Genomic DNA, 72,089 nt, shown 5'->3' with positions numbered 1-72,089 from the left:
GACCTTCCTATGGCATGAGATGTGATATCAATCTCCTTCCCATTCCAATCCTGAGACCCTTCCTATAGCATGAGATGTGATATCCAACTCCTTCCCATTCCAATCCTGAGACCCGTCCTATACCATGAGATGTGATATATCAATGCTTCTAATACCAAACCTGAGACTGTCCTATAACATGAGATGTGATATCTCAATCCTTCTAATAACAAACCTGAGACCCTTCCTATAACATGAGATGTGATGTCCAAGTCCTTCCCATTTCTATCCTGAGACCCTTCCTATAGCATGAGATGTGATATCCAACTCCTTCCCATTCCAATCCTGAGACCCATACTATACCATGAGATATATCTCAATGCTTCTAATACCAAACCACAGACCCGTCCTATAACTTGAGATGTGATATCCAAATCCTTCCCCTTCCAAACCTGAGACCTTTCCTTTGCCATGAGATGTGATATCCAACTCCTTCCCATTCCAATCCTGAGCCCCTTCCATGAGATGTGCTATCTCAATGCTTCTAATACCAAAGTTGGACCGTTCCTATAGCATGAGATGTGATATCCAACTCCTTCCCATTCCAATCCTGCGTAGCTTCATGTAGCATAAGATTTGATATCTCAGTGCTTCTTATAACAAACCTGAGACCCTTCCTATAACATGAGATGTTATATCCAACTCCTTCCGATTCCAATCCTGAGACCCTTCCTATACCATGAGATGAGATATCTCAATGTTTCTAATACCGAACCTGAGACCCTTCCTATTGCAAGAGATGTGATATCCAAATCCTTCCCATTCTAAACCTGAGACCCTTCCTATAGCATGAGATGTGATATCCAACTTCTTCCCATTCCAATCCTGCGTCTCTTCATACAGCATGAGATTTGATATCTCAGTGCTTCTAATACAAAACCTGAGACCCTTCCTATAACATGAGATGTGATATCCAACTCCTTCCGATTCCAATCCTGAGACCCTTCCTATACCATGAGATGTGATATCTCAATGTTTCTAATACCAGACCTGAGACCCTTCCTTTTGCAAGAGATGTGATATCCAAATCCTTCCCATTCCAAACCTGAGACCTTTCCTATTGCATGAGATGTGATATCCAACTCCTTCCCAATCCAATCCTGAGACCCTTCCGATAGCATTAGATGTGATATCTCAATGCTTCTAATATCAAACCTGAGACCCTCCCTATAGCATGAGATGTGATATCCAACTCCTTCCCATTCCAATCCTGAGACCCTTCTGATAGCATGAGATGTGATATCTAACTCCTTCCCAATCCAATCCTGAGACCCTTCCGATAGCATGAGATGTGATATTAATGCTTCTACCAAACCTGAGACCTTCCTATGGCATGAGATGTGATATCAATCTCCTTCCCATTCCAATCCTGAGACCCTTCCTATAGCATGAGATGTGATATCCAACTCCTTCCCATTCCAATCCTGAGACCCGTCCTATACCATGAGATGTGATATATCAATGCTTCTAATACCAAACCTGAGACTGTCCTATAACATGAGATGTGATATCTCAATCCTTCTAATAACAAACCTGAGACCCTTCCTATAACATGAGATGTGATGTCCAAGTCCTTCCCATTTCTATCCTGAGACCCTTCCTATAGCATGAGATGTGATATCCAACTCCTTCCCATTCCAATCCTGAGACCCATACTATACCATGAGATATATCTCAATGCTTCTAATACCAAACCACAGACCCGTCCTATAACTTGAGATGTGATATCCAAATCCTTCCCCTTCCAAACCTGAGACCTTTCCTTTGCCATGAGATGTGATATCCAACTCCTTCCCATTCCAATCATGAGGCCCTTCCTATAGCATGAGATGTGATATCTCAATGCTTCTACCAAATCTGAGACCCTTCCTATAGCATGAAATGTGATATCCAACTTATTCCCATCCAATCCTGAGACCCTTCCTATAGCATGAGATGTGATATCCAACTCCTTCCCATTCCAATCCTGAGTCCCTTCCGATAGCCTGAGATGTGATATCCAACTCCTCCCATTCCAATCAAGAGGCCCTTCCTATAGCATGAGATGTGATATCTCAATGCTTCTACCAAACCTGAGACCCTTCCTATAGCATGAGATGTGATATCCAACTCCTTCCCGTTCCAATCCTGAGACCCTTCCTATAGCATGAGATGTGATATCTCAATGCTCTTAATACCAAACCTTGGATCATTCCTATTGCAAGAGATGTGATATCCAAATGCTTCCCATTCCAAACCTGAGACCCTTCCTATAGGATGAGATGTGATATCCAAAACCTTCCCATTCCAATCCTGAGAACCTTCCTATAGCATGAGATGATATCCAACTCCTTCCCATTCCAATCCTGAGACCCGTCCTATACCATGAGATGTGATATCTCAATGCTTCTACCAAACCTGAGACCTTCCTATGGCATGAGATGTGAAATCAAACTCCTTCCCATTCCAATCCTGAGACCCTTCCTATAGCATGAGATGTGATATCCAACTCCTTCCCATTCCAATCCTGAGACCCGTCCTATACCATGAGATGTGATATCTCAATGCTTCTAATACCAAACCTGAGACTGTCCTATAACATGAGATGTGATATCTCAATCCTTCTAATAACAAACCTGAGACCCTTCCTATAACATGAGATGTGATGTCCAAGTCCTTCCCATTCCAATCCTGAGACCCTTCCTATAGCATGAGATGTGATATCCAACTCCTTCCCATTCCAATCCTGAGACCCATACTATAGCACGAGATATATCTCAATGCTTCTAATACCATACCACAGACCCGTCCTATAACTTGAGATGTGATATCCAACTCCTTCCCATTCCAATCCTGAGACCCTTCCTATAGCATGAGATGTGATATCCCAATGCTTCTACCAACCCTGAGACCTTTCCGATGGCATGAGATGTGATATCCAACTCATTCCGATTCCAATCCTGAGACCCTTCCTATACCATGAGATGTGATATCTCAATGTTTCTAATACCAGACCTGAGTCCCTTCCTATTGCAAGAGATGTGATATCCAAATCCTTCCCATTCCAAACCTGAGACCTTTCCTATTGCATGAGATGTGATATCCAACTCCTTCCCAATCCAATCCTGAGACCCTTCCGATAGCATTAGATGTGATATCTCAATGCTTCTAATATCAAACCTGAGACCCTCCCTATAGCATGAGATGTGATATCCAACTCCTTCCCATTTGAATCCTGAGACCCTTCCGATAGCATGAGATGTGATATCCAACTCCTTCGAATTCCAACCTGTGACCCATCCTATAGCATGAAATGTGATATCCAACTCCTTCCCATTCCAATCCTGAGACCCGTCCTATACCATGAGATGTGATATCTCAATGCTTCTACCAAACCTGAGACATTCCTATGGCATGAGATGTGATATCAAACTCCTTCCCATTCCAATCCTGAGACCCGTCCTATACCATGAAATGTGATATCTCAATGCTTCTAATACCAAACCTGAGACTGTCCTATAACATGAGATGTGATATCTCAATCCTTCTAATAACAAACCTGAGACCCTTCCTATAACATGATGTGATGTCCAAGTCCTTCCCATTCCAATCCTGAGACCCTTCCTATAGCATGAGATGTGATATTCAACTCCTTCCCATTCCAATCCTGAGACGCATACTATACCATGAGATATATCTCAATGCTTCTAATACCAAACCACAGACCCGACCTATAACTTGAGATGTGATATCCAAATCCTTCCCCTTCCAAACCTGAGACCTTTCCTTTGCCATGAGATGTGATATCCAACTCCTTCCCATTCCAATCCTGAGACCCTTCCTATAGCATGAGATGTGATATCCCAATGCTTCTACCAACCCTGAGACCTTTCCGATGGCATGAGATGTGATATCCAACTCATTCCGATTCCAATCCTGAGACCCTTCCTATACCATGAGATGTGATATCTCAATGTTTCTAATACCAGACCTGAGACCCTTCCTATTGCAAGAGATGTGATATCCAAATCCTTCCCATTCCAAACCTGAGACCTTTCCTATTGCATGAGATGTGATATCCAACTCCTTCCCAATCCAATCCTGAGACCCTTCCTATAGCATTAGATGTGATATCTCAATGCTTCTAATATCAAACCTGAGACCCTCCCTATAGCATGAGATGTGATATCCAACTCGTTCCCATTCCAATCCTGAGACCCGTCCTATACCATGAGATGTGATATCTCAATGCTTCTAATACCAAACCTGAGACTGTCCTATAACATGAGATGTGATATCTCAATCCTTCTAATAACAAACCTGAGACCCTTCCTATAACATGATGTGATGTCCAAGTCCTTCCCATTCCAATCCTGAGACCCTTCCTATAGCATGAGATGTGATATTCAACTCCTTCCCATTCCAATCCTGAGACCCATACTATACCATGAGATATATCTCAATGCTTCTAATACCAAACCACAGACCCGTCCTATAACTTGAGATGTGATATCCAAATCCTTCCCCTTCCAAACCTGAGACCTTTCCTTTGCCATGAGATGTGATATCCAACTCCTTCCCATTCCAATCCTGAGACCCTTCCTATAGCATGAGATGTGATATCCCAATGCTTCTACCAACCCTGAGACCTTTCCGATGGCATGAGATGTGATATCCAACTCATTCCGATTCCAATCCTGAGACCCTTCCTATACCATGAGATGTGATATCTCAATGTTTCTAATACCAGACCTGAGACCCTTCCTATTGCAAGAGATGTGATATCCAAATCCTTCCCATTCCAAACCTGAGACCTTTCCTATTGCATGAGATGTGATATCCAACTCCTTCCCAATCCAATCCTGAGACCCTTCCTATAGCATTAGATGTGATATCTCAATGCTTCTAATATCAAACCTGAGACCCTCCCTATAGCATGAGATGTGATATCCAACTCCTTCCCATTCCAATCCTGAGACCCGTCCTATACCATGAGATGTGATATCTCAATGCTTCTAATACCAAACCTGAGACTGTCCTATAACATGAGATGTGATATCTCAATCCTTCTAATAACAAACCTGAGACCCTTCCTATAACATGATGTGATGTCCAAGTCCTTCCCATTCCAATCCTGAGACCCTTCCTATAGCATGAGATGTGATATTCAACTCCTTCCCATTCCAATCCTGAGACCCATACTATACCATGAGATATATCTCAATGCTTCTAATACCAAACCACAGACCCGTCCTATAACTTGAGATGTGATATCCAAATCCTTCCCCTTCCAAACCTGAGACCTTTCCTTTGCCATGAGATGTGATATCCAACTCCTTCCCATTCCAATCCTGAGACCCTTCCTATAGCATGAGATGTGATATCCCAATGCTTCTACCAACCCTGAGACCTTTCCGATGGCATGAGATGTGATATCCAACTCATTCCGATTCCAATCCTGAGACCCTTCCTATACCATGAGATGTGATATCTCAATGTTTCTAATACCAGACCTGAGACCCTTCCTATTGCAAGAGATGTGATATCCAAATCCTTCCCATTCCAAACCTGAGACCTTTCCTATTGCATGAGATGTGATATCCAACTCCTTCCCAATCCAATCCTGAGACCCTTCCGATAGCATTAGATGTGATATCTCAATACTTCTAATATCAAACCTGAGACCCTCCCTATAGCATGAGATGTGATATCCAACTCCTTCCCATTCCAATCCTGAGACCCTTCCAATAGCATGAGATGTGATATCCAACTCCTTCGAATTCCAACCTGTGACCCATCCTATAGCATGAGATGTGATATCCAACTCCTTCCCATTCCAATCCTGAGACCCGTCCTATACCATGAGATGTGATATCTCAATGCTTCTACCAAACCTGAGACCTTCCTATGGCATGAGATGTGATATCAAACTCCTTCCCATTCCAATCCTGAGACCCTTCCTATAGCATGAGATGTGATATCCAACTCCTTCCCATTCCAATCCTGAGACCCGTCCTATACCATGAGATATATCTCAATGCTTCTAATACCAAACCACAGACCCGTCCTATAACTTGAGATGTGATATCCAAATCCTTCCCCTTCCAAACCTGAGACCTTTCCTTTGCCATGAGATGTGATATCCAACTCCTTCCCATTCCAAACCTGAGACCCTTCCTATAGCATGAGATGTGATATCCCAATGCTTCTACCAACCCTGAGACCTTTCCGATGGCATGAGATGTGATATCCAACTCCTTCCCATTCCAATCATGAGGCCCTTCCTATAGCATGAGATGTGATAACTCAATGCTTCTACCAAATCTGAGACCCTTCCTATAGCATGAAATGTGATATCCAACTTATTCCCATCCAATCCTGAGACCCTTCCTATAGCATGAGAAGTGATATCTCAATGCTATTAATACCAAACCTGAGACCCTCCCTATAGCATGAGATGTGATATTCAACTCCTTCCCATTCCAATCCTGAGTCCCTTCCTATAGCATGAGATGTGATATCTCAATGCTTCTGCCAAACCTGAGACCCTTCCTATAGCATGAGATGTGATATCAAACTCCTTCCCATTCCAATCCTGAGACCCTTCCTATAGCATGAGATGTGATATCCAACTCCTTCCCATTCCAATCCTGAGACCCGTCCTATACCATGAGATATATCTCAATGCTTCTAATACCAAACCACAGACCCGTCCTATAACTTGAGATGTGATATCCAAATCCTTCCCCTTCCAAACCTGAGACCTTTCCTTTGCCATGAGATGTGATATCCAACTACTTCCCATTCCAAACCTGAGACCCTTCCTATAGCATGAGATGTGATATCCCAATGCTTCTACCAACCCTGAGACCTTTCCGATGGCATGAGATGTGATATCCAACTCCTTACCATTCCAATCATGAGGCCCTTCCTATAGCATGAGATGTGATATCTCAATGCTTCTACCAAATCTGAGACCCTTCCTATAGCATGAAATGTGATATCCAACTTATTCCCATCCAATCCTGAGACCCTTCCTATAGCATGAGAAGTGATATCTCAATGCTATTAATACCAAACCTGAGACCCTCCCTATAGCATGAGATGTGATATCCAACTCCTTCCCATTCCAATCCTGAGTCCCTTCCGATAGCCTGAGATGTGATATCCAACTCCTCCCATTCCAATCAAGAGGCCCTTCCTATAATATGAGATGTGATATCTCAATGCTTCTACCAAACCTGAGACCCTTCCTATAGCATGAGATGTGATATCCAACTCCTTCACGTTCCAATCCTGAGACCCTTCCTATAGCATGAGATGTGATATCTCAATGCTTCTACCAATCCTGAGACCCTTCCTATAGCATGAGATGTGATATCCAACTCCTTCCCGTTCCAATCCTGAGACCCTTCCTATAGCATGAGATGTGATATCTCAATGTTTCTAATACCAAACCTGAGACCATTCCTATTGCAAGAGATGTGATATCCAAATGCTTCCCAGTCCAATCCTTGAGACCCTTCCGATAGCATGAGATGTGAAATCCAACTCCTTCCCATTCCAATCCTGAGACCCTTCCGATAGCATGAGATGTGATAGCTCAGTGCTTCTAATACCAAACCTGTGACCCTTCCTATGGCATGACGTGATATCCAACTCCTTCCCTTTCCAATCCTGAGACTCAGATCTCCCTAACTTCTCACCACTCCTAGCTCCCGGATTGATCCTGTTCGCTGTCTCGTCTCTCCCTTCTTCTGCTTCCTTCTTCCATTAACCTACAGGTTCCTGACCTGGACTCTAACGAAATCTGCAACTCTTCATGCCGCTGGCCCTGCACACTCTGCAGGGAATACTCTGGTCTCAGACCTCTAATTTAGACGCGAGTTCCCTGCCTTCTCTCCTCTTTCCGCTGCCTTCAAAACAACAAATGAGCTCCAAAAGATACAGTGCTCAGAATTCTTTATAACACCCATTATTCAACTTATAGCCGTAACCCGCTAGACGTATTGAAACGTGCTAAAAACTAGCAAAAACAGCTAGAAAATGTACTTTCCTCGCGTTTTGGTAAATGCTAATTCTGTTGCGTTTCCTGCAGTGTCCGTGCGTTTGTTCAGTCGAACCTGATGTTTTTAACCACTCGTCTCCTATACAAGGGGGATCAAAATGTACTTTGTTTACAGGCTGAAGGTATACTGCTGAAATCTTCAATGCATTATCTGCTTTCCTGACTGTTCTGGAACGTGTATTTGCCATCTGTTAATCCAGTCACCATGTGTCCCTTCTAGTTTACAGGCTGCACTCCCCTGATGATCCCATTCTCTCCAAAGTAGGTTAATCCAGTTGCTCCTCTTCAGAGGCGTTCTTCCTTTCTATCCTTGCCCTCTGCATCGTTTCGCGTTGCAAACACTCGCTTCCCTGCTCTCTGGTTTAGACGCTGTTCCTCCTTAGAGGAGTTCTTCCTTTCTTTTCCTGTTCCCTGCAGTTTCGCGTTGCAAGTGCCCGCTTCCCAGCTCTGGTTTAGACGCGTGTTCCCTGCCTTCTCTCCTCTTCCCGCTGCCTTCTAAACAACGAATGAGCTCCATAAGATACACAGTGCTCAGAATGCTTTATAACACACATTATTCAATTTATAGCCGTAACCCGCTAGACGTATTGAAACGTGCTAAAAACTAGCAAAAACAGCTAGGAAATGTACTTTCCTCGCGTTTTGGTAAATGCTAATTCTGTTGCGTTACCTGTTCGTAGTGTCCTTGCGTTAGTGCAGTTGAACCTGATGTTTTTAACCACTCGTCTCCCATACAAGGAGGATCAAAATGTACTTTGTTTACAGGCTGAAGGTATACTGCTGAAATCTTCAATGCATTATCTGCTTTCCTGACTTTTCCGGAACGTGTATTTGCCATCTGTTAATCCAGTCACCATGTGTCCATTCTAGTTTACAGGCTGCACTCCCCTGATGATCCCGTTCTCTCCAAAGTAGGTTAATCCAGTTGCTCCTCTTCAGAGGCGTTCTTCCTTTCTATACTTGCCCTCTGCATCATTTCGCGTTGCAAACACTCTCTTCCCTGCTCTCTGGTTTAGACGCTGTTCCTCCTCAGAGGCGTTCTTCCTTACTTTTCCTGTTCCCTGCAGTTTCGCGTTGCAAGTGCCCGCTTCCCAGCTCTGGTTTAGACGCGTGTTCCCTGCCTTCTCTCCTCTTCCCGCTGCCTTCTAAACAACGAATGAGCTCCATAAGATACACAGTGCTCAGAATGCTTTATAACACACATTATTCAATTTATAGCCGTAACCCGCTAGACGTATTGAAACGTGCTAAAAACTAGCAGAAACAGCTAGGAAATGTACTTTCCTCGCGTTTTGGTAAATGCTAATTCTGTTGCGTTTCCTGTTCGTAGTGTCCGTGCGTTAGTGCAGTTGAACCTGATGTTTTTAACCACTCGTCTCCCATACAAGGAGGATCAAAATGTACTTTGTTTACAGGCTGAAGGTATACTGCTGAAATCTTCAATGCATTATCAGCTTTCCTGACTGTTCTGGAACGTGTATTTGCCATCTGTTAATCCAGTCACCATGTGTTTCTTCTAGTTTACAGGCTGCACTCCCCTGATGATCCCGTTCTCTCCAAAGTAGGCTAATCCAGTTGCTCCTCTTCAGAGGCGTTCTTCCTTTCTATGCTTGCCCTCTGCATCGTTTCGCGTTGCAAACACTCGCTTCCCTGCTCTCTGGTTTAGACGCTGTTCCTCCTCAGAGGCGTTCTTCCTTTGTTTTCCTGTTCCCTGCAGTTTCGCGTTGCAAGTGCTCGCTTCCCAGCTCTGGTTTAGACGCGTTTTCCCTGCCCTCTCTCCTCTTCCCGCTGCCTTCAAATCAACAAATGAGCTCATAAAGTGCAGCTTGTAAACTAGAAGGGACGACTGGATTAACAGATGTCACATACACGTTCCAGAACAGTCAGGATAGCTGATAATACATTGAAGATTTCAGCAGTATACCTTCAGCCTGTAAACAAAGTACATTTTGATCCTCCTTGTATGGGAGACGAGTGGTTAAAAACGTCAGGTTCAACTGAACTAACGCACGGACACTACAAACAGGAAACGCAACAGAATTAGCATTTACCAAACCGCGAGGAAAGTACATTTTCTAGCTGTTTTTGCTAGTTGTTAGCACATTTCAATACGTCTAGCGGGTTACGGCTATTAGTTGAATAATGGGTGTTATAAAGCATTCTGAGCACTGTGTATATTTTGGAGCTCATGTGTTGTTTTGAAGGCAGCGGGAAGAGGAGAGAAGTCAGGGAACACGCGTCTAAACCAGAGCTGGGAAGCGAGCACTTGCAACGCGAAACTGCAGGGAACAGTAAAAGAAAGGAATAACGCCTCTGAGGAGGAACAGCGTCTAAACCAGAGCTGGGAAGCGAGCACTTGCAATGCGAAACTGCAGGGAACAAGAAAAGAAAGGAAGAACGCCTCTGAGGAGGAGCAACTGGATTAGCCTACTTTGGAGAGAACGGGATCACCAGGGGAGTGCAGCTTGTAAACTAGAAGGCACACATGGTGACTGGATTAACAGATGGCAAATACACGTTCCAGAACAGTAAGGAAAGCTGATAATGCATTGAAGATTTCAGCAGTATACCCTCAGCCTGTAAACAAAGTACAGTTTGATCCCCCTTGTATGGGAGACGAGTGGTTAAAAACATCAGGTTCGACTGAACAAACGCACGGACACTGTACAAACAAGAAACGCAACAAAATTAGCATTTACCAAAACGCGAGGAAAGTACATTTTCTAGCCGTTTTTGCTCGTTTTTAGCACGTTTCAATACGTCTAGCGGGTTACGGCTATAAGTTGAATAATGGGTGTTATAAAGCATTCTGAGCACTGTATCTTTTGGAGCTCATTTGTTGTTTTGAAGGCAGAGGGAGAGAAGGCAGGGAACTCGCGTCTAAAATAGAGGTCTGAGACCAGAAAATCCAGAGTATTCCCTGCAGAGTGTGTAGGGCCAGAGTTGCAGATTTCGTTAGAGTCCAGGTCAGGAAACTGTAGGTTAATGGAAGAAGAAAGCCGAAGAAGGGAGAGACGAAGCAGCGAACGGGATCAATCCGGGAGCTAGGAGTGGTGAGAAGTTAGGGAGATCTGAGTCTCAGGATTGGAAAGGGAAGGAGTTGGATATCACATGTCATGCCATAGGAAGGGTCTCAGGTTTGGTATTAGAAGCACTGAGATATCACATCTCATGCTATCGGAAGGGTCTCAGGATTGGAATGGGAAAATTTTGAATATCAAATCTCATGCTATAGGAACGATATCAGGTTTGGTAGAAGCATTGAGAATTGGAATGGGAAGGATTTGGATATCACATCTCATGCTAAAGGAAGGGTCTCAGGTTTGGAAGGTGAATGATTTGGATATCATATCTCATGTTATAGGACGGGTCCCAGGTTTGGTATTAGAAGCATTGAGATATCACATCTCATGGTATAGGAAGGGTCTCAGGATTGGAATGGGAAGGAGTTGGATATCCCTTCCCATGCTATAGGAAGGGTCTCAGGTTGGAATGGGAAGGAGTTGGATATCACATCTCATGTTATAGGAAGGGTCTCAGGATTCAAATGGGAAGGATTTGGATATCCCTTATGCTATAGGAAGGGTTTCAGGATTGGAATGGGAAGGATTCGGATATCACATCTCATGCTAAAGGAAGGGTCTCAGGTTTGGAAGGGGAAGGATTTGGATATCATATCTCATGTTATAGGACGGGTCCCAGGTTTGGTATTAGAAGCATTGAGATATCACATCTCATGGTATAGGAAGGGTCTCAGGATTGGAATAGGAAGGGGTTGGTTATCACATCTCATCCAATAGGAAGGGTCTCAGGTTTGGAATGGGAAGGAATTGGATATCACATCTCATGTTATAGGAAGGATCTCAGGATTGGAATGGGAAGGATTTGTATATCACATCTTGCTATAGGAAGGGCCTCAGGTTTGGTATGAGAAACATTGAGATATCACATCTCATGGTATAGGAAGGATCTCAGGATTGGAATGGGAAGGAGTTGGATATCCCATCTCATGTTATAGGAAGGATATCAGGTTTGGTATTAGAAGCATTGAGATATCACATCTCATGCTATAGGAAGGGTCTCAGGATTGGAATGGGAAGGAGTTGGATATCACATCTCATGCTATAGGAAGGGTCTCGGATTTGGTAGAAGTATTGAGATATCACATCTCATGCTATAGGCAGGGTCTCAGGATTGGAATGGGAAGGAGTAGTATATGAAATCTCATGTCATAGGAAGGGTCTCAGGTTTGGTATAAGCATTGATATATCACATCTCTGCTATCGGAAGGGTCTCGGGATTGGAATGGGAAGGAGTTGGATATCCCATCTCATGTTATAGGAAGGGTCTCAGGTTTGGTATTAGAAGCATTGAGATACCAGATCTCATGTTATAGGAAGAGTCTCAGGATTGGAATGGGAAGGACTTGGATATCACATCTCATGCTATAGGGAGGGTCTCAGGTTTGGTATTAGAAGCATTGAGATACCACATCTCATGTTATAGGAAGAGTCTCAGGATTGGAATGGGAAGGACTTGGATATCACATCTCATGCTATAGGGAGGGTCTCAGGTTTGATATTAGAAGCATTGAGATATCATATCTCATGCTATCGGAAAGGTCTCAGGATTGGAATGGGAAGGAGTTGGATATCACATCTCATGCTAAAGGAAGAGTCTCAGGCTTGGAAGGGGAAGGATTAGGATATTACATCTCATGTTATAGGACGGGTCTCAGGTTTAGCATTAGAAGCATTGAGATATCACATCTCATTGTATAGGAAAGGTCTCAGGATTGGAATGGGAAGGAGTTGGATATCCCTTCTCATGCTATAGGAAGGGTCTCAGGTTGGAATGGGAAGGAGTTGGATATCACATCTCATGTTATAGGAAGGGTCTCAGGATTCAAATGGGAAGGATTTGGATATCACATCTCTTGCTATAGGAAGGGTCTCAGGTTTTTTATTAGAAACATTGAGATATCACATCTCATGGTATAGGAAGGGTCTCAGGATTGGAACGGGAAGGAGTTGGATATCCCTTCTCATGCTATAGGAAGGGTCTCAGGTTGGAATGGGAAGGAGTTGGATTTCACATCTCATGTTATAGGAAGGGTCTCAGGATTCAAATTGGAAGGATTTGGATATCCCTTATGCTATAGGAAGGGTTTCAGGATTGGAATGGGAAGGATTTGGATATCACATCTCATGCTAAAGGAAGGGTCTCAGGTTTGGAAGGGGAAGGATTTGGATATCATATCTCATGTTATTGGACGGGTCCCAGGTTTGGTCTTAGAAGCATTGAGATATCACATCTCATGGTATAGGAAGGGTCTCAGGATTGGAATGGGAAGGAATTGGATATCACATCTCATCCAATAGGAAGGATCTCAGGTTTGGAATGGGAAGGAATTGGATATCACATCTCATGTTATAGGAAGGATCTCAGGATTGGAATGGGAAGGATTTGGATATCACATCTCTTGCTATAGGAAGGGTTGCAGGTTTTTTATTAGAAACATTGAGATATCACATCTCATGCTATAGGAAGGGTTTCAGAATTGGAATGGGAAGGAGTTGGATATCCCTTCTCATGCTATAGGAAGGGTCTCAGGTTGGAATGGGAAGGAGTTGGATATCACATCTCATGTTATAGGAAGGGTTTCAGGATTGGAATGGGAAGGATTTGGATATCACATCTCATGCTAAAGGAAGGGTCTCAGGTTTGGAAGGGGAAGGATTTTGATATCATATCTCATGTTATAGGACGGGTCCCAGGTTTGGTATTAGAAGCATTGAGATATCACATCTCATGCTATAGGAAGGGTCTCAGGATTGGAATGGGAAGGAGTTGGATATCACATCTCATGCTAAAGGAAGGGTCTCAGGTTTGATAGAAGCATTGGGATATCACATCTCATGCTATCGGAAGGGTCTCAGGATTGGAATGGGAAGGAGTTGGATATCACATCTCAAGCTATAGGAAGGGTCTCAGGTTTGGAAAGGGAAGGATTTGGATTTCACATCTCATGTTATAGGATGGTTCTCATGTTTGGTTTAGAAGCATTGAGATATCACATCTCAAGCTATAGGAAGGGTCTCAGGTTTGGAAAGGGAAGGATTTGGATTTCACATCTCATGTTATAGGATGGTTCTCATGTTTGGTTTTAGAAGCATTGAGATATCACATCTCATGCTATAGGAAGGGTCTCAGGATTGGAATGGGAAGGAGTTGGATATCACATCTCATGCTATAGGAAGGATCTCAGGTTTGGTATTAGAAGCATTGAGATATCACATCTCATGCTATCGGAAGGATCTCAGGTTTGGTATAAGCATTGAGTGTTAAGACGGATTTCTGAACTCTGTCCTGGCGGCGCAGAAGTTCAGAAGGCCAACCTAATTACTTGGAACAGGGTAACCTCTGGACAAGCCAGACCAATCAAGGTAGCGATCGCGGCGGTCAAGACTAGGTCTCAAGAGGGGTGAGGGTGACTGAAAGCCCGCAATGAGCACACAAAGCAAGAGCGCTTACAAACTACTCCAAACAGGTGTTATATCAAAAATATAAACACATTTATTTTAAGGCCTTTAAAACAACGACCGTAGCGAGAAAATCACAATAACACAGTATTAAGCCAACACATACCAAATCAACACAATATATATACAAATACACAGTCGCAAGCGTTTAAAGCATGATATATGTAGTCCACCTGCAAGGGAAGGAAAACAGGCAGTGCGATAATGCTTTCGACTCAGTTCGCCTTCAGAGGCACCTAACTAGATGGAAGTCCAAGCCCTGCGAAGAGTGGAGCCTAGTGCTCAATGTACCTGCACGCACTGGTGCCAACGGGCAAAAGGAGAAGCTCTTCGGAGGAAGTCAGGCAGTTCGTGTTAGTGCACAGCAGAAGAAGAACAGGTTCCGCAACTCAAGCGCAGCCTCTATAGCTAGCAGAAGCAAAACGCGAGTACGGACGAAAAGGGTGCTGTTTTACACAGCGGGGAAAAGCAATGGGCTACTGCAGGAGGGCGACCAGATCCTAGCTATACTACTCACCGGTCCCCGAAGCAAGCAGACCCAGGCTTCTCCACGTTAGTTTCAGCAGCTGGCAGGTTCAGAAGAGCAGGGAACGCCTCGTAGTCGTGTAGATCAAAAAGACGTCCCAATCGACAAAACCAGCACAGTTTGTTGCCGCAGCAGGACAACGGAGCGGCCGTGCGTATCTGAGTCAAAAGTACACTCCTCCCTTCAGACCTGGGAACGCCAAGTGCACGAAGCGTGGGAGAGTGACAAGGACTCGAGATACGGCACAACCTGGCGGCGGTTGCAGAGCCAGACTCCTTTGTAAGCTGGTCAGTCAACTGGATGGCCCAGAGACGCTTCCGAAGGCTTACTTGGCAGGAGATGGTTGAAGATGCCAGGAATAGCTGTTCCTGCTATTCCAAAGGTCGAAGCACCAGTACAGGCCTTCTGGTTCGATCAAAGGAGGACAGGGGCTCTCAGGACGACAGCAGTGCAAAGGAGGATTCCTTCAGCGGGTCACCAGCGATTCCTCGGTCCAGCCTCTTGGTTGCAGGATACTTGGCTCCTGTATTCCTTCGTTGGTGAGAACTCAGGAGATCGACATGGTAGTGGTGTTTCCAGCCCCCTCTTATCCACGGTTCCCTTCGCGCCAAAACGGAGGGGAACCAATGGGAGATCCGCTCATCAAAACACATACCATACGTGGACCAATCACGGACCACGGTGGTCCCAGGCATTCACACCACCCTAGACTCTCTGGCACCCAGGATGTGTATTGGGACCAGACATCCCAGCCCACACCCTGGAGGCACACAAACGACATGTAGAAGCCCGCAAAAGCATTCGTGTTTCGCGGGAAAGTACATGCCCAAATAAGGAAGGCCCCGGGTCGCCTCGACCCGGGGAAGGTGAAGGGAGCAAGACGGTCAGTGGACAAGACAAAGGAGCCTCGTGGTCTGGCCATTTTGGGAGCCAGGCCACCATTTTGGGTTCAGTGCAAAAACGTGCTCAGAACGGCAAAAGGAGCTCAAAATATTCAATACGATTGCTGCCACCATTCCAGTCCATGAATGACTTGCACCGATCAAATACCATCCTAAAAGAGTATCTAGGGCCCGTAGAAGGCTAGAGACCCAAGAGAGCTGTAACTTAGCTTACAGTGCCCTCTTGTGTCGTGTTGCACTAAAGCTGCGACACGATAGAAGAAACTACGGGAAACAACGTTCCCCGGTACTGACTGTCTTAAGGGCATGTCAGTTTCCCCGTAAGAAAGGAGCGAAAGCCCAGAGAAGTGCGGCGGAAGGCTGTACTTCTCTGGCAAAGTCAAGAACAAGGTTAAAAACAATAGCAAAAAGTTTAGGGGTTGCCACATGGAAGGAAATTTCCCTACAATAACGAAATCTTTCCTAACACTCGCCCCTCCCAGACTATGGACAGGGGGAACTAATCCACCCCTGGATGAGTCTCTTGTTCAGGTCGGTTAAACATTCTGGACAACCCATCAGCATTGCTATGTTGGACACCTGGCCTATGCTCAATAGTGAAGTCGAAGCCTTGTAGACTTATGGACCACCTAAGCAACTTTGGATTCTCCCCCTTCATGTTCATTAGCCACTTTAACGGCTTATGGTCAGTTTGCACAGTGAAGTGGGTCCCATAGAGGTAGGGCCTCAGCTTCCTTAGGGCCCACACAACAGAGAAACATTCTTTCTCTACCGTGGACCATCTGAGCTCTCTGTCCCTAAGCTGGCGACTAATAAAAACCGATAGGGTGTTCCTTACCCTTCTCATCTACTTGTGATAGTACAGCTCCTATCCCAGTGTCAGAGGCGTCCGTCTGCACGATAAAAGGTCTTTGATAATCAGGGGCCCTGAGGACAGGGGCCTGGCACAAGGAGTCTTTCAAGCCATTGAAGGCCTTCTCACACTCGTCAGTCCAAGTTACCTTCTTGGGTTTCTTCGGAGTTGTGAGGGCAGTCAGAGGAGCAGCTATGGTGCCATAGTCTGCCATAAAATTCCGATAATACCCCGTGAGTCCTAAGAAGGCTCTCACTTGGGTTTGCGTAGTGGGGGTAGGCCAGTCTTGTACTGCTTGTACTTTACTGGGTAGAGGCTGTATCCTCCCTCCACCTACTTCATGTCCAAGGGAAATCACTGAGCCTTGTCCATTTTGGTGAGGGGCCACTCGGACACCCTAGGAAGAGCTATCTGAAGGACTGCGTTGGCACAGGTCGGGGGGAGGTTCAGACTCCTCTCCCTCAACGTCTGAAGCCGGTAGCAGTGCTGCGATTTCGACGCTTGGGACGAAAGCCTTCAACCTATTTGCGGGAAACACTTTTGGGGCCTGTCCAGGCCTTCCAAGGTCCACGGAATAGTAAACCTCACCCAGGGGCTCCACCACTGGGTAAGGGCCTGACCATTTGTCCTGTAAAGCTCGAGGCCTTAGGGGATTCATGATCAGGACTTGCTGACCAAGTGTAAAGTTGATGAGGGAAGCTTTCTGGTCGTACCAATGTTTCACCAGCGCTTGCCCTGCCTTCAATTTATCACTAGCCAAGCCCATCAGAAGTACCATCCGTTTTCTGAGCCCCAGCACATAATCAACTACATTGGTAGTAACAGGGGGAGTGGGCATCTCCCATCCCTCTTTGACGATGGCTAAGGGTACCCGTACGGGATGACCGAACAGAAGTTCGAAGGGGCTGAAGCCAACACCCTCCTGTGGTACCTCTCGGTAGGCAAACAGTAAGCGTGAAACGAGAAGATCCCATTTTCTTCGCTGAGGCTCCTCCAGAGCCCCAATCACGCTTGTTAACGTCCTGTTGAAACGCCCCCCCAGACCATCGGTCTGGGGGTGTTATGCAGAAGAGAACCTGTAGGTGACCCCACATTCTTTCCACATAGCCTGCCTATATTTCGACATAAAGTTGCTGCCATGATCCGACACAACCTCTTTAGGGAAGCCAACCCTAGTAAATATGCCGAGTAAAGCTTCTGCAACTGACTTGGCAGTTACAGTTTTCAATGGGATGGCCTCAGGATACCTGGTTGCATGGTCGACCAGCACCAGGATAAACCTATTGCCTGAGGATGTTTGCGGGTCAAGGGGACCAACGATGTCGATCCCTACCCTTTCAAATGGTACCCCCACAACTGGGAGCGGTACCAACGGAGCTTGGATTGTCGCGCCAACCTTACCAGACAACTGGCAGGAGGCACAACTCCTGCAGTGACTTTCTACTTGCACCCCCATCTTGGGCCAGTAGAAGTGCATGGATAACCTTTGCTTAGTCCTCTTCATACCAAGGTGACCAGCAAGGGGAACTTCATGCGCCTACTGTAGGAGGAAGGGCCTAACAGCAAGGGGAACCACCAACCTCCTATGGTCTCCTTCTGTAGACTCTGTGGGCTCACTATACAGGAGTCCACCTTCCCAATAAATCCTATGCGTCCCATGAGGTTCACCCTCAAGCTGGGAGCAGGCCTGTCTCCTTAGGCCTTCCAGAGATGGGCACTCACGTTGGCCTTTACTGAATTCGTCCCTATCAGGACCTCCTTCAACTAACAAGTCTTTTAGTTCAGGATGATCGTTGGGGTCGAATACTTCAGGCATCGCCACTTCCTCGTCAGGCCCGGGCGATTGACCAACTTCCTCCACCGCAGTGGTAGGCGAGCTCGGGGGAATATTCTCTTTCCCTCGTCGTGACTTGTTGACTCCTTTCGCCTTGGGTTTCCCCTTCGGCTGGGGCGGCGTATTGGACTTGGCCAATGCTGCCCGTGCTTGAGACCGTGTGTAGGGTCTTTCGGCAGTGTCTCCTACGAGCCCTAAAGCTCTGAGATCATTACCTAACAAGACCTTTCCCGGGACGTTTCTCTGAATGCTCACTGGAATCCTGACTGCTGTACCATTTAAAGTAAGATTAACAGGGATCACGGGAAACATACGGAGGGGGCCGTCAGCCAATTTAGTGGGCATCAGAGTAGCTCTGGCAACTTCCTCTGAGTCTACCAAGGTAGAATCCACTACAGTGCGACTGCACCCACTATCCCTAAGAGCTGGAGTATCTACTCCATTGATCAGCACACTGTCTTTAAAGAAGTGCTTGGTATTATCCGGAATCCTAGCATACGCCTCTGCGACTTTAGGCTCCCAGGAACCCAGGGACACTAAAACTACCTCAGCCTCTATTCCGCTGGGAAATGAGTCTGAGGAGAAGGATGCTCCTGTAATCTCTTCTTCCTCGTAGGAGGAGAAGGCCAGATTAACGGAGTGGACCCCCAAAGGTCTAACCTTACAACGGGGATCCCCCTTCACATGGTCAGTTGCTCCACAAGCAAAACAAGATCCAATGGGTCTGTCTACATATGGAGGCTTATTGTAACCAGAGTTCTGTTTCGGAGGCGGACCTCCACTACCCTGTGAGTTCTCTTGTGTCTTACCCTTGTTTTTCTTTTTGTGGCCCTTTTGGGAAGAAGATTTAGCAGATTCTCCACCCTCCATATCTTTGGACTTTTTCCCTTCCTCCTGCTTACCAGGATGAGTTTTGTCCTTATGGGACACTCGATGTGACACCCATAAGTCGGCGGCCATGGCCAGCTTCTTAGGATCTATCTCCTTCGAATCGGCCAAGCTCCGGGGAAGAAGAAGCAAAAATGTGTTCCAGCATGACAAGATTTATCATGCCGGCGAAGGTAGAAACCTTATAGCCTTCGACCCAGCCAGTTAAGTTTTTCAAAGATTCAGCGACATAAGATACCCAAGTACCACCTTCCTTTTTCTTATACTCTCTAAAACGTTTTAAATATTGGGCCGGAGTCTTCCCAAACTTTAAAATGAGAGTCTGCTTCAACATTGCGAAATCAGCTCGCTCAGCCTTCGACATCTCCATAATGGCACTACAGCCAGAATGGGGCAGTCTACTGAGTAACCACGCAATCTTATCAGCATTGTCAACTTTCTGAACTTCGCATGCATACTCAAACGCATTCAGCCAGTCCATAATGTCATTCCGTTCCTCATACACACTGAGCAGATCTTTTGGAAACCGTGGATGAGAGGAGGCCCCAGACCCATGTCCAGGACCCGTGGACCCATTTGCAACCTGAAGCTTGGCCAGTTCCAACTGGTGATCCCTGTCTTTTTGTTTTTCTGCCTGTTCGATTTTCAGTTTGGCTATGCTGAATTCAAGCTCCTGCTGCCTAAACCGCAGCTCTTGCTTCTTGAATTCAAGCATAGCCTCCCCATCAGCACTGGCAGAGGAAACATTAGACATCTCGTCCTCCCTGTCCTCGTGGTCGCGGTGGAACAGTGCGGCGGCAGAACCGTCGGTTCTGCCAGTGAGAGCAGCCCCACCACCTTCCGCACTGTCCTCAGAAGTAATAGCGTCAAGCTGCGCTTCTTGCCACGCCACGATTCTTTGGATCATTTCCAATTTTGTGCCTTGAGAGGAAACACCTCTCTCCGCACACATCTTTTTCAGCGTTTCTGATTTGGAAGCATTTAAAGTTAACAACGTACTTGTTTCCATACTGTGTGATAGGACTATGGCCTTTTTACAGTTATACTACAACAATTCACTACGTGTACTGGTTGGAATAACCCGAAATGCCTTAGCTCGTGCGCAACACTGGATACCTTCAGTCGTATCCCACCGCTGTACACCAATTTGTTAAGACGGATTTCTGAACTCTGTCCTGGCGGCGCAGAAGTTCAGAAGGCCAACCTAATTACTTGGAACAGGGTAACCTCTGGACAAGCCAGACCAATCAAGGTAGCGATCGCGGCGGTCAAGACTAGGTCTCAAGAGGGGTGAGGGTGACTGAAAGCCCGCAATGAGCACACAAAGCAAGAGCGCTTACAAACTACTCCAAACAGGTGTTATATCAAAAATATAAACACATTTATTTTAAGGCCTTTAAAACAACGACCGTAGCGAGAAAATCACAATAACACAGTATTAAGCCAACACATACCAAATCAACACAATATATATACAAATACACAGTCGCAAGCGTTTAAAGCACGATATATGTAGTCCACCTGCAAGGGAAGGAAAACAGGCAGTGCGATAATGCTTTCGACTCAGTTCGCCTTCAGAGGCACCTAACTAGATGGAAGTCCAAGCCCTGCGAAGAGTGGAGCCTAGTGCTCAATGTACCTGCACGCGCTGGTGCCAACGGGCAAAAGGAGAAGCTCTTCGGAGGAAGTCAGGCAGTTCGTGTTAGTGCGCAGCAGAAGAAGAACAGGTTCCGCAACTCAAGCGCAGCCTCTATAGCTAGCAGAAGCAAAGCGCGAGTACGGACGAAAAGGGTGCTGTTTTACACAGCGGGGAAAAGCAATGGGCTACTGCAGGAGGGCGACCAGATCCTAGCTATACTACTCACCGGTCCCCGAAGCAAGCAGACCCAGGCTTCTCCACGTTAGTTTCAGCAGCTGGCAGGTTCAGAAGAGCAGGGAACGCCTCGTAGTCGTGTAGATCAAAAAGACGTCCCAATCGACGAAACCAGCACAGTTTGTTGCCGCAGCAGGACAACGGAGCGGCCGTGCGTATCTGAGTCAAAAGTACACTCCTCCCTTCAGACCTGGGAACGCCAAGTGCACGAAGCGTGGGAGAGTGACAAGGACTCGAGATACGGCACAACCTGGCGGCGGTTGCAGAGCCAGACTCCTTTGTAAGCTGGTCAGTCAACTGGATGGCCCAGAGACGCTTCCGAAGGCTTACTTGGCAGGAGATGGTTGAAGATGCCGGGAATAGCTGTTCCTGCTATTCCAAATGTCGAAGCACCAGTACAGGCCTTCTGGTTCGATCAAAGGAGGACAGGGGCTCTCAGGACGACAGCAGTGCAAAGGAGGATTCCTTCAGCGGGTCACCAGCGATTCCTCGGTCCAGCCTCTTGGTTGCAGGATACTTGGCTCCTGTATTCCTTCGTTCGTGAGAACTCAGGAGATCGACATGGTAGTGGTGTTTCCAGCCCCCTCTTATCCACGGTTCCCTTCGCGCCAAAACGGAGGGGAACCAATGGGAGATCCGCTCATCAAAACACATACCATACGTGGACCACTCACGGACCACGGTGGTCCCAGGCATTCACACCACCGTAGACTCTCTGGCACCCAGGATGTGTATTGGGACCAGACATCCCAGCCCACACCCTGGAGGCACACAAACGACATGTAGAAGCCCGCAAAAGCATTTGTGTTTCGTGGGAAAGTTGAGATATCACATCTCTGCTATCGGAAGTCTCTCATGATTGGGATGGGAAGGAGTTGGATATCACATCTCATGCTATACGAAGGGTCTCAGATTTGGAATGGGAAGGAGTTGGATATCCCATCTCATGTTATAGGACGGGTCTCAGGTTTGGTATTAGAAGCATTGAGATATCACATCGCATGCTGTAAGAAGGGTCTCAGGTTTGGAATGGGAAGGAATTGGATATAACATCTCATGTCATAGGAAGGATCTCAGGTTTGGTATTAGAAGCATTGAGATATCACATCTCATGCTATAGGAATGGTATCAGGATTGGAATGGGAAGGAGTTGGACATTACATTCTTGCTATAGGAAGGGTCTCATGTTTGGAATGGGAAGGAGTTGGATATCACATATGCTATAGGAAGGGTCTCAGGTTTGGAACGGGAAGGAGTTGGGTATCACATCTCATGTTATAGGAAGGGTCTCAGGTTTGGTATTAGAAGCATTGAGATGTCACGTCTCATGATATAGGAAGGGTCTCAGGATTGGAATAGGAAGGAGTTGGATATCACATTTCATGCTATATGAAGGGACTCAGGTTTGGTATTACAAGCATTGTGATATTACATCTCATGCTATAGGAAGGGTCTCAGGATTGGATTGGGAAGGAGTCGGATATCACATCTCATGCTATAGGAAGGGTCTCAGGTTTGGAATGGGAAGGATTTGGATATCCCATCTCATGTTATAGGAAGGATATCAGGTTTGGTATTAGAAGCATTGAGATATCACATCTCATGCTATAGGAAGGGTCTCAGGATTGGAATGGGAAGGAGTTGGATATCACATCTCATGCTATAGGAAGGATCTCAGATTTGGTAGAAGCATTGAGATATCATATCTCATGCTATAGGCAGGGTCTCAGGATTGGAATGGGAAGGAGTAGTATATGAAATCTCATGTCATAGGAAGGGTCTCAGGTTTGGTATAAGCATTGATATATCACATCTCTGCTATCGGAAGGGTCTCAGGATTGGAATGGGAAGGAGTTGGATATCACATCTCAAGCTATAGGAAGGGTCTCAGGTTTGGAAAGGGAAGGATTTGAATTTCACATATGTTATAGCATGGTTCTCAGGTTTGGTTTTAGAAGCATTAAGATATCACATCTCATGCTATAGGAAGGGTCTTAGGTTTGGAATGGGAAGGAGTTGGATACACATCTCATGTTATAGGAAGGATCTCAGGTTTGGTATTAGAAGCATTGAGATATCACATATCATGCTATAGGAAGGGTCTCAGGATTGGAATGGGAAGGAGTTGGATATCACATCTCATGTTATAGGAAGGGTCTCAGGATTGGAATGGGAAGGATTTGGATATCACATCTCTTGCTATAGGATGGGTCTCAAGTTTTTTATTAGAAACATTGAGATATCACATCTCATGCTATAGGAAGGGTTTCAGGATTGGAATGGGACGGATTTGGATATCACATCTCATGCTAAAGGAAGGGTCTCAGGTTTGGAAGGGAAAGGATTTGGATATCATATCTCATGTTATAGGACGGGTCCCAGGTAAGGTATTAGAAGCATTGAGATATCACATCTCTTGCTATAGGAAGGGTCTCAGGATTGGAATGGGAAGGAGTTGGATATCACATCTCATGCTAAAGGAAGGGTCTCAGGTTTGATAGAAGCATTGGGATATCACATCTCATGCTATCGGAAGGGTCTCAGGATTGGAATGGGAAGGAGTTGGATATCACATCTCAAGCTATAGGAAGGGTCTCAGGTTTGGAAAGGGAAGGATTTGGATTTCACATCTCATGTTATAGGATGGTTCTCATGGTTGGTTTAGAAGCATTGAGATATCACATCTCAAGCTATAGGAAGGGTCTCAGGTTTGGAAAGGGAAGGATTTGGATTTCACATCTCATGTTATAGGATGGTTCTCATGTTTGGTTTTAGAAGCATTGAGATATCACATCTCATGCTATCGGAAGGGTCTCAGGATTGGAATGGGAAGGAGTTGGATATCACATCTCATGCTATAGGAAGGATCTCAGGTTTGGTATTAGAAGCATTGAGATATCACATCTCATGCTATCGGAAGGATCTCAGGTTTGGTACAAGCATTGAGATATCACATCTCTGCTATCGGAAGTCTCTCATGATTGGGATGCGAAGGAATTGGATATCACATCTCATGTTATAGGACGGGTCTCAGGTTTGGTATTAGAAGCATTGAGATATCACATCGCATGCTGTAAGAAGGGTCTCAGGTTTGGAATGGGAAGGAATTGGATATCACATCTCATGTCATAGGAAGGATCTCAGGTTTGGTATTAGAAGCATTGAGATATCACATCTCATGCTATAGGAATGGTATCAGGATTGGAATGGGAAGGAGTTGGACATTACATTCTTGCTATAGGAAGGGTCTCATGTTTGGAATGGGAAGGAGTTGGATATCACATATGCTATAGGAAGGGTCTCAGGTTTGGAACGGGAAGGAGTTGGGTATCACATCTCATGCTATAGGAAGGGTCTCAGGTTTGGAATGGGAAGGATTTGTATATCACATCTTGCTATAGGAAGGGCCTCAGGTTTGGTATGAGAAACATTGAGATATCACATCTCATGGTATAGGAAGGATCTCAGGATTGGAATGGCAAGGAGTTGGATATACCATCTCATGTTATAGGAAGAATATCAGGTTTGGTATTAGAATCATTGAGATATCACATCTCATGCTATCGGAAGGATCTCAGGTTTGGTATTAGAAGCATTGGGATATCACATCTCATGCTATCAGAAGGGTCTCAGGATTGGAATGGGAAGGAGTCGGATATCACATCTCATGCTATATGAAGGGTCTTGGAATGGGAAGGGATATCACATCTCATGCTATCGGAAGGATCTCAGGTTTGGTATTAGAAGCATTGGGATATCACATCTCATGCTATCAGAAGGGTCTCAGGATTGGATTGGGAAGGAGTCGGATATCACATCTCATGCTATATGAAGGGTCTTGGAATGGGAAGGATTTGTACATCACATCTTGCTATAGGAAGGGCCTCAGGTTTGGTATGAGAAACATTGAGATATCACATCTCATGGTATAGGATGGGTCTCAGGATTGGAATGGGAAGGAGTTGGATATCACATCTCATGCTATAGGAAGGATCTCAGGTTTGGTATTAGAAGCATTGAGATATCACATCTCATGCTATCGGAAGGATCTCAGGTTTGGTATTAGAAGCATTGGGATATCACATCTCATGCTATCAGAAGGGTCTCAGGATTGGAATGGGAAGGAGTCGGATATCACATCTCATGCTAAAGGGATGGTCTCAGGTTTGGAAGTGGACGGATTTGGATATCACATCTCATGTTTTAGGAAGGATCTCAGGTTTGGTATTAGAAGCATTGAGATATCACATCTAATTCTATCGGAAGGATCTCAGGTTTGGTATTAGAAGCATTGAGATATCACATCTCATGCTATCAGAAGGGTCTCAGGATTGGAATGGGACAGAGTTTTATATCACATCTCATGCTATAGGAAGGATCCAGGTTTGGTATTAGAAGCATTGAGATATCACATCTCATGCTATAAGAAGAGTCTCAGGATTGGAATGGGAAGGAGTTGGATATCACATCTCATGCCATAGGAAGGGTCTCAGGTTTGGTATAAGCAATGAGATATCACATCTCTGCTATCGGAAGTGTCTCATGATTGGGATGGGAAGGAGTTGGATATCACATCTCATGCTATACGAAGGGTCTCAGGTTTGGAATGGGAAGGAATTGGATATCACATCTCATGTCATAGGAAGGATCTCAGGTTTGGTATTAGAAGCATTGAGATATCACATCTCATGCTATAGGATTGGTCTCAGGATTGGAATGGGAAGGAGTTGGACATTACATTCTTGCTATAGGAAGGGTCTCATGTTTGGAATGGGAAGGAGTTGGATATCACATATGCTATAGGAAGGGTCTCAGGTTTGGAACGGGAAGGAGTTGGGTATCACATCTCATGTTATAGGAAGGGTCTCAGGTTTGGTATAAGCATTGAGATATCACATCTCTGCTATCGGAAGTGTCTCAGGATTGGAATGGGAAGGAGTTGGATATCCCATCTCATGCTATAGGAAGGGTCTCAGGTTTAATATTAGAAGCATTGAGATGTCACGTCTCATGATATAGGAAGGGTCTCAGGATTGGAATAGGAAGGAGTTGGATATCACATCTCATGCTATATGAAGGGACTCAGGTTTGGTATTACAAGCATTGTGATATTACATCTCATGCTATAGGAAGGGTCTCAGGATTGGATTGGGAAGGAGTCGGATATCACATCTCATGCTATAGGAAGGGCCTCAGGTTTGGTATGAGAAACATTGAGATATCACATCTCATGCTATAGGAAGGGTCTCAGGATTGGAATGGGAAGGAGTTGGATATCACATCTCATGCTATAGGCAGGGTCTCAGGATTGGAATGGGAAGGAGTAGTATATGAAATCTCATGTCATAGGAAGGGTCTCAGGTTTGGTATAAGCATTGATATATCACATCTCTGCTATCGGAAGGGTCTCGGGATTGGAATGGGAAGGAGTTGGATATCCCATCTCATGTTATAGGAAGGGTCTCAGGTTTGGTATTAGAAGCATTGAGATACCACATCTCATGTTATAGGAAGAGTCTCAGGATTGGAATGGGAAGGACTTGGATATCACATCTCATGCTATAGGGAGGGTCTCAGGTTTGGTATTAGAAGCATTGAGATACCACATCTCATGTTATAGGAAGAGTCTCAGGATTGGAATGGGAAGGACTTGGATATCACATCTCATGCTATAGGGAGGGTCTCAGGTTTGATATTAGAAGCATTGAGATATCATATCTCATGCTATCGGAAATGTCTCAGGATTGGAATGGGAAGGCGTTGGATATCACATCTCATGCTAAAGGAAGAGTCTCAGGCATGGAAGGGGAAGGATTAGGATATTACATCTCATGTTATAGGACGGGTCTCAGGTTTAGTATTAGAAGCATTGAGATATCACATCTCATGGTATAGGAAGGGTCTCAGGATTGGAATGGGAAGGAGTTGGATATCCCTTCTCATGCTATAGGAAGGGTCTCAGGTTGGAATGGGAAGGAGTTGGATATCACATCTCATGTTATAGGAAGGGTCTCAGGATTCAAAAGCGAAGGATTTGGATATCACATCTCTTGCTATAGGAAGGGTCTCAGGTTTTTTATTAAAAACATTGAGATATCACATCTCATGCTATAGGAAGGGTTTCAGGATTGGAATGGGAAGGATTTGGATAGCACATCTCATGCTAAAGGAAGGGTCTCAGGTTTGGAAGGGGAAGGATTTGGATATCATATCTCATGTTATAGGACGGGTCCCAGGTTTGGTATTAGAAGCATTGAGATATCACATCTCATGGTATAGGAAGGGTCTCAGGATTGGAATGGGAAGGAGTTGGTTATCACATCTCATCCAATAGGAAGGGTCTCAGGTTTGGAATGGGAAGGAATTGGATATCACATCTCATGTTATAGGAAGGATCTCAGGATTGGAATGGGAAGGATTTGGATATCACATCTCTTGCTATAGGAAGGGTCTCAGGTTTTTTATTAGAAACATTGAGATATCACATCTCATGCTATAGGAAGGGTTTCAGGATTTGAATGGGAAGGAGTTGGATATCACATCTCATGTTATAGAAAGGGTCTCAGGATTGGAATGGGAAGGATTTGGATATCACATCTCTTGCTATAGGATGGGTCTCATGTTTTTTATTAGAAACATTGAGATATCACATCTCATGCTATAGGAAGGGTTTCAGGATTGGAATGGGAAGGATTTGGATATCACATCTCATGCTAAAGGAAGGGTCTCAGGTTTGGAATGGGAAGGAATTGGATATCACATCTCATGTTATAGGAAGGATCTCAGGATTGGAATGGGAAGGATTTGGATATCACATCTCTTGCTATAGGAAGGGTCTCAGGTTTTTTATCAGAAACATTGAGATATCACATCTCATGCTATAGGGAGGGTTTCAGAATTGGAATGGGAAGGAGTTGGATATCACATCTCATGTTATAGAAAAGGTCTCAGGATTGGAATGTGAAGGATTTGGATATCACATCTCTTGCTATAGGAAGGGTCTCAGGTTTTTTATTAGAAACATTGAGATATCACATCTCATGCTATAGGAAGGGTCTCAGGATTGGAATGGGAAGGAGTTGGATATCACATCTCATGCTATATGAAGGGTCTCAGGTTTGGAATGGGAAGGATTTGTATATCACATCTTGCTATAGGAAGGGCCTCAGGTTTGGTATGAGAAACATTGAGATATCACATCTCATGGTATAGGAAGGATCTCAGGATTGGAATGGGAAGGAGTTGGATATCCCATCTCATGTTATAGGAAGGATATCAGGTTTGGTATTAGAAGCATTGAGATATCACATCTCATGCTATAGGAAGGGTCTCAGGATTGGAATGGGAAGGAGTTGGATATCACATCTCATGCTATAGGAACGGTCTCAGATTTGGTAGAAGCATTGAGATATCACATCTCATGCTATAGGCAGGGTCTCAGGATTGGAATGGGAAGGAGTAGTATATGAAATCTCATGTCATAGGAAGGGTCTCAGGTTTGGTATAAGCATTGATATATCACATCTCTGCTATCGGAAGGGTCTCGGGATTGGAATGGGAAGGAGTTGGATATCCCATCTCATGTTATAGGAAGGGTCTCAGGTTTGGTATTAGAAGCATTGAGATACCAGATCTCATGTTATAGGAAGAGTCTCAGGATTGGAATGGGAAGGACTTGGATATCACATCTCATGCTATAGAGAGGGTCTCAGGTTTGGTATTAGAAGCATTGAGATACCACATCTCATGTTATAGGAAGAGTCTCAGGATTGGAATGGGAAGGACTTGGATATCACATCTCATGCTATAGGGAGGGTCTCAGGTTTGATATTAGAAGCATTGAGATATCTTATCTCATGCTATCGGAAAGGTCTCAGGATTGGAATGGGAAGGAGTTGGATATCACATCTCATGCTAAAGGAAGAGTCTCAGGCTTGGAAGGGGAAGGATTAGGATATTACATCTCATGTTATAGGACGGGTCTCAGGTTTAGCATTAGAAGCATTGAGATATCACATCTCATGGTATAGGAAGGGTCTCAGGATTGGAATGGGAAGGAGTTGGATATCCCTTCTCATGCTATAGGAAGGGTCTCAGGTTGGAATGGGAAGGAGTTGGATATCACATCTCATGTTATAGGAAAGGTCTCAGTATTCAAATGGGAAGGATTTGGATATCACATCTCTTGCTATAGGAAGGGTCTCAGGTTTTTTATTAGAAGCATTGAGATATCACATCTCATGGTATAGGAAGGGTCTCAGGATTGGAATGGGAAGGAGTTGGATATCCCTTCTCATGCTATAGGAAGGGTCTCAGGTTGGAATGGGAAGGAGTTGGATATCACATCTCATGTTATAGGAAGGGTCTCAGGATTCAAATTGGAAGGATTTGGATATCCCTTATGCTATAGGAAGGGTTTCAGGATTGGAATGGGAAGGATTTGGATATCACATCTCATGCTAAAGGAAGGGTCTCAGGTTTGGAAGGGGAAGGATTTGGATATCATATCTCATGTTATAGGACGGGTCCCAGGTTTGGTATTAGAAGCATTGAGATATCACATCTCATGGTATAGGAAGGGTCTCAGGATTGGAATTGGAAGGAGTTGGTTATCACATCTCATCCAATAGGAAGGGTCTCAGGTTTGGAATGGGAAGGAATTGGATATCACATCTCATGTTATAGGAAGGATCTCAGGATTGGAATGGGAAGGATTTGGATATCACATCTCTTGCTATAGGAAGGGTCTCAGGTTTTTTATTAGAAACATTGAGATATCACATCTCATGCTATAGGAAGGGTTTCAGGATTGGAATGGGAAGGATTTGGATATCACATCTCATGCTAAAGGAAGGGTCTCAGGTTTGGAAGGGGAAGGATTTGGACATCATATCTCATGTTATAGGACGGGTCCCAGGTTTGGTCTTAGAAGCATTGAGATATCACATCTCATGGTATAGGAAGGGTCTCAGGATTGGAATGGGAAGGAGTTGGATATCCCTTCTCATGCTATAGGAAGGGTCTCAGGTTGGAATGGGAAGGAGTTGGATATCACATCTCATGTTATAGGAAGGGTTTCAGGATTCAAATTGGAAGGATTTGGATATCACATCTCTTGCTATAGGATGGGTTTCAGGTTTTTTATTAGAAACATTGAGATATCACATCTCATGGTATAGGAAGGGTCTCAGGATTGGAATGGGAAGGAGTTGGATATCCCTTCTCATGCTATAGGAAGGGTCTCAGGTTGGAATGGGAAGGAGTTGGATATCACATCTCATGTTATAGGAAGGGTCTCAGGATTCAAATTGGAAGGATTTGGATATCCCTTATGCTATAGGAAGGGTTTCAGGATTGGAATGGGAAGGATTTGGATATCACATCTCATGCTAAAGGAAGGGTCTCAGGTTTGGAAGGGGAAGGATTTGGATATCATATCTCATGTTATAGGACGGGTCCCAGGTTTGGTATTAGAAGCATTGAGATATCACATCTCATGGTATAGGAAGGGTCTCAGGATTGGATTTGGAAGGAGTTGGTTATCACATCTCATCCAATAGGAAGGGTCTCAGGTTTGGAATGGGAAGGAATTGGATATCACATCTCATGTTATAGGAAGGATCTCAGGATTGGAATGGGAAGGATTTGGATATCACATCTCTTGCTATAGGAAGGGTCTCAGGTTTTTTATTAGAAACATTGAGATATCCCATCTCATGCTATAGGAAGGGTTTCAGGATTGGAATGGGAAGGATTTGGATATCACATCTCATGCTAAAGGAAGGGTCTCAGGTTTGGAAGGGGAAGGATTTGGACATCATATCTCATGTTATAGGACGGGTCCCAGGTTTGGTCTTAGAAGCATTGAGATATCACTTCTCATGGTATAGGAAGGGTCTCAGGATTGGAATGGGAAGGAGTTGGATATCCCTTCTCATGCTATAGGAAGGGTCTCAGGTTGGAATGGGAAGGAGTTGGATATCACATCTCATGTTATAGGAAGGGTTTCAGGATTCAAATTGGAAGGATTTGGATATCATATCTCTTGCTATAGGATGGGTTTCAGGTTTTTTATTAGAAACATTGAGATATCACATCTCATGCTATAGGAAGGGTTTCAGGATTGGAATGGGAAGGATTTGGATATCCCTTCTCATGCTATAGGAAGGGTCTCAGGTTGGAATGGGAAGGAGTTGGATATCACATCTCATGTTATAGGAAGGGTCTCAGGATTGGAATGGGAAGGATTTGGATATCACATCTCTTGCTATAGGATGGGTCTCAGGTTTTTTATTAGAAACATTGAGATATCACATCTCATGCTATAGGAAGGGTTTCAGGATTGGAATGGGAAGGATTTGGATATCACATCTCATGCTAAAGGAAGGGTCTCAGGTTTGGAAGGGGAAGGATTTGGACATCATATCTCATGTTATTGGACGGGTCCCAGGTTTGGTCTTAGAAGCATTGAGATATCACATCTCATGGTATAGGAAGGGTCTCAGGATTGGAATGGGAAGGAATTGGATATCACATCTCATCCAATAGGAAGGATCTCAGGTTTGGAATGGGAAGGAATTGGATATCACATCTCATGTTATAGGAAGGATCTCAGGATTGGAATGGGAAGGATTTGGATATCACATCTCTTGCTATAGGAAGGGTTGCAGGTTTTTTATTAGAAACATTGAGATATCACATCTCATGCTATAGGAAGGGTTTCAGAATTGGAATGGGAAGGAGTTGGATATCCCTTCTCATGCTATAGGAAGGGTCTCAGGTTGGAATGGGAAGGAGTTGGATATCACATCTCATGTTATAGGAAGGGTTTCAGGATTGGAATGGGAAGGATTTGGATATCACATCTCATGCTAAAGGAAGGGTCTCAGGTTTGGAAGGGGAAGGATTTTGATATCATATCTCATGTTATAGGACGGGTCCCAGGTTTGGTATTAGAAGCATTGAGATATCACATCTCATGCTATAGGAAGGGTCTCAGGATTGGAATGGGAAGGAGTTGGATATCACATCTCATGCTAAAGGAAGGGTCTCAGGTTTGATAGAAGCATTGGGATATCACATCTCATGCTATCGGAAGGGTCTCAGGATTGGAATGGGAAGGAGTTGGATATCACATCTCAAGCTATAGGAAGGGTCTCAGGTTTGGAAAGGGAAGGATTTGGATTTCACATCTCATGTTATAGGATGGTTCTCATGTTTGGTTTAGAAGCATTGAGATATCACATCTCAAGCTATAGGAAGGGTCTCAGGTTTGGAAAGGGAAGGATTTGGATTTCACATCTCATATTATAGGATGGTTCTCATGTTTGGTTTTAGAAGCATTGAGATATCACATCTCATGCTATAGGAAGGGTCTCAGGATTGGAATGGGAAGGAGTTGGATATCACATCTCATGCTATAGGAAGGATCTCAGGTTTGGTATTAGAAGCATTGAGATATCACATCTCATGCTATCGGAAGGATCTCAGGTTTGGTATAAGCATTGAGATATCACATCTCTGCTATCGGAAGTCTCTCATGATTGGGATGGGACGGAGTTGGATATCACATCTCATGCTATACGAAGGGTCTCAGATTTGGAATGGGAAGGAGTTGGATATCCCATCTCATGTTATAGGACGGGTCTCAGGTTTGGTATTAGAAGCATTGAGATATCACATCGCATGCTGTAAGAAGGGTCTCAGGTTTGGAATGGGAAGGAATTGGATATAACATCTCATGTCATAGGAAGGATCTCAGGTTTGGTATTAGAAGCATTGAGATATCACATCTCATGCTATAGGAATGGTATCAGGATTGGAATGGGAAGGAGTTGGACATTACATTCTTGCTATAGGAAGGGTCTCATGTTTGGAATGGGAAGGAGTTGGATATCACATATGCTATAGGAAGGGTCTCAGGTTTGGAACGGGAAGGAGTTGGGTATCACATCTCATGTTATAGGAAGGGTCTCAGGTTTGGTATTAGAAGCATTGAGATGTCACGTCTCATGATATAGGAAGGGTCTCAGGATTGGAATAGGAAGGAGTTGGATATCACATCTCATGCTATATGAAGGGACTCAGGTTTGGTATTACAAGCATTGTGATATTACATCTCATGCTATAGGAAGGGTCTCAGGATTGGATTGGGAAGGAGTCGGATATCACATCTCATGCTATAGGAAGGGTCTCAGGTTTGGAATGGGAAGGATTTGGATATCCCACCTCATGTTATAGGAAGGATATCAGGTTTGGTATTAGAAGCATTGAGATATCACATCTCATGCTATAGGAAGGGTCTCAGGATTGGAATGGGAAGGATTTTGATATCATATCTCATGTTATAGGACGGGTCCCAGGTTTGGTATTAGAAGCATTGAGATATCACATCTCATGCTATAGGAAGGGTCTCAGGATTGGAATGGGAAGGAGTTGGATATCACATCTCATGCTAAAGGAAGGGTCTCAGGTTTGATAGAAGCATTGGGATATCACATCTCATGCTATCGGAAGGGTCTCAGGATTGGAATGGGAAGGAGTTGGATATCACATCTCAAGCTATAGGAAGGGTCTCAGGTTTGGAAAGGGAAGGATTTGGATTTCACATCTCATGTTATAGGATAGTTCTCATGTTTGGTTTAGAAGCATTGAGATATCACATCTCAAGCTATAGGAAGGGTCTCAGGTTTGGAAAGGGAAGGATTTGGATTTCACATCTCATGTTATAGGATGGTTCTCATGTTTGGTTTTAGAAGCATTGAGATATCACATCTCATGCTATAGGAAGGGTCTCAGGATTGGAATGGGAAGGAGTTGGATATCACATCTCATGCTATAGGAAGGATCTCAGGTTTGGTATTAGAAGCATTGAGATATCACATCTCATGCTATCGGAAGGATCTCAGGTTTGGTATAAGCATTGAGATATCACATCTCTGCTATCGGAAGTCTCTCATGATTGGGATGGGACGGAGTTGGATATCACATCTCATGCTATACGAAGGGTCTCAGATTTGGAATGGGAAGGAGTTGGATATCCCATCTCATGTTATAGGACGGGTCTGTAGGGTATTTTGTGGAGATTTGGGGCCTGACGGTATTTTATTACCGCCGAAAAATAACTTAGCAATAATCACTCTTTGTATTCAGATTTGGCCATGTGCAGCAATAATACAATGGACATGCATTATTTCAGCACCCAGACCTGCTTATATGGTATACGTGGTTGGTGGTATTTTGGTGAGCATAATTCCCTTGTTTTATTTGTGGCCCCAATGTCCAGAATCCCTTATCTTCGCTTAGATTTTTCGTGTGATCACTAGAGAGACCTCAGACCTGCATTCTAGAGATACCACATTTTCCAGTGATAGTGTTGGTGCGCCACCATGGGCAAACTCACTGACTTATTTACGACAGAGAGCTATATGTGGTAGTCTTGTGGTAATTTCCACTACCTTATATACGGTAGGGAGCTATGTTCAGAGAGTCTCTCTTCCCGTTGGCTCATGTACCTCCAACAAGTTATACTACAGTCACTCACAATTATTCATACTGATTCTGACATACACACATCTGTCTTAAAATGACCATTGCACTGTTTAAAAATCTCCCCACATCATTGGCATTGTAATGGTAAATAGAAAATAAACCACCCGTCTGTTTTCAAATATTTTCTGTATTATAAAAGTTGCACTTAGACATGATCTCATTCTTTACAGAAATAAATAAAATGGTACAGTAAAAGCATTTTCTATGTCACACTGCAAAGAGCGTGGCGGAGAACAAAACTCAAATTGCAACATTGGTATTTGATTAAGACACGCACAGGAATCCTACACTGACTGCATAATTTCGTGCACACACCCGGCTCCCACGCTTAGGTAATTACCTTATCTGAGTGTTCTTCAGTTGTTCTCTTTGTGAATGTGGCTCTCTTGGATTAACTCCAGCAAAAAGGAACGCTTGCCTTCTCAAGCCGGGGTCATTGCCTGGAATTCTCAGCTTTTTCAGATAGGAATGCCTCAGCCAGTGGAAAGGTTTTTCTTTCAGCTCTCCCCAGTCTCGACTGCAGCAGGACACCGGAATTTGCATTCAGTCAGGACCCCACAGCCAGGTCCTCTCCCCAGTAGTGCAGAAACATGTCTCCTGTCTTTTTCCCTGCTACTGCCCACTAAAACTTTCCTCTCAGCCCTCTTTATGACGTGTCCCAATGAAATCCATCATCTCTCATCCTCTCAGCCCTCTTTATGACGTGTCCCAATGAAATTCATCATCTCTCATCCTCCTACTCTTCAACAATAGCTTCGCTTATACATTTGCAATTGTTGCAAATCTGACTTCCTCCTTCCTGCAGTTACTGTGCACAACAACACGGAGAATCAGGCAGAGAAGAGAAGAGAAAAATCTGCACACTCATTTAAATGGTTTTCAGAGTATGCCTAATTCTGCAGTAGAGAACACATTTTATTAGTGGGTTATATTAAAATAAGGTTTTATTAGTCAGGTTAATGGTTAATAGGTTAGCTGTTAATTTTCAAATGTGTCTCTAGCAATATAGGCATTTCAGGTGAAAAATAGTGTGCATTTTTAAATGAACACGTGTGCTTTTAACTGTAAAAATAGATTTGCATCTTATATGTTAAAATCGTTTTTTACTGAATAGTCTGTCTTTCCTTGTTAATCTGCTAACCCATATAGCAATGCACCGCACCCTTGTGGTGGTGGTGCTGCAAAAAAAATGTTGCTACTTGTGCAGTATTGCTGTACTGTGTACTGTAACACGCCAAATATCCTTACATATACCCTCCTTTTGTTTTTAGAACTTGGCTATAATCCAAGCCAATTCCTAAAAACAACTTGTTCTATTTTTTTTTACAATATAGCAATCCAACAAAATGAATATTCATGTGCATCAATGAAAATTTGCAATCAACATTTCATCTGAGTCCATCAGTTCATAAAATGTTCCACATTTGCCTTCTCAGTGGAAGTGGCATTACTTTAAGTTTAAATTTTCCAAGTCAATTAAAAAACAATGAAATAAAACAACTAACTAAAACAAATAAGTAATATAACAAGCTAAAATAAATAATTAAAATAATAAATACGTGGAACTTCATATGCCGGAACTTTTGCTTTGTCTCTTTTGGTATGTCTCGACCAGCGATGTTATTCGGTTCATTCGAGTACTCTTTCATCTTGGCAATCTTGAATCCACAGTAGTCATCTCTTTTGGCATTCCGGTTATTTTGTCTTCACCTCCACCTGGAGGCAGGCATCTTTTGGTCTTCATCCAGGGGACTCCAGGACTCCATCGTCTCCCGTGGCCTCTGATCCCGGAACCTCCGACCAAATAATGTTAATTGTCTAAATCAAAATAGAAAATAAACAGATTAAGTACATAGCACAATACTAACTTCATCCTTTTGCCAAAAATAAAACATGCTTGGTAAAAATACTTCGTTTTTTTTTTTTCTTTTTTCTGAAATTAAACACAAGTTAAAAGAAAACAAACACATATAAAACAGCATTCAATATTTAATACACTTTCTCTCTGCACACCAACCACGAGCTTCCGTTATATGTGCATTTATTTATTTATTTATTTATTTATTTATTTATTTATTTATTTATATATTTTCACATATATTACAGTGTTTATGTGCCATCATAACAATCAACTTTTTTTTTAACTTCTTTGTCACTGCCTCCTGATCACACCCATTTATTTTCTCAAGGGACTCTATCCGTTTCCACATGCTCAAGCTGCCTGATCTCATGTCTGGGATGGCATGGTTTGATTTGATTTACATGGACAAACTGCTCTATTGCTGTTTCACCTTCATTTTTCAAAATTTTATACACTACAGGAGAGACTTTATCTATAATTCGAAATGGCCCCTGCCAGGCTGCCAGAAATTTAGAATTTTTCTGTTTACTTTTTCCAAAATGAAACTTGTACACCTGATCCCCTACATTGTATTCCTTTACTGATGTCTTTTTGTCATAATATGACTTAGCACTGTCAGCAGCTCTTTCCAGATTTCTCTGCACAAAAGCAAATGCATGTTGCAAATGCCTCCTCAGTTCATCAATATATTCATGAACTGTGGATGCACTCACTAGAGTTTGCTCATGTGTTCTGTATAGTAGGTGTTGTGGTAACACCATTTTCCTACCTGTTAAGACCTCATGGGGGCTAACACCTGTTGCTTTGGCAGGAGTCGACCTGATTGCCATCAAAACCAATGGTAAACGCAAATCCCAGCTGGAACCTGCTTCTGCCACAAATTTCTTTAAAATATCCACAACAGACCTATTGCTTCTTTCAACTGTACCTGAAGACGCCGCCCGATATGCGATATGTAGTTTCCTTTTCACACCTAGTATTTGCCATACCTTACTCATTAGAGTACTTGTGAAATGACTTCCTCTGTCTGACTCAATTCTTTGTGGCAACCCAAATCTTGAGAACACATGGTTCACCAGCAATGTGGCTGCTGTTTGCGCACTACAATCTGGTGCGGGAATGCACTCAATCCACTTTGACATCAAACATACCACACTCAAAATATAGCGGTGTCCCCTGCTCGACCTTTTTAAAGGACCTACATAGTCTATTTGCAAATCTGACCATGGGAGAGTTAGGCCTCTTTTCATCAATGGTGCTCTATGCATTGGTGAAGCAGGTTTAAATTGGGCGCATACTAGACATCCTCTAGTATATAATTCCACATCTTGGGACATATGTGGCCAGTAAGCATAATCTTTTAGTATTTCTAATGTCTTTTGTGAACCTCTATGGCCTGCAGTTATGGCATCATGTGCATGGTGTAGCATTAGTCCTCTGAATGAAAGGGGTACTACCCACTGTATTTGCCCTGTTATGGACTCTCTAATCATGAGCCCATCCTGTAATCTAATTCGTGTTTTGTTCTTTAATAACACCCTCAATTCTTCTTTTCCCATGCAATCATTTTCTGTTAAAGGATTTTGTTCAGGATCTATCAAATGATTATAATAGATTCCCAAAATTTGATCATTCTTTTGTGCCTCAATCAAATCTTGGTCTGGCGTGTCATGACTCCACTGCACCACCGGTTGATCTACCTCCTTTGGTGCTTTAGAACGTGTGACTGCATCAATTTGTATTTCACCCATTAAATAATCAATAGGTAGCAATTCTCCCATCACAGCCCCAATCTTAGCCAGATGGTCTGCCTTATCATTTCCCTCCTTATCCTCTCCTGGTGTTTTTAAATGCCCACGAATTTTTCTCCAGTATATTGTTAAATTATTTTCTGACACCAATTTGTCTATGGCTTGTATCATTTTTCCATGTTTAAGTGGCTTTTTGTTGTATGTAATCATGCCTCTTGCTTTCCAACCAGGCAAATACTCCACAAAGCTATTCCGTGCATAGTCAGAATCAGTCACCAGGACAATTTCACTGAACTTTTTATCAACTGCAGTAGCAATTGCTTTATAGATGGCTGCCAATTCCGCCACCTGACTGCTCCTATCTCCAATCCTCATCCCTATACTAGGAACGCCTTCACATTTCAACCAGACATTTCCTATTCCTGCCACTAATTGTTTATTACTGTCATTTTCAATGTGAAAAGCACAACCATCCACATATACAGTTGGCAAATCCTTGCATGTTTTTTCATCAAAAGCTTTGTGTGGTGATTGTTCAAATTCCTGTAAACTAGCTTCCACATCCATTTCATTTGTTATTTGTTCAGCTGCACAGTCATGTAAGTCAGCTAACCCTTGAGCAATTGGGCTCTTTTTATTTTGTCCATATCTTACTTCTACGGGAAAACCTTGTAATGCCAGTGTCCATGAAGTGATTCTGGATTGCGCTAGATTGCCTGATCTAATTCTTTTACTCTCTAAAAATTGCAAAGGTTGATGATTTGTTTCAATAATCACCTTTTCTCCCTGAACAATGGGGCGGAAATGTTGTAGCGCCCACACAGTGGTTAATAGGGCCTTTTCGCATTCATTAAATTTCATTTCAACTTGGGAAAATGCCTTACTTGCATATGCAATGGTTTTGTGATTCAAATCGTGTTTTTGTGATAACACTGCTGACATACAATGTTCAGAAAAGCCTATTTCTATAAAGAAATCCCTATCCTTTATGGGGTATGCTAAACATGGTGCCTTTACAAGACATTCCTTCAATCTAGCCACTGCATCAGACTGCTCTCTTTCCCATCTCCAGGGAGTATTTAGTTTAAGCAGTTTAGTCAATGGTTGAGTGATTTCTGCATAATTCTCAATGAACTTTCTGTTATAGCCTGTCATCCCTAATAAACTTTTTACTCCTTTCACATTTTTAGGATCTTTTAATCTTTGTATGGCCTCTATTTTCTTCCTTTGTGGATTTAGCCCATGTTCAGTCACTTCATGCCCTAGAAAGTTCACTTTTTTCTTGCACCATTGTGCTTTTTGCAAAGATACTTTGGCGCCTGCTTTCTGCAATTGGCCAAGCACATGTCTTATTTCATCAAAATGGCTTTTAAGGTTTTCATTTCTTATCAAGACATCATCCACATAAACTATTGTTCCTCTTTCCGCTGCATCTGGCATGGCCTTTCTCAAAAATATGCCAAATTCACTCCCACTATTGATGTACCCGAACGGAGCTCTAAGCCAGGCATATTGAGTCCTGTCAAATGTAAAGGAAAATAGGTGTTGTATCTCCTCTGCCAATGGCACACACCAATATCCAGATGTGAGATCTAACGTGGTAAATACATTTGAACCATGTATCTGAGCTAGGCCCTGATCAATGAATGGTAGTGGCCATCTAGATACTGGTACTCTTTTATTTAACTCTCTTAAGTCTGCACACAGCCGCCATTGACCATTTGGCTTTAACACACCTAAAATAGGCGTATTGGATGTGCTATGAATGGGCCTAATTATTCCCCGTGATTCCAAATTTTTAATAATCTCTGCCAATGATTCTAAACATGCCAGCGGTAGTCTATACTGGCGTACAAACACTGGATTTCTGCTACAACCTTCTGGTAGTGTGGCCACATGTAAATCAGTTAAACCACAATCATAAGCATCTTTTGCAAATACATCCTTAAACTCCATAAATATTTCCCTCAGATTGCGTCGATCCTCATCGCTGTCACATGCATCCGCTAAGGAGATCTGCTCTTCTACCATTCTGGAAAATTCTGGAAACTCTTCTGGTAAAGGAATCTCAGCGCTTTCCTCTAACTGTGTGGCTGTGTCTTTTTGTAGAGCTGCCACTTTCAAATATTTTGGCAGATCAGCTTCCACTTCAATGGGCTGATTTCCTGTTTCATTTTCATTTAAATTAAATATTATGCAATCCTCTTGATGGCAGCACACTGTCTCATTTGAATCATAAGGATACACAGAATGAATTTTAAATATTCCTTTGGGCTGAGAGTCCAGGTGTTCTGGCAACTCGCCCTTGGCATCTACATATTTTTCAGGAATATTCCCAATCACCATGTTATTTAAATCTGCCGTATAATGTGATTTTTGTATGGCCATTCCTAATGGGGAGTTTTCCTCTAAATGAATGTCCTGACAACCTTTATTATTTACCATGATTTTTACAGATCCTTCACCAATGTCTACCAATGGAATGTATTCATAATCCAGGCCTTGCTGTTTTATGGATTCATTCAGGCATACAAATGCATCAGAGCCTTTCATCTGCTGCCCATTTTTGCATTTCAGTGTTATTGCAAACTGTTTTGTAAATGCAGGAATAATAGTATCTTTCCTTATTTGTAATTCGATGGCATAAGGAACCAGTTGTGCACAATGATAAGCCCTTCTTTTGTCTTCAAATTCAGGTGCCGGCCCACCTAGGCGTGACCATATTTTTTGATTAAGGAAATCTAACACCATACACATTCTGTGCATGATGTCATTGCCCATGTAAAATTCATTTTGTGCTCCACTCACTATCCATACATTATGGTAAATTGTTTTCTGCCCAATGCTAATTTTAAGCATGCATCTGCCTGTAATTCGGTTTTCAAAGTCTGGACTGTCCAACCCAGAAACATATTGATTTTTAATCCTAAATTTCGGGATTTCTTCCCTCTCCATAATTTTTTGCAACAATTTCTCATTAATGAAACTCCTTTCATGTTCAAGCGCTAAAGTGGCTTTTATTGTTTTAAGATAATCATTTATACCAACGTGAACCCATGGTTGCTCATCTTCCATGTGTATTTCTGCCAGAGTGGTAATGTGTTTTTCTGAATCTGTTTTAGGAACAATATTCTGTTTGCATGTATTCTCTTTTAAGTAAAAACGTAATGTGTGCTCATCTATAGCAGTCTGCCAATCTTTCCTTGGGTCCAAGTAGATTTGTACAGGTAGTTTTTCATTGTCGCTCTGATCTTTGTCTTGACACATTAATATAACAGTGACACTAGGTATGCAGCTATTCTGGAGATATACCTCCACAGCATCATTTGTTTTGGCAACGGTGTGACATTCTTTTATATTGCTGTTTTGTGATTTTAGTTTCTTAGGCCTCAATGGTTTTTTGGTTAAGGACCACAGCACTCCATTCACCCCATCTATGAGAGGAGACAATCTTTTCAGGCAATCTGTCCCCATCAGAAATGGAATTTCACAAATAGATGTGATCAATACCTCTTGTTTCATTCTGTGCTTTCCTATTTTTATGTCAACCTCAGTTACACCTATGATGGGCACCTCCTCCCCATTAAAGTTATGCACTGGGCCTTGATTTGCCTTCACTGTGATCTGACTCTGTGGAGGCCTCCCTTCATTGATACTCTTTACCAGCTCCTTGGACATAATTGTGGCCTGTGCGCCAGTGTCAATCATAGCGAAGGTGTGGCATTTTTCTTCTACAGTGATGGGTGCATAATATCTGTCCTCAACTTCCTCTAATACACATAAGAAATGTGAATTCTTACTGATTTCAGGGCTCACCTTTCTCAGGTCTTTTTCACTTTTGGCTAAGCACATTGGTAAATGAAAAGACATTTTTCCCTCCTTTTTACCCATTTCTGTGCGAGATATTTTATTCATTTCTCCATGTTCAGAGGTTTTTTGGAGTGTGGCCACCGTTCGCCCATCCATCTGGGTAACATCAGAGACCACATTACAACCTTCCAACTGAACATGTGTAACAACATCATTCAGCAATTTGTCATTTTTTAATTCTGTGCATTTGTGATCATTTAGTGTAATACCAGCCCTTTCAGCCTCTTCAAAAATATGTGGCTCAAAGAATTCTTCAGGTGATTGACTTGTACCCTCCTTGTGAGTATTTCCTTTTTCTGTCTGTGTTTGGTCATTGTTTTGCTTGCCCAGGGAAGGAGCTATGGCATCCCCACTTACTCCCTGTTCACTGGTATTCCCCATGCATGAGTCATTTTTCTTAAATCTGTCCCTTTGTTCTTTTGGAATTCCTAATGTTTCTTTTTCATTTGTGCAAATCTTTACTGTTTTATTTAGCTCTAAGTTAAACCGTACCTCTTTTTTAGAAGTATTTGCACTTTCTATCACAATTTCATTTACTGGTACTTTCATTTTTAATCCATTAGACATCTCAGAGTCGTTATGCAAAATTATATCAGAGCAATCTGTCATTTTGGCACTGCAGTTATCATGAGTACTTAGTCACTTTTCGGAAGCCCCCCGGTCATTGCTATGGCCATCAGCCCCCTCTTTGGAAGGTTGTTTTTGCGCTGTATAGAGCTTTCCTATTTGCTCAGCTAACATTTTCACTTGGGCCTCAAGGCACTGGAACCTTTCCATCTCTCTAGGATCCTCTTTCTGTGGCCTAGGTCGATATTGGTTGTTTTCCCCCTGATTGGATCTATTCTGATACCTCTCAGGTGATTGATACCGGTTGGGATGGTTTCTGAACTCTTGATTCATTTGTGGAGGGGAGCGGGTTGCACCCATCCTTTGATTATAGTCCCCTGGTGGGGAATCATTGTACTGGCGTGGACTGTAGTTCACGTTTTGCCTCATGTCCTGTCTCTCAGATTGTGGGTACTGGCCCCTATGTTGATTTCCATTATCAGTAAATCGATCCACATATCGGGGCCTATCCTGATTACCATATATCATGGTGTTGGGATCAAACCTACTCTGTGTCCCCAATGACTGGTAGGGACCATCGTTTCTTTGATCTTGATTTTGTCTCTGGTTATTGTTCATACCTGCCATATCAGACCGGTATCTTACCCGGGGTCTATCTCCTAAATATCTAGGGCTGATGTAGCTCTCTCTATTACTAGGATCATGTGATTGGAACATTGGTACAGGAAATGGCGATCTTTGTTGATTACCCCTTTGTTCAGGTGTCACATTATTTTTACCTTGGCTTTGAGCAGACTCAAGGGACATTTTGGCTGACCTGATTTCCATTACTGTGGCTGAGGGTTCTTTAGATTTAGGCCTAGTATCTTTCATTTTATCACTTTCTCTACCCTGACAATAGAGTACCTCATATAGCTTGGTGCTTTGATGTACAATCCATTCAAGGGACTTGTCACGGTCAAATTCACGGACCAATTGGGATATGATGTCTTTCTGTAGCCCATAGAAGTATGCGGTTTTAAACTCATTGGAATTTGAGTCAAAAGATACATCAAAGCGAGAGAATGCTCTTTTTAAGTCTTGTAAAAATTGGCGAGGTGATGTATTAGGTCCAGCAGTAATAGTGTACGCGACTTTCTTTGCCTCCTGCAATGACTGAAAAGGAGAAAAATGACGCCTAATTTCTTTTTCAAACTCCAGCCATGTCATATTCTGCTGTTCATTTAATCCCCTTATGATGCTGGCCGTCGGGGCATCTAAAGTTAAATGAAAATATTGTCTGTACTGTTCCTTAGGTATCTGGAGTGCTTTAAAAATGTCATGCACCGCTTCTAAGTGATCCTCAATGCAGCATTCACCTCCCTTTTTAAATGGTTTGATCAGGGCTTTAATGGATTTCATTATTTTTATGGGGCTACTTGTTGCAATGCATGGAATTGCACTATTTTGTGAGTCAATCCTGTTTTCAGGTGTATGAGATTGGTGACTGCCCCCAATGGGAGTATCAAATCCCCCAAGGGCGCTGCAACCAAGTTCAGTCACCGGCCCTGTCACTGGGGCACTAGCTCTTTGGGCAGAGCTAGAATTCACCTCCACTCCATTGAATGTGGTACCCTGCCGCCTCTCCTGGGACCTGGGAATGCACATTTGCTGTTCTAAGTCCTTACACTTTTTAAGGAGTCTGGTTGCTTCATTCTGTAAATAATTATTTTCATCGCTCATTTTATTAATCGCCTCCTGCATGTCACACATTTGCATTTGGCATTCATTGAACTCTTTATTTCTTTTGTCTCTTTCTTGAATCATTTTAATCATTTCTTGTTCTACACCCTGGAGATCACCTTCTTTTTCGCAATGTTCTTTTTGTAAAATCTGCATTTCTGAAACAATCTCATCTTTATCCTGCCTAATGTGATCCACTAAGGCTTTTAAGTGTGTCAATTCTTGCTCACTATCTTCAAATTGTTTCTTGCTTTTGGATAACTGAGTATCAAAGTCTCTGCATTTTAATTGCATGTCTTTTTGGCATACATCCAATTCTGCTCTCAACATTTCCTGATTTTTACTTGCCCCATCTAATTCAGTCTTTAACCTGTTAATTAGCTGAGTATCATTCTCTTGCATTCGCAGTGACTTGTTTAAAATAAACCATATTTTGCCGCATAGCCGTATTAAACAGTCTTTCTCTGCATTTTTATCGGCTGCATTCAATAATCTTGTAAGGCAGACCTGAATTATGCTGCCTTCTGCAAAAATATTGTCTAGTTTTTCTTTCTGCACCTCACCCTGAATGCGGTTACTCCATTCTAACGTGGTATTCGAAGACCAATTCCCATGTGCAAATAACTTTGCCTCTAAATATTGCACTAGATCTGAGAATGTGGTTTCCCTTTGTGACATTCTGAAATTCGTTTTTAGTGGCACACTGCTATTATAAAATGGGTTCCCTTTAATGTGCAAATGGCAGTGTGAGACACGCTTGCCACGCCCAGTAGGTACTCTGTGATCACTTTCCCGGCCTGCAACGCACCATAAATATGTAGGGTATTTTGTGGAGATTTGGGGCCTGACGGTATTTTATTACCGCCGAAAAATAACTTAGCAATAATCACTCTTTGTATTCAGATTTGGCCATGTGCAACAATAATACAATGGACATGCATTATTTCAGCACCCAGACCTGCTTATATGGTATACGTGGTTGGTGGTATTTTGGTGAGCATAATTCCCTTGTTTTATTTGTGGCCCCAATGTCCAGAATCCCTTATCTTCGCTTAGATTTTTCGTGTGATCACTAGAGAGACCTCAGACCTGCATTCTAGAGATACCACATTTTCCAGTGATAGTGTTGGTGCGCCACCATGGGCAAACTCACTGACTTATTTACGACAGAGAGCTATATGTGGTAGTCTTGTGGTAATTTCCACTACCTTATATACGGTAGGGAGCTATGTTCAGAGAGTCTCTCTTCCCGTTGGCTCATGTACCTCCAACAAGTTATACTACAGTCACTCACAATTATTCATACTGATTCTGACATACACACATCTGTCTTAAAATGACCATTGCACTGTTTAAAAATCTCCCCACATCATTGGCATTGTAATGGTAAATAGAAAATAAACCACCCGTCTGTTTTCAAATATTTTCTGTATTATAAAAGTTGCACTTAGACATGATCTCATTCTTTACAGAAATAAATAAAATGGTACAGTAAAAGCATTTTCTATGTCACACTGCAAAGAGCGTGGCGGAGAACAAAACTCAAATTGCAACATTGGTATTTGATTAAGACACGCACAGGAATCCTACACTGACTGCATAATTTCGTGCACACACCCGGCTCCCACGCTTAGGTAATTACCTTATCTGAGTGTTCTTCAGTTGTTCTCTTTGTGAATGTGGCTCTCTTGGATTAACTCCAGCAAAAAGGAACGCTTGCCTTCTCAAGCCGGGGTCATTGCCTGGAATTCTCAGCTTTTTCAGATAGGAATGCCTCAGCCAGTGGAAAGGTTTTTCTTTCAGCTCTCCCCAGTCTCGACTGCAGCAGGACACCGGAATTTGCATTCAGTCAGGACCCCACAGCCAGGTCCTCTCCCCAGTAGTGCAGAAACATGTCTCCTGTCTTTTTCCCTGCTACTGCCCACTAAAACTTTCCTCTCAGCCCTCTTTATGACGTGTCCCAATGAAATCCATCATCTCTCATCCTCTCAGCCCTCTTTATGACGTGTCCCAATGAAATTCATCATCTCTCATCCTCCTACTCTTCAACAATAGCTTCGCTTATACATTTGCAATTGTTGCAAATCTGACTTCCTCCTTCCTGCAGTTACTGTGCACAACAACACGGAGAATCAGGCAGAGAAGAGAAGAGAAAAATCTGCACACTCATTTAAATGGTTTTCAGAGTATGCCTAATTCTGCAGTAGAGAACACATTTTATTAGTGGGTTATATTAAAATAAGGTTTTATTAGTCAGGTTAATGGTTAATAGGTTAGCTGTTAATTTTCAAATGTGTCTCTAGCAATATAGGCATTTCAGGTGAAAAATAGTGTGCATTTTTAAATGAACACGTGTGCTTTTAACTGTAAAAATAGATTTGCATCTTATATGTTAAAATCGTTTTTTACTGAATAGTCTGTCTTTCCTTGTTAATCTGCTAACCCATATAGCAATGCACCGCACCCTTGTGGTGGTGGTGCTGCAAAAAAAATGTTGCTACTTGTGCAGTATTGCTGTACTGTGTACTGTAACACGCCAAATATCCTTACAGGTCTCAGGTTTGGTATTAGAAGCATTGAGATATCACATCGCATGCTGTAAGAAGGGTCTCAGGTTTGGAATGGGAAGGAATTGGATATAACATCTCATGTCATAGGAAGGATCTCAGGTTTGGTATTAGAAGCATTGCGATATCACATCTCATGCTATAGGAATGGTATCAGGATTGGAATGGGAAGGAGTTGGACATTACATTCTTGCTATAGGAAGGGTCTCATGTTTGGAATGGGAAGGAGTTGGATATCACATATGCTATAGGAAGGGTCTCAGGTTTGGAACGGGAAGGAGTTGGGTATCACATCTCATGTTATAGGAAGGGTCTCAGGTTTGGTATTAGAAGCATTGAGATGTCACGTCTCATGATATAGGAAGGGTCTCAGGATTGGAATAGGAAGGAGTTGGATATCACATCTCATGCTATATGAAGGGACTCAGGTTTGGTATTACAAGCATTGTGATATTACATCTCATGCTATAGGAAGGGTCTCAGGATTGGATTGGGAAGGAGTCGGATATCACATCTCATGCTATAGGAAGGGTCTCAGGTTTGGAATGGGAAGGATTTGAATATCCCATCTCATGTTATAGGAAGGATATCAGGTTTGGTATTAGAAGCATTGAGATATCACATCTCATGCTATAGGAAGGGTCTCAGGATTGGAATGGGAAGGTGTTGGATATCACATCTCATGCTATAGGAAGGATCTCAGATTTGGTAGAAGCATTGAGATATCATATCTCATGCTATAGGCAGGGTCTCAGGATTGGAATGGGAAGGAGTAGTATATGAAATCTCATGTCATAGGAAGGGTCTCAGGTTTGGTATAAGCATTGATATATCACATCTCTGCTATCGGAAGGGTCTTGGGATTGGAATGGGAAGGAGTTGGATATCCCATCTCATGTTATAGGAAGGGTCTCAGGTTTGGTATTAGAAGCATTGAGATACCAGATCTCATGTTATAGGAAGAGTCTCAGGATTGGAATGGGAAGGACTTGGATATCACATCTCATGCTATAGAGAGGGTCTCAGGTTTGATATTAGAAGCATTGAGATATCATATCTCATGCTATCGGAAAGGTCTCAGGATTGGAATGGGAAGGAGTTGGATATCACATCTCATGCTAAAGGAAGAGTCTCAGGCTTGGAAGGGGAAGGATTAGGATATTACATCTCATGTTATAGGACGGGTCTCAGGTTTAGCATTAGAAGCATTGAGATATCACATCTCATGGTATAGGAAGGGTCTCAGGATTGGAATGGGAAGGAGTTGGATATCCCTTCTCATGCTATAGGAAGGGTCTCAGGTTGGAATGGGAAGGAGTTGGATATCACATCTCATGTTATAGGAAAGGTCTCAGTATTCAAATGGGAAGGATTTGGATATCACATCTCTTGCTATAGGAAGGGTCTCAGGTTTTTTATTAGAAACATTGAGATATCACATCTCATGGTATAGGAAGGGTCTCAGGATTGGAATGGGAAGGAGTTGGATATCCCTTCTCATGCTATAGGAAGGGTCTCAGGTTGGAATGGGAAGGAGTTGGATATCACATCTCATGTTATAGGAAGGGTCTCAGGATTCAAATTGGAAGGATTTGGATATCCCTTATGCTATAGGAAGGGTTTCAGGATTGGAATGGGAAGGATTTGGATATCACATCTCATGCTAAAGGAAGGGTCTCAGGTTTGGAAGGGGAAGGATTTGGATATCATATCTCATGTTATAGGACGGGTCCCAGGTTTGGTATTAGAAGCATTGAGATATCACATCTCATGGTATAGGAAGGGTCTCAGGATTGGAATTGGAAGGAGTTGGTTATCACATCTCATCCAATAGGAAGGGTCTCAGGTTTGGAATGGGAAGGAATTGGATATCACATCTCATGTTATAGGAAGGATCTCAGGATTGGAATGGGAAGGATTTGGATATCACATCTCTTGCTATAGGAAGGGTCTCAGGTTTTTTATTAGAAACATTGAGATATCACATCTCATGCTATAGGAAGGGTTTCAGGATTGGAATGGGAAGGATTTGGATATCACATCTCATGCTAAAGGAAGGGTCTCAGGTTTGGAAGGGGAAGGATTTGGACATCATATCTCATGTTATAGGACGGGTCCCAGGTTTGGTCTTAGAAGCATTGAGATATCACATCTCATGGTATAGGAAGGGTCTCAGGATTGGAATGGGAAGGAGTTGGATATCCCTTCTCATGCTATAGGAAGGGTCTCAGGTTGGAATGGGAAGGAGTTGGATATCACATCTCATGTTATAGGAAGGGTTTCAGGATTCAAATTGGAAGGATTTGGATATCACATCTCTTGCTATAGGATGGGTTTCAGGTTTTTTATTAGAAACATTGAGATATCACATCTCATGGTATAGGAAGGGTCTCAGGATTGGAATGGGAAGGAGTTGGATATCCCTTCTCATGCTATAGGAAGGGTCTCAGGTTGGAATGGGAAGGAGTTGGATATCACATCTCATGTTATAGGAAGGGTCTCAGGATTCAAATTGGAAGGATTTGGATATCCCTTATGCTATAGGAAGGGTTTCAGGATTGGAATGGGAAGGATTTGGATATCACATCTCATGCTAAAGGAAGGGTCTCAGGTTTGGAAGGGGAAGGATTTGGATATCATATCTCATGTTATAGGACGGGTCCCAGGTTTGGTATTAGAAGCATTGAGATATCACATCTCATGGTATAGGAAGGGTCTCAGGATTGGATTTGGAAGGAGTTGGTTATCACATCTCATCCAATAGGAAGGGTCTCAGGTTTGGAATGGGAAGGAATTGGATATCACATCTCATGTTATAGGAAGGATCTCAGGATTGGAATGGGAAGGATTTGGATATCACATCTCTTGCTATAGGAAGGGTCTCAGGTTTTTTATTAGAAACATTGAGATATCCCATCTCATGCTATAGGAAGGGTTTCAGGATTGGAATGGGAAGGATTTGGATATCACATCTCATGCTAAAGGAAGGGTCTCAGGTTTGGAAGGGGAAGGATTTGGACATCATATCTCATGTTATAGGACGGGTCCCAGGTTTGGTCTTAGAAGCATTGAGATATCACTTCTCATGGTATAGGAAGGGTCTCAGGATTGGAATGGGAAGGAGTTGGATATCCCTTCTCATGCTATAGGAAGGGTCTCAGGTTGGAATGGGAAGGAGTTGGATATCACATCTCATGTTATAGGAAGGGTTTCAGGATTCAAATTGGAAGGATTTGGATATCATATCTCTTGCTATAGGATGGGTTTCAGGTTTTTTATTAGAAACATTGAGATATCACATCTCATGCTATAGGAAGGGTTTCAGGATTGGAATGGGAAGGATTTGGATATCCCTTCTCATGCTATAGGAAGGGTCTCAGGTTGGAATGGGAAGGAGTTGCATACCACATCTCATGTTATCGGAAGGGTTTCAGGATTGGAATGGGAAGGATTTGGATATCACATCTCTTGCTATAGGATGGGTCTCAGGTTTTTTATTAGAAACATTGAGATATCACATCTCATGCTATAGGAAGGGTTTCAGGATTGGAATGGGAAGGATTTGGATATCACATCTCATGCTAAAGGAAGGGTCTCAGGTTTGGAAGGGGAAGGATTTGGACATCATATCTCATGTTATTGGACGGGTCCCAGGTTTGGTCTTAGAAGCATTGAGATATCACATCTCATGGTATAGGAAGGGTCTCAGGATTGGAATGGGAAGGAATTGGATATCACATCTCATCCAATAGGAAGGATCTCAGGTTTGGAATGGGAAGGAATTGGATATCACATCTCATGTTATAGGAAGGATCTCAGGATTGGAATGGGAAGGATTTGGATATCACATCTCTTGCTATAGGAAGGGTTGCAGGTTTTTTATTAGAAACATTGAGATATCACATCTCATGCTATAGGAAGGGTTTCAGAATTGGAATGGGAAGGAGTTGGATATCCCTTCTCATGCTATAGGAAGGGTCTCAGGTTGGAATGGGAAGGAGTTGGATATCACATCTCATGTTATAGGAAGGGTTTCAGGATTGGAATGGGAAGGATTTGGATATCACATCTCATGCTAAAGGAAGGGTCTCAGGTTTGGAAGGGGAAGGATTTTGATATCATATCTCATGTTATAGGACGGGTCCCAGGTTTGGTATTAGAAGCATTGAGATATCACATCTCATGCTATAGGAAGGGTCTCAGGATTGGAATGGGAAGGAGTTGGATATCACATCTCATGCTAAAGGAAGGGTCTCAGGTTTGATAGAAGCATTGGGATATCACATCTCATGCTATCGGAAGGGTCTCAGGATTGGAATGGGAAGGAGTTGGATATCACATCTCAAGCTATAGGAAGGGTCTCAGGTTTGGAAAGGGAAGGATTTGGATTTCACATCTCATGTTATAGGATGGTTCTCATGTTTGGTTTAGAAGCATTGAGATATCACATCTCAAGCTATAGGAAGGGTCTCAGGTTTGGAAAGGGAAGGATTTGGATTTCACATCTCATGTTATAGGATGGTTCTCATGTTTGGTTTTAGAAGCATTGAGATATCACATCTCATGCTATAGGAAGGGTCTCAGGATTGGAATGGGAAGGAATTGGATATCACATCTCATCCAATAGGAAGGATCTCAGGTTTGGAATGGGAAGGAATTGGATATCACATCTCATGTTATAGGAAGGATCTCAGGATTGGAATGGGAAGGATTTGGATATCACATCTCTTGCTATAGGAAGGGTTGCAGGTTTTTTATTAGAAACATTGAGATATCACATCTCATGCTATAGGAAGGGTTTCAGAATTGGAATGGGAAGGAGTTGGATATCCCTTCTCATGCTATAGGAAGGGTCTCAGGTTGGAATGGGAAGGAGTTGGATATCACATCTCATGTTATAGGAAGGGTTTCAGGATTGGAATGGGAAGGATTTGGATATCACATCTCATGCTAAAGGAAGGGTCTCAGGTTTGGAAGGGGAAGGATTTTGATATCATATCTCATGTTATAGGACGGGTCCCAGGTTTGGTATTAGAAGCATTGAGATATCACATCTCATGCTATAGGAAGGGTCTCAGGATTGGAATGGGAAGGAGTTGGATATCACATCTCATGCTAAAGGAAGGGTCTCAGGTTTGATAGAAGCATTGGGATATCACATCTCATGCTATCGGAAGGGTCTCAGGATTGGAATGGGAAGGAGTTGGATATCACATCTCAAGCTATAGGAAGGGTCTCAGGTTTGGAAAGGGAAGGATTTGGATTTCACATCTCATGTTATAGGATGGTTCTCATGTTTGGTTTAGAAGCATTGAGATATCACATCTCAAGCTATAGGAAGGGTCTCAGGTTTGGAAAGGGAAGGATTTGGATTTCACATCTCATGTTATAGGATGGTTCTCATGTTTGGTTTTAGAAGCATTGAGATATCACATCTCATGCTATAGGAAGGGTCTCAGGATTGGAATGGGAAGGAATTGGATATCACATCTCATCCAATAGGAAGGATCTCAGGTTTGGAATGGGAAGGAATTGGATATCACATCTCATGTTATAGGAAGGATCTCAGGATTGGAATGGGAAGGATTTGGATATCACATCTCTTGCTATAGGAAGGGTTGCAGGTTTTTTATTAGAAACATTGAGATATCACATCTCATGCTATAGGAAGGGTTTCAGAATTGGAATGGGAAGGAGTTGGATATCCCTTCTCATGCTATAGGAAGGGTCTCAGGTTGGAATGGGAAGGAGTTGGATATCACATCTCATGTTATAGGAAGGGTTTCAGGATTGGAATGGGAAGGATTTGGATATCACATCTCATGCTAAAGGAAGGGTCTCAGGTTTGGAAGGGGAAGGATTTTGATATCATATCTCATGTTATAGGACGGGTCCCAGGTTTGGTATTAGAAGCATTGAGATATCACATCTCATGCTATAGGAAGGGTCTCAGGATTGGAATGGGAAGGAGTTGGATATCACATCTCATGCTAAAGGAAGGGTCTCAGGTTTGATAGAAGCATTGGGATATCACATCTCATGCTATCGGAAGGGTCTCAGGATTGGAATGGGAAGGAGTTGGATATCACATCTCAAGCTATAGGAAGGGTCTCAGGTTTGGAAAGGGAAGGATTTGGATTTCACATCTCATGTTATAGGATGGTTCTCATGTTTGGTTTAGAAGCATTGAGATATCACATCTCAAGCTATAGGAAGGGTCTCAGGTTTGGAAAGGGAAGGATTTGGATTTCACATCTCATGTTATAGGATGGTTCTCATGTTTGGTTTTAGAAGCATTGAGATATCACATCTCATGCTATAGGAAGGGTCTCAGGATTGGAATGGGAAGGAGTTGGATATCACATCTCATGCTATAGGAAGGATCTCAGGTTTGGTATTAGAAGCATTGAGATATCACATCTCATGCTATCGGAAGGATCTCAGGTTTGGTATAAGCATTGAGATATCACATCTCTGCTATCGGAAGTCTCTCATGATTGGGATGGGACGGAGTTGGATATCACATCTCATGCTATACGAAGGGTCTCAGATTTGGAATGGGAAGGAGTTGGATATCCCATCTCATGTTATAGGACGGGTCTCAGGTTTGGTATTAGAAGCATTGAGATATCACATCTCATGGTATAGGAAGGGTCTCAGGATTGGATTTGGAAGGAGTTGGTTATCACATCTCATCCAATAGGAAGGGTCTCAGGTTTGGAATGGGAAGGAATTGGATATCACATCTCATGTTATAGGAAGGATCTCAGGATTGGAATGGGAAGGATTTGGATATCACATCTCTTGCTATAGGAAGGGTCTCAGGTTTTTTATTAGAAACATTGAGATATCCCATCTCATGCTATAGGAAGGGTTTCAGGATTGGAATGGGAAGGATTTGGATATCACATCTCATGCTAAAGGAAGGGTCTCAGGTTTGGAAGGGGAAGGATTTGGACATCATATCTCATGTTATAGGACGGGTCCCAGGTTTGGTCTTAGAAGCATTGAGATATCACTTCTCATGGTATAGGAAGGGTCTCAGGATTGGAATGGGAAGGAGTTGGATATCCCTTCTCATGCTATAGGAAGGGTCTCAGGTTGGAATGGGAAGGAGTTGGATATCACATCTCATGTTATAGGAAGGGTTTCAGGATTCAAATTGGAAGGATTTGGATATCATATCTCTTGCTATAGGATGGGTTTCAGGTTTTTTATTAGAAACATTGAGATATCACATCTCATGCTATAGGAAGGGTTTCAGGATTGGAATGGGAAGGATTTGGATATCCCTTCTCATGCTATAGGAAGGGTCTCAGGTTGGAATGGGAAGGAGTTGCATACCACATCTCATGTTATCGGAAGGGTTTCAGGATTGGAATGGGAAGGATTTGGATATCACATCTCTTGCTATAGGATGGGTCTCAGGTTTTTTATTAGAAACATTGAGATATCACATCTCATGCTATAGGAAGGGTTTCAGGATTGGAATGGGAAGGATTTGGATATCACATCTCATGCTAAAGGAAGGGTCTCAGGTTTGGAAGGGGAAGGATTTGGACATCATATCTCATGTTATTGGACGGGTCCCAGGTTTGGTCTTAGAAGCATTGAGATATCACATCTCATGGTATAGGAAGGGTCTCAGGATTGGAATGGGAAGGAATTGGATATCACATCTCATCCAATAGGAAGGATCTCAGGTTTGGAATGGGAAGGAATTGGATATCACATCTCATGTTATAGGAAGGATCTCAGGATTGGAATGGGAAGGATTTGGATATCACATCTCTTGCTATAGGAAGGGTTGCAGGTTTTTTATTAGAAACATTGAGATATCACATCTCATGCTATAGGAAGGGTTTCAGAATTGGAATGGGAAGGAGTTGGATATCCCTTCTCATGCTATAGGAAGGGTCTCAGGTTGGAATGGGAAGGAGTTGGATATCACATCTCATGTTATAGGAAGGGTTTCAGGATTGGAATGGGAAGGATTTGGATATCACATCTCATGCTAAAGGAAGGGTCTCAGGTTTGGAAGGGGAAGGATTTTGATATCATATCTCATGTTATAGGACGGGTCCCAGGTTTGGTATTAGAAGCATTGAGATATCACATCTCATGCTATAGGAAGGGTCTCAGGATTGGAATGGGAAGGAGTTGGATATCACATCTCATGCTAAAGGAAGGGTCTCAGGTTTGATAGAAGCATTGGGATATCACATCTCATGCTATCGGAAGGGTCTCAGGATTGGAATGGGAAGGAGTTGGATATCACATCTCAAGCTATAGGAAGGGTCTCAGGTTTGGAAAGGGAAGGATTTGGATTTCACATCTCATGTTATAGGATGGTTCTCATGTTTGGTTTAGAAGCATTGAGATATCACATCTCAAGCTATAGGAAGGGTCTCAGGTTTGGAAAGGGAAGGATTTGGATTTCACATCTCATGTTATAGGATGGTTCTCATGTTTGGTTTTAGAAGCATTGAGATATCACATCTCATGCTATAGGAAGGGTCTCAGGATTGGAATGGGAAGGAATTGGATATCACATCTCATCCAATAGGAAGGATCTCAGGTTTGGAATGGGAAGGAATTGGATATCACATCTCATGTTATAGGAAGGATCTCAGGATTGGAATGGGAAGGATTTGGATATCACATCTCTTGCTATAGGAAGGGTTGCAGGTTTTTTATTAGAAACATTGAGATATCACATCTCATGCTATAGGAAGGGTTTCAGAATTGGAATGGGAAGGAGTTGGATATCCCTTCTCATGCTATAGGAAGGGTCTCAGGTTGGAATGGGAAGGAGTTGGATATCACATCTCATGTTATAGGAAGGGTTTCAGGATTGGAATGGGAAGGATTTGGATATCACATCTCATGCTAAAGGAAGGGTCTCAGGTTTGGAAGGGGAAGGATTTTGATATCATATCTCATGTTATAGGACGGGTCCCAGGTTTGGTATTAGAAGCATTGAGATATCACATCTCATGCTATAGGAAGGGTCTCAGGATTGGAATGGGAAGGAGTTGGATATCACATCTCATGCTAAAGGAAGGGTCTCAGGTTTGATAGAAGCATTGGGATATCACATCTCATGCTATCGGAAGGGTCTCAGGATTGGAATGGGAAGGAGTTGGATATCACATCTCAAGCTATAGGAAGGGTCTCAGGTTTGGAAAGGGAAGGATTTGGATTTCACATCTCATGTTATAGGATGGTTCTCATGTTTGGTTTAGAAGCATTGAGATATCACATCTCAAGCTATAGGAAGGGTCTCAGGTTTGGAAAGGGAAGGATTTGGATTTCACATCTCATGTTATAGGATGGTTCTCATGTTTGGTTTTAGAAGCATTGAGATATCACATCTCATGCTATAGGAAGGGTCTCAGGATTGGAATGGGAAGGAATTGGATATCACATCTCATCCAATAGGAAGGATCTCAGGTTTGGAATGGGAAGGAATTGGATATCACATCTCATGTTATAGGAAGGATCTCAGGATTGGAATGGGAAGGATTTGGATATCACATCTCTTGCTATAGGAAGGGTTGCAGGTTTTTTATTAGAAACATTGAGATATCACATCTCATGCTATAGGAAGGGTTTCAGAATTGGAATGGGAAGGAGTTGGATATCCCTTCTCATGCTATAGGAAGGGTCTCAGGTTGGAATGGGAAGGAGTTGGATATCACATCTCATGTTATAGGAAGGGTTTCAGGATTGGAATGGGAAGGATTTGGATATCACATCTCATGCTAAAGGAAGGGTTTCAGGTTTGGAAGGGGAAGGATTTTGATATCATATCTCATGTTATAGGACGGGTCCCAGGTTTGGTATTAGAAGCATTGAGATATTACATCTCATGCTATAGGAAGGGTCTCAGGATTGGAATGGGAAGGAGTTGGATATCACATCTCATGCTAAAGGAAGGGTCTCAGGTTTGATAGAAGCATTGGGATATCACATCTCATGCTATCGGAAGGGTCTCAGGATTGGAATGGGAAGGAGTTGGATATCACATCTCAAGCTATAGGAAGGGTCTCAGGTTTGGAAAGGGAAGGATTTGGATTTCACATCTCATGTTATAGGATGGTTCTCATGTTTGGTTTAGAAGCATTGAGATATCACATCTCAAGCTATAGGAAGGGTCTCAGGTTTGGAAAGGGAAGGATTTGGATTTCACATCTCATGTTATAGGATGGTTCTCATGTTTGGTTTTAGAAGCATTGAGATATCACATCTCATGCTATAGGAAGGGTCTCAGGATTGGAATGGGAAGGAGTTGGATATCACATCTCATGCTATAGGAAGGATCTCAGGTTTGGTATTAGAAGCATTGAGATATCACATCTCATGCTATCGGAAGGATCTCAGGTTTGGTATAAGCATTGAGATATCACATCTCTGCTATCGGAAGTCTCTCATGATTGGGATGGGACGGAGTTGGATATCACATCTCATGCTATACGAAGGGTCTCAGATTTGGAATGGGAAGGAGTTGGATATCCCATCTCATGTTATAGGATGGGTCTCAGGTTTGGTATTAGAAGCATTGAGATATCACATCGCATGCTGTAAGAAGGGTCTCAGGTTTGGAATGGGAAGGAATTGGATATAAAATCTCATGTCATAGGAAGGATCTCAGGTTTGGTATTAGAAGCATTGAGATATCACATCTCATGCTATAGGAATGGTATCAGGATTGGAATGGGAAGGAGTTGGACATTACATTCTTGCTATAGGAAGGGTCTCATGTTTGGAATGGGAAGGAGTTGGATATCACATATGCTATAGGAAGGGTCTCAGGTTTGGAACGGGAAGGAGTTGGGTATCACATCTCATGTTATAGGAAGGGTCTCAGGATTGGAATGGGAAGGATTTGGATATCACATCTCTTGCTATAGGAAGGGTTGCAGGTTTTTTATTAGAAACATTGAGATATCACATCTCATGCTATAGGAAGGGTTTCAGAATTGGAATGGGAAGGAGTTGGATATCCCTTCTCATGCTATAGGAAGGGTCTCAGGTTGGAATGGGAAGGAGTTGGATATCACATCTCATGTTATAGGAAGGGTTTCAGGATTGGAATGGGAAGGATTTGGATATCACATCTCATGCTAAAGGAAGGGTCTCAGGTTTGGAAGGGGAAGGATTTTGATATCATATCTCATGTTATAGGACGGGTCCCAGGTTTGGTATTAGAAGCATTGAGATATCACATCTCATGCTATAGGAAGGGTCTCAGGATTGGAATGGGAAGGAGTTGGATATCACATCTCATGCTAAAGGAAGGGTCTCAGGTTTGATAGAAGCATTGGGATATCACATCTCATGCTATCGGAAGGGTCTCAGGATTGGAATGGGAAGGAGTTGGATATCACATCTCAAGCTATAGGAAGGGTCTCAGGTTTGGAAAGGGAAGGATTTGGATTTCACATCTCATGTTATAGGATGGTTCTCATGTTTGGTTTAGAAGCATTGAGATATCACATCTCAAGCTATAGGAAGGGTCTCAGGTTTGGAAAGGGAAGGATTTGGATTTCACATCTCATGTTATAGGATGGTTCTCATGTTTGGTTTTAGAAGCATTGAGATATCACATCTCATGCTATAGGAAGGGTCTCAGGATTGGAATGGGAAGGAGTTGGATATCACATCTCATGCTATAGGAAGGATCTCAGGTTTGGTATTAGAAGCATTGAGATATCACATCTCATGCTATCGGAAGGATCTCAGGTTTGGTATAAGCATTGAGATATCACATCTCTGCTATCGGAAGTCTCTCATGATTGGGATGGGACGGAGTTGGATATCACATCTCATGCTATACGAAGGGTCTCAGATTTGGAATGGGAAGGAGTTGGATATCCCATCTCATGTTATAGGACGGGTCTCAGGTTTGGTATTAGAAGCATTGAGATATCACATCGCATGCTGTAAGAAGGGTCTCAGGTTTGGAATGGGAAGGAATTGGATATAAAATCTCATGTCATAGGAAGGATCTCAGGTTTGGTATTAGAAGCATTGAGATATCACATCTCATGCTATAGGAATGGTATCAGGATTGGAATGGGAAGGAGTTGGACATTACATTCTTGCTATAGGAAGGGTCTCATGTTTGGAATGGGAAGGAGTTGGATATCACATATGCTATAGGAAGGGTCTCAGGTTTGGAACGGGAAGGAGTTGGGTATCACATCTCATGTTATAGGAAGGGTCTCAGGTTTGGTATTAGAAGCATTGAGATGTCACGTCTCATGATATAGGAAGGGTCTCAGGATTGGAATAGGAAGGAGTTGGATATCACATCTCATGCTATATGAAGGGACTCAGGTTTGGTATTACAAGCATTGTGATATTACATCTCATGCTATAGGAAGGGTCTCAGGATTGGATTGGGAAGGAGTCGGATATCACATCTCATGCTATAGGAAGGGTCTCAGGTTTGGAATGGGAAGGATTTGGATATCCCATCTCATGTTATAGGAAGGATATCAGGTTTGGTATTAGAAGCATTGAGATATCACATCTCATGCTATAGGAAGGGTCTCAGGATTGGAATGGGAAGGATTTTGATATCATATCTCATGTTATAGGACGGGTCCCAGGTTTGGTATTAGAAGCATTGAGATATCACATCTCATGCTATAGGAAGGGTCTCAGGATTGGAATGGGAAGGAGTTGGATATCACATCTCATGCTAAAGGAAGGGTCTCAGGTTTGATAGAAGCATTGGGATATCACATCTCATGCTATCGGAAGGGAATCAGGATTGGAATGGGAAGGAGTTGGATATCACATCTCAAGCTATAGGAAGGGTCTCAGGTTTGGAAAGGGAAGGATTTGGATTTCACATCTCATGTTATAGGATAGTTCTCATGTTTGGTTTAGAAGCATTGAGATATCACATCTCAAGCTATAGGAAGGGTCTCAGGTTTGGAAAGGGAAGGATTTGGATTTCACATCTCATGTTATAGGATGGTTCTCATGTTTGGTTTTAGAAGCATTGAGATATCACATCTCATGCTATAGGAAGGGTCTCAGGATTGGAATGGGAAGGAGTTGGATATCACATCTCATGCTATAGGAAGGATCTCAGGTTTGGTATTAGAAGCATTGAGATATCACATCTCATGCTATCGGAAGGATCTCAGGTTTGGTATAAGCATTGAGATATCACATCTCTGCTATCGGAAGTCTCTCATGATTGGGATGGGACGGAGTTGGATATCACATCTCATGCTATACGAAGGGTCTCAGATTTGGAATGGGAAGGAGTTGGATATCCCATCTCATGTTATAGGACGGGTCTCAGGTTTGGTATTAGAAGCATTGAGATATCACATCGCATGCTGTAAGAAGGGTCTCAGGTTTGGAATGGGAAGGAATTGGATATAACATCTCATGTCATAGGAAGGATCTCAGGTTTGGTATTAGAAGCATTGAGATATCACATCTCATGCTATAGGAATGGTATCAGGATTGGAATGGGAAGGAGTTGGACATTACATTCTTGCTATAGGAAGGGTCTCATGTTTGGAATGGGAAGGAGTTGGATATCACATATGCTATAGGAAGGGTCTCAGGTTTGGAACGGGAAGGAGTTGGGTATCACATCTCATGTTATAGGAAGGGTCTCAGGTTTGGTATTAGAAGCATTGAGATGTCACGTCTCATGATATAGGAAGGGTCTCAGGATTGGAATAGGAAGGAGTTGGATATCACATCTCATGCTATATGAAGGGACTCAGGTTTGGTATTACAAGCATTGTGATATTACATCTCATGCTATAGGAAGGGTCTCAGGATTGGATTGGGAAGGAGTCGGATATCACATCTCATGCTATAGGAAGGGTCTCAGGTTTGGAATGGGAAGGATTTGAATATCCCATCTCATGTTATAGGAAGGATATCAGGTTTGGTATTAGAAGCATTGAGATATCACATCTCATGCTATAGGAAGGGTCTCAGGATTGGAATGGGAAGGTGTTGGATATCACATCTCATGCTATAGGAAGGATCTCAGATTTGGTAGAAGCATTGAGATATCATATCTCATGCTATAGGCAGGGTCTCAGGATTGGAATGGGAAGGAGTAGTATATGAAATCTCATGTCATAGGAAGGGTCTCAGGTTTGGTATAAGCATTGATATATCACATCTCTGCTATCGGAAGGGTCTCAGGATTGGAATGGGAAGGAGTTGGATATCACATCTCAAGCTATAGGAAGGGTCTCAGGTTTGGAAAGGGAAGGATTTGAATTTCACATATGTTATAGCATGGTTCTCAGGTTTGGTTTTAGAAGCATTAAGATATCACATCTCATGCTATAGGAAGGGTCTTAGGTTTGGAATGGGAAGGAGTTGGATACACATCTCATGTTATAGGAAGGATCTCAGGTTTGGTATTAGAAGCATTGAGATATCACATATCATGCTATAGGAAGGGTCTCAGGATTGGAATGGGAAGGAGTTGGATATCACATCTCATGTTATAGGAAGGGTCTCAGGATTGGAATGGGAAGGATTTGGATATCACATCTCTTGCTATAGGATGGGTCTCAAGTTTTTTATTAGAAACATTGAGATATCACATCTCATGCTATAGGAAGGGTTTCAGGATTGGAATGGGAAGGATTTGGATATCACATCTCATGCTAAAGGAAGGGTCTCAGGTTTGGAAGGGAAAGGATTTGGATATCATATCTCATGTTATAGGACGGGTCCCAGGTTTGGTATTAGAAGCATTGAGATATCACATCTCTTGCTATAGGAAGGGTCTCAGGATTGGAATGGGAAGGAGTTGGATATCACATCTCATGCTAAAGGAAGGGTCTCAGGTTTGATAGAAGCATTGGGATATCACATCTCATGCTATCGGAAGGGTCTCAGGATTGGAATGGGAAGGAGTTGGATATCACATCTCAAGCTATAGGAAGGGTCTCAGGATTGGAATGGGAAGGAGTTGGATATCACATCTCATGCTAAAGGAAGGGTCTCAGGTTTGATAGAAGCATTGAGATATCACATCTCATGGTATAGGAAGGGTCTCAGGATTGGAATGGGAAGGAATTGGATATCACATCTCATCCAATAGGAAGGATCTCAGGTTTGGAATGGGAAGGAATTGGATATCACATCTCATGTTATAGGAAGGATCTCAGGATTGGAATGGGAAGGATTTGGATATCACATCTCTTGCTATAGGAAGGGTTGCAGGTTTTTTATTAGAAACATTGAGATATCACATCTCATGCTATAGGAAGGGTTTCAGAATTGGAATGGGAAGGAGTTGGATATCCCTTCTCATGCTATAGGAAGGGTCTCAGGTTGGAATGGGAAGGAGTTGGATATCACATCTCATGTTATAGGAAGGGTTTCAGGATTGGAATGGGAAGGATTTGGATATCACATCTCATGCTAAAGGAAGGGTCTCAGGTTTGGAAGGGGAAGGATTTTGATATCATATCTCATGTTATAGGACGGGTCCCAGGTTTGGTATTAGAAGCATTGAGATATCACATCTCATGCTATAGGAAGGGTCTCAGGATTGGAATGGGAAGGAGTTGGATATCACATCTCATGCTAAAGGAAGGGTCTCAGGTTTGATAGAAGCATTGGGATATCACATCTCATGCTATCGGAAGGGTCTCAGGATTGGAATGGGAAGGAGTTGGATATCACATCTCAAGCTATAGGAAGGGTCTCAGGTTTGGAAAGGGAAGGATTTGGATTTCACATCTCATGTTATAGGATGGTGCTCATGTTTGGTTTAGAAGCATTGAGATATCACATCTCAAGCTATAGGAAGGGTCTCAGGTTTGGAAAGGGAAGGATTTGGATTTCACATCTCATGTTATAGGATGGTTCTCATGTTTGGTTTTAGAAGCATTGAGATATCACATCTCATGCTATAGGAAGGGTCTCAGGATTGGAATGGGAAGGAGTTGGACATTACATTCTTGCTATAGGAAGGGTCTCATGTTTGGAATGGGAAGGAGTTGGATATCACATATGCTATAGGAAGGGTCTCAGGTTTGGAACGGGAAGGAGTTGGGTATCACATCTCATGTTATAGGAAGGGTCTCAGGTTTGGTATTAGAAGCATTGAGATGTCACGTCTCATGATATAGGAAGGTTCTCAGGATTGGAATAGGAAGGAGTTGGATATCACATCTCATGCTATATGAAGGGACTCAGGTTTGGTATTACAAGCATTGTGATATTACATCTCATGCTATAGGAAGGGTCTCAGGATTGGATTGGGAAGGAGTCGGATATCACATCTCATGCTATAGGAAGGGTCTCAGGTTTGGAATGGGAAGGATTTGGATATCCCATCTCATGTTATAGGAAGGATATCAGGTTTGGTATTAGAAGCATTGAGATATCACATCTCATGCTATAGGAAGGGTCTCAGGATTGGAATGGGAAGGTGTTGGATATCACATCTCATGCTATAGGAAGGATCTCAGATTTGGTAGAAGCATTGAGATATCACATCTCTGCTATCGGAAGGGTCTCAGGATTGGAATGGGAAGGAGTTGGATATCACATCTCAAGCTATAGGAAGGGTCTCAGGTTTGGAAAGGGAAGGATTTGAATTTCACATATGTTATAGCATGGTTCTCAGGTTTGGTTTTAGAAGCATTAAGATATCACATCTCATGCTATAGGAAGGGTCTTAGGTTTGGAATGGGAAGGAGTTGGATACACATCTCATGTTATAGGAAGGATCTCAGGTTTGGTATTAGAAGCATTGAGATATCACATATCATGCTATAGGAAGGGTCTCAGGATTGGAATGGGAAGGAGTTGGATATCACATCTCATGTTATAGGAAGGGTCTCAGGATTGGAATGGGAAGGATTTGGATATCACATCTCTTGCTATAGGATGGGTCTCAAGTTTTTTATTAGAAACATTGAGATATCACATCTCATGCTATAGGAAGGATTTCAGGATTGGAATGGGAAGGAGTTGGATATCACATCTCATGCTAAAGGAAGGGTCTCAGGTTTGATAGAAGCATTGGGATATCACATCTCATGCTATCGGAAGGGTCTCAGGATTGGAATGGGAAGGAGTTGGATATCACATCTCAAGCTATAGGAAGGGTCTCAGGATTGGAATGGGAAGGAGTTGGATATCACATCTCATGCTAAAGGAAGGGTCTCAGGTTTGATAGAAGCATTGAGATATCACATCTCATGGTATAGGAAGGGTCTCAGGATTGGAATGGGAAGGAATTGGATATCACATCTCATCCAATAGGAAGGATCTCAGGTTTGGAATGGGAAGGAATTGGATATCACATCTCATGTTATAGGAAGGATCTCAGGATTGGAATGGGAAGGATTTGGATATCACATCTCTTGCTATAGGAAGGGTTGCAGGTTTTTTATTAGAAACATTGAGATATCACATCTCATGCTATAGGAAGGGTTTCAGAATTGGAATGGGAAGGAGTTGGATATCCCTTCTCATGCTATAGGAAGGGTCTCAGGTTGGAATGGGAAGGATTTGGATATCACATCTCATGCTAAAGGAAGGGTCTCAGGTTTGGAAGTGGAAGGATTTTGATATCATATCTCATGTTATAGGACGGGTCCCAGGTTTGGTATTAGAAGCATTGAGATATCACATCTCATGCTATAGGAAGGGTCTCAGGATTGGAATGGGAAGGAGTTGGATATCACATCTCATGCTAAAGGAAGGGTCTCAGGTTTGATAGAAGCATTGGGATATCACATCTCATGCTATCGGAAGGGTCTCAGGATTGGAATGGGAAGGAGTTGGATATCACATCTCAAGCTATAGGAAGGGTCTCAGGTTTGGAAAGGGAAGGATTTGGATTTCACATCTCATGTTATAGGATGGTTCTCATGTTTGGTTTAGAAGCATTGAGATATCACATCTCAAGCTATAGGAAGGGTCTCAGGTTTGGAAAGGGAAGGATTTGGATTTCACATCTCATGTTATAGGATGGTTCTCATGTTTGGTTTTAGAAGCATTGAGATATCACATCTCATGCTATAGGAAGGGTCTCAGGATTGGAATGGGAAGGAGTTGGATATCACATCTCATGCTATAGGAAGGATCTCAGGTTTGGTATTAGAAGCATTGAGATATCACATCTCATGCTATCGGAAGGATCTCAGGTTTGGTATAAGCATTGAGATATCACATCTCTGCTATCGGAAGTCTCTCATGATTGGGATGGGACGGAGTTGGATATCACATCTCATGCTATACGAAGGGTCTCAGATTTGGAATGGGAAGGAGTTGGATATCCCATCTCATGTTATAGGACGGGTCTCAGGTTTGGTATTAGAAGCATTGAGATATCACATCGCATGCTGTAAGAAGGGTCTCAGGTTTGGAATGGGAAGGAATTGGATATAACATCTCATGTCATAGGAAGGATCTCAGGTTTGGTATTAGAAGCATTGAGATATCACATCTCATGCTATAGGAATGGTATCAGGATTGGAATGGGAAGGAGTTGGACATTACATTCTTGCTATAGGAAGGGTCTCATGTTTGGAATGGGAAGGAGTTGGATATCACATATGCTATAGGAAGGGTCTCAGGTTTGGAATGGGAAGGATTTGGATATCCCATCTCATGTTATAGGAAGGATATCAGGTTTGGTATTAGAAGCATTGAGATATCACATCTCATGCTATAGGAAGGGTCTCAGGATTGGAATGGGAAGGAGTTGGATATCACATCTCATGCTATAGGAAGGATCTCAGATTTGGTAGAAGCATTGAGATATCATATCTCATGCTATAGGCAGGGTCTCAGGATTGGAATGGGAAGGAGTAGTATATGAAATCTCATGTCATAGGAAGGGTCTCAGGTTTGGTATAAGCATTGATATATCACATCTCTGCTATCGGAAGGGTCTCAGGATTGGAATGGGAAGGAGTTGGATATCACATCTCAAGCTATAGGAAGGGTCTCAGGTTTGGAAAGGGAAGGATTTGAATTTCACATATGTTATAGCATGGTTCTCAGGTTTGGTTTTAGAAGCATTAAGATATCACATCTCATGCTATAGGAAGGGTCTTAGGTTTGGAATGGGAAGGAGTTGGATACACATCTCATGTTATAGGAAGGATCTCAGGTTTGGTATTAGAAGCATTGAGATATCACATATCATGCTATAGGAAGGGTCTCAGGATTGGAATGGGAAGGAGTTGGATATCACATCTCATGTTATAGGAAGGGTCTCAGGATTGGAATGGGAAGGATTTGGATATCACATCTCTTGCTATAGGATGGGTCTCAAGTTTTTTATTAGAAACATTGAGATATCACATCTCATGCTATAGGAAGGGTTTCAGGATTGGAATGGGAAGGATTTGGATATCACATCTCATGCTAAAGGAAGGGTCTCAGGTTTGGAAGGGAAAGGATTTGGATATCATATCTCATGTTATAGGACAGGTCCCAGGTTTGGTATTAGAAGCATTGAGATATCACATCTCTTGCTATAGGAAGGGTCTCAGGATTGGAATGGGAAGGAGTTGGATACCACATCTCATGCTAAAGGAAGGGTCTCAGGTTTGATAGAAGCATTGGGATATCACATCTCATGCTATCGGAAGGGTCTCAGGATTGGAATGGGAAGGAGTTGGATATCACATCTCAAGCTATAGGAAGGGTCTCAGGTTTGGAAAGGGAAGGATTTGGATTTCACATCTCATGTTATAGGATGGTTCTCATGTTTGGTTTAGAAGCATTGAGATATCACATCTCAAGCTATAGGAAGGGTCTCAGGTTTGGAAAGGGAAGGATTTGGATTTCACATCTCATGTTATAGGATGGTTCTCATGTTTGGTTTTAGAAGCATTGAGATATCACATCTCATGCTATCGGAAGGGTCTCAGGATTGGAATGGGAAGGAGTTGGATATCACATCTCATGCTATAGGAAGGATCTCAGGTTTGGTATTAGAAGCATTGAGATATCACATCTCATGCTATCGGAAGGATCTCAGGTTTGGTAGAAGCATTGAGATATCACATCTCTGGGATGGGAAGGAGTTGGATATCACATCTCATGCTATACGAAGGGTCTCAGATTTGGAATGGGAAGGAGTTGGATATCCCATCTCATGTTATAGGACGGGTCTCAGGTTTGGTATTAGAAGCATTGAGATATCACATCGCATGCTGTAAGAAGGGTCTCAGGTTTGGAATGGGAAGGAATTGGATATCACATCTCATGTCATAGGAAGGATCTCAGGTTTGGTATTAGAAGCATTGAGATATCACATCTCATGCTATAGGAATGGTATCAGGATTGGAATGGGAAGGAGTTGGACATTACATTCTTGCTATAGGAAGGGTCTCATGTTTGGAATGGGAAGGTGTTAGGAAAGATTTCGTTATTGTAGGGAAATTTCCTTCCATGTGGCCACCCCTAAACTTTTTGCTATTGTTTTTAACCTCGTTCTTGACTTTGCCAGAGAAGTACAGCCTTCTGCCGCACTTCTCTGGGCTTTTGCTCCTTTCTTACGGGGAAACTGACATGCCCTTAAGACAGTCAGTACCGGGGAACGTTGTTTCCCGTAGTTTCTTCTATCGTGTCGCAGCTTTAGTGCAACACGACACAAGAGAGCACTGTAAGCTAAGTTACAGCTCTCTTGGGTCTCTAGCCTTCTACAGGCCCTAGATACTCTTTTAGGATGGTATTTGATCGGTGCAAGTCATTCAGGGACTGGAATGGTGGCAGCGATCGTATTGTTTATTTTGAGCTCCTTTTGGCGTTCTGAGCACGTTTTTGCCCTGAACCCAAAATGGTGGCCTGGCTCCCAAAATGGCCAGGCCGCGAGGCTCCTTTGTCCTGTCCACTGTCCGTCTTGCTCCCTTCACCTTCCCCAGGTTCAGCGACCCGGGGCCTTCCTTATTTGGGCATGTACTTTCCCACGAAACGTGGTTGCTTTCGCGGGCTTCTACATGTCGTTTGTGTGCCTCCAGGGTGTGGGCTGGGATGTCTGGTCCCAATACACATCCTGGGTGCCAGAGAGTCTAGGGTGGTATGAATGCCTGGGACCACCGTGGTCCGTGATTGGTCCACGTATGGTATGTGTTTTGATGAGCGGATCTCCCATTGGTTCCTCTCCGTTTTGGCGCGAAGGGAACCGTGGATAAGAGGGGGCTGGAAACACCACTACCATGTCGATCTCCTGAGTTCTCACGAACGAAGGAATACAGGAGCCAAGTATCCTGCAACCAAGAGGCTGGACCGAGGAATCGCTGGTGACCCGCTGAAGGAATCCTCCTTTGCATTGCTGTCGTCCTGAGAGCCACTGTCCTCCTTTGATCGAACCAGAAGGCCTGTACTGGTGCTTCGACCTTTGGAATAGCAGGAACAGCTATTCCCGGCATCTACAACATCTCCCGCCAAGTAAGCCTTCGGAAGCGTCTCTGGGCCATCCAGTTGACTGACCAGCTTACAAGGGAGCCTTGTTCTGTAACCGCCGCCAGGTTGTGCCGTATCTCGAGTCCTGGTCACTCTCCCACACTCGTGCCCTTGGCGTTCCCAAGTCTGAAGGGAGGAGTGTACTTTTGACTCAGATACGCACGGCCGCTCCGTTGTCCTGCTGCGGCAACAAACTGTGCCGGTTTCGTCGATTGGGACGTCTTTTTGATCTACACGACTACAAAGCATTCCCTGCTCTTCTGAAACCTGCCAGCTGCTGATACGAACGTGGAGAAGCCTGGGACTGCTTGCTTCGGGGACCGGTGAGTAGTATATCTAGGATCTGGTCGCCCTCCTGCAGTAACCCATTGCTTTTCCCCGCTGTGTAAAACAGCACCCTTTTCGCCCGTACTCGCGCTCTGCTTCTGCCCGCTGTGGAGGCTGCGCTTGAGTTGCGGACCCTGTTCTTCTTCTGCTGTGCACTAACCCGAACTGCCTGACTTCCTCCGAAGAGCTTCTCCTTTTGCCAGTTGGCACCAGCGTGTGCAGGTACTTTGAGCACAAGGCTCCACTCTTCGCAGGGCTCGGACTTCCATCTAGTTAGGTGCCTATGAAGGCGAATTAAGTCGAAAGCATTATCGCACTGCCTGTTTTCCTTCCCTTTCAGGTGGACTACATATTTCGTGCTTTAAACGCTTGCGACTGTGTATTTGTATATATATTGTGTTGATTTGGTATGTGTTGGCTTAATACTGTGTTATTGTGATTTTCTTGCTACGGTCGTTGTTTTAAAGGCCTTAAAATAAATGTGTTTATATTTTTGATATAACACCTGTTTGGAGTAGTTTGTAAGCGCTCTTGCTTTGTGTGCTCATTGCAGGCTTTCAGTCACCCTCACCCCTCTTGAGACCTAGTCTTGACCGCCGCGATCGCTACCTTGATTGGTCTGGCTTGTCCAGAGGTTACCCTGTTCCAAGTAATTAGGTTGGCCTTCTGAACTTCTGCGCCACCAGGACAGAGTTCAGAAATCCGTCTTAACAGAAGGAGTTGGATATCACATATGCTATAGGAAGGGTCTCAGGTTTGGAACGGGAAGGAGTTGGGTATCACATCTCATGCTATAGGAAGAGTCTCAGGTTTGGAATGGGAAGGATTTGTATATCACATCTTGCTATAGGAAGGGCCTCAGGTTTGGAATGAGAAACATTGAGATATCACATCTCATGGTATAGGAAGGATCTCAGGATTGGAATGGGAAGGAGTTGGATATCCCATCTCATGTTATAGGAAGGATATCAGGTTTGGTATTAGAAGCATTGAGATATCACATCTCATGCTATCGGAAGGATCTCAGGTTTGGTATTAGAAGCATTGGGATATCACAGCTCATGCTATCAGAAGGGTCTCAGGATTGGAATGGGAAGGAGTCGGATGTCACATCTCATGCTATATGAAGGGACTCAGGTTTGGTATTTCAAGCATTGTGATATTACATCTCATGCTATAGGAAGGGTCTCAGGATTGGATTGGGAAGGAGTCGGATATCACATCTCATGCTATATGAAGGGTCTTGGAATGGGAAGGGATATCACATCTCATGCTATCGGAAGGATCTCAGGTTTGGTATTAGAAGCATTGGGATATCACATCTCATGCTATCAGAAGGGTCTCAGGATTGGATTGGGAAGGAGTCGGATATCACATCTCATGCTATATGAAGGGTCTTGGAATGGGAAGGATTTGTAGATCACATCTTGCTATAGGAAGAGCCTCAGGTTTGGTATGAGAAACATTGAGATATCACATCTCATGGGATAGGATGGGTCTCAGGATTGGAATGGGAAGGAGTTGGATATCACATCTCATGCTATAGGAAGGATCTCAGGTTTGGTATTAGAAGCATTGAGATATCACATCTCATGCTATCGGAAGGATCTCAGGTTTGGTATTAGAAGCATTGGGATATCACATCTCATGCTATCAGAAGGGTCTCAGGATTGGAATGGGAAGGAGTCGGATATCACATCTCATGTTTTAGGAAGGATCTCAGGTTTGGTATTAGAAGCATTGAGATATCACATCTCATGCTATCAGAAGGGTCTCAGGATTGGAATGGGACAGAGTTTTATATCACATCTCATGCTATAGGAAGGATCCAGGTTTGGTATTAGAAGCATTGAGATATCACATCTCATGCTATAGGAAGAGTCTCAGGATTGGAATGGGAAGGAGTTGGATATCACATCTCATGCCATAGGAAGGGTCTCAGGTTTGGTATAAGCAATGAGATATCACATCTCTGCTATCGGAAGTGTCTCATGATTGGGATGGGAAGGAGTTGGATATCACATCTCATGTCATAGGAAGGATCTCAGGTTTGGTATTAGAAGCATTGAGATATCACATCTCATGCTATAGGATTGGTCTCAGGATTGGAATGGGAAGGAGTTGGACATTACATTCTTGCTATAGGAAGGATCTCATGTTTGGAATGGGAAGGAGTTGGATATCACATATGCTATAGGAAGGGTCTCAGGTTTGGTATAAGCATTGAGATATCACATCTCTGCTATCAGAAGTGTCTCAGGATTGGAATGGGAAGGAGTTGGATATCCCATCTCATGCTATAGGAAGGGTCTCAGGTTTAATATTAGAAGCATTGAGATGTCACGTCTCATGATATAGGAAGGGTCTCAGGATTGGAATAGGAAGGAGTTGGATATCACATCTCATGCTATATGAAGGGACTCAGGTTTGGTATTTCAAGCATTGTGATATTACATCTCATGCTATAGGAAGGGTCTCAGGATTGGATTGGGAAGGAGTCGGATATCACATCTCATGCTATATGAAGGGTCTTGGAATGGGAAGGGATATCACATCTCATGCTATCGGAAGGATCTCAGGTTTGGTATTAGAAGCATTGGGATATCACATCTCATGCTATCAGAAGGGTCTCAGGATTGGATTGGGAAGGAGTCGGATATCACATCTCATGCTATATGAAGGGTCTTGGAATGGGAAGGATTTGTAGATCACATCTTGCTATAGGAAGAGCCTCAGGTTTGGTATGAGAAACATTGAGATATCACATCTCATGGGATAGGATGGGTCTCAGGATTGGAATGGGAAGGAGTTGGATATCACATCTCATGCTATAGGAAGGATCTCAGGTTTGGTATTAGAAGCATTGAGATATCACATCTCATGCTATCGGAAGGATCTCAGGTTTGGTATTAGAAGCATTGGGAT

This window comes from Ambystoma mexicanum, chromosome 10, assembly GCF_040938575.1.
Source record: "Ambystoma mexicanum isolate Mex_15411 chromosome 10, UKY_AmexF1_1, whole genome shotgun sequence".
In the NCBI taxonomy this organism is placed as follows: domain Eukaryota; kingdom Metazoa; phylum Chordata; class Amphibia; order Caudata; family Ambystomatidae; genus Ambystoma; species Ambystoma mexicanum.
This window is presented reverse-complemented; position numbering follows the sequence as displayed.